A 72,089-nucleotide genomic window follows, 5' to 3' on the forward strand; every position below is an offset into this window, starting at 1 on the left:
GCTCATTGTATTTTAATAATGGAAATGGTAAAATGACAAAACATTTGCCAACAAATCCATCTAAACACTTGTATCTGTCTCCATCAAGCGTAATTTATTTCTATAATAAATCATTTCTTTCAATTATCTCCCAGTAGATTTTTTCAGCGAGAGAAATGTTAAGAGGTTTTTCCCTATAACAAAAACATAAGCCTTGTTTTTGCATACCTTTCTCACGAATCCAAAAACTCTTGGTCTTTGGGGCCCATTCACAAAGCTTGGATAGTTTGGAAAATTTGATAGATTTTCTTTTGACGATGACCAGATGTTGGTTGGTAGATACTTTGAGAATGAGCTTTGTAAAGTCTCGATACTGATGTTCCTTCATTGTGGACACCCTGGGCTACAGTCCTGCTGCTTACTCACATCACAGTGAGCCATCACATCCCAGTGACTGCTGCTGCTTTACTTTGGACTTCCAGGGTGATTTTTTTTTCCTGTTTTGCTCACATCACTGTGAGCCATCACATCCTGTAAGTTGTTCTCATTCTATTGGGGGAGTTTATGTCATGTTGTGCTGCTCTATGTATTTTACATTTTTTATACAGACACTACAAGCCATATTGGAAAGACCCTAAGACTGCATGGGTTTTATTTGAAGTGCATACCACTACTCATTTTTATAGTTCATGCACACACTATTTAATTAATTAAATATATATATATATATATATATATATTAGTCCATATTGCACTATTATGTGTTGTTTTATTAACTTTTTTGCTCTTGATTCGACACTAACCCCACTTCTAATTTGGAAGAATGTAAACATAAATTACAGAAAGAAATTAAAATACAATTTCATTGCAGAAAAGAGATATTTCTCTATCTAATTTACTCTTTTCTCTTCCTGAAATCATATTCAGTCTTCCGTCTAAAATAGCTTCTATCCCACAATATCTGTTCAGGAATGAATTTTTTTAAAAATAAAATAGAAGAGAAAACCCGTCAGCCTCTCTGTTGGATATTCCCACACACTGACGTCATTTACTAATAGACAAAAACCATCTGATCTGCTTGACATATCATGGCGTGAAACATATATTTCTCTGTGTGCTTGTGTCATCATAGTGTATAGATGGGAGAAAGGACATCTGTTTCCACTGTCACTTTTTGGACATGGGAAAAGCACAAGCTTTTACTTTTACGGCAGACTAAACCTCTACATTGCACTAATGTCCGTGTTTTTTTTCCTGAATATTTTTATATAATTATTAGTATTAGTATAATATAATAATTTATTATTAGTATAAAGTTGTGGTTAATCTATATTGTAATTAAATGTTTTGCTCCTAAAATATGTCTTATAACAACAAATCAGATTATTCATCCAGTAAAAGGCTTCCACCTTTCTTCCATGGGCAGGCCCGGACTGGGACAAAAAATAGGCCCGGGCATTTAAGCCCGAGCAGCCCATATGGCCGCTGCCCCTTAAGCCCGCCGCAACTGCGACCGGGTCCGCCACTCTAAGGGGCCGGGAAGCCCCCACCAGGGCCGGCCTTAGGGGTCTGCGGCCGCACAGGGCTTACATTAAAACATTATTTAAAAAACTTTATTTAACATGGAGGATGTTAAATAAAGTAAAAAAAAAAAAAACCCCGATGTTTTAATTTAAACCCTGTTAGAGTGGCGGACCCGGTCGCAGTTGCGGCGGGCTTAAGGGGCAGGTGCCCCTTATGCCCTGCGTTAATGCGGCCGTAGAGGCTGCATAGGCCCAGTCAGTTCGGTCCTGACTAGGCCTATTTTAAGGTAGGGGCCTGGAGCTGCAGCTCCATCAGCCCCTAAGTCAATCCGGCCCACCAGGCAAACGCCCGGTTTGCCCGATGGCCAGTCCGGGCCTGTCCATGGGTAGTAAAAAGAAACACCCCAGCTGCCCCTCCTCATTGGAGTCTTTAAGACACAGAGCTTCTGCATATGATGTCATATCCCTGCACTCCATGTCTTCTCATGCAGTGTATGGGACTCCATGGTGTAAATGGGCTGGTTGAGTAGATCACTGGCCCATTGAGCAGCAGGATACGGGGGCCTGATCACCAAAAGGAGGATCTACCCCCAGTTTGGCAGCAGGTGGACTGCCACCCTAGACCTAGTCAGTTTAGGCCAGAATACATCACTGATCACATCACCTAGTATCATTGAATCACAACGCTCAGTTTCAACTAGTAAATTATAAGAGTGACTCTGAACATTGATAGCACTTGGGTCTTGCAGCAGTCATTTAAACTCTGTGCTACATGTTACTTAATTAATGAGATTTAGTTTATAAGAGATTAATTATTTCATGGAGATTAATAAAATGACAAATTGGTTACCGCAAGTGCTATCAACCAACGTCTTCTGCATAGGCTGGGGTGTAAAATAGGCTCATGTAGTGCAGGGGGACCCCACGTTATTTATTTATTTATGTACCTTGATTTTATTTGCTCCCTAGTATAAGTGCAATAAGTACTAATTCCACTAATGTGTAATGAAATGTTCCTAGATGCAAGGCACATACATGAAGTGATGTATATGGATCGTACATAAAATTTAATAAATCCATAACCATTCAAAAATATATTTGAGAAAAAATCCTGGTGCAATCCAGAAGCAATCAGACTTTCCAAAATGAACAGGATTTATGGTATGTCCGGCTGTTCCAACTCTTAATATCAGCTTAAGCTAGAATGTATCCATAGTTTGTAATATCTGTATTGCAATACATAATATTAAGCAGAGTTTATGGGGAAATTGAGACGTTCTTTACCCAATTGAATGAAGAGAACGGACAAACATTTAGCTGTCACTAAAAGCTGTACAAACTATATTTTGTCGCCAGGTGGCGCTGTTACCTACTTTTTTTTAAAATGCCATAACATAAAAGGTATGGGCAGGTATTGATTAAGTATCCCCTTAGCTTAATAAATAATCACAATGTACTTTTTTTCTCGAATTCTCTTCTTAAACATTACTATTTGTTCACATAGATATAGCCCAATCTAACGCAGATACACCAGGAAATGGCATATTGGTACACATATTACAGAGCAAGCCAATGTTATCTTTATTGTGTATCCAGCTGAAATAGACTATAACTCCCAAGAAGCCCAAACAGCCAAGAACACAGTAGTTGTCTATCCCTGGTCCAGGTTCCTAGACTGACCTCTCACTGTTAAAGCATTTGCAACACTCTATGGGGGTGGTTGGGGCATGCAGTAAGATTTAGACATTTTGCTTTAATAATTGGAACATGTGTTGCTTCAGCAGTTTATGGCAGCGGCTACAAACACCTCTTCAGCTTTGTTTTTTAATATACATAATGTCTAAAGCATGATTGTTGTAAAATGCATTTTCCATGACTTTAGGAACTACATAATAGGATTGTGTCTGCCAGATGTACATGGCCATGAACCTGGTTGCGTGTGTCTTATTAAATAGACTGGCTGTTCACTGTATACAAACTCTAGACAAGAGACAAGCAGTGATGGCACATGAAAATATTAAGACCTCGACTGACTGAGAACCTCGTTGGGTGAGTGGGACTTGTCGTAATAAGGAATGATTTTATAAAACTGCAAAAAAAATTCACTGCAGCTCCCATCAACCTCATTAAAACTGGTATATAATGCTGTCACAGCTGGAGAGCAGGCTGATGCCTCTTCTTGTCTCTCGGTTTCTAAACTTCGCTCACAGATCATGAGAACCGGACTACCTAATTTTCATGTAGTATAAAAATGCTTTAAACTTTGACCCCTCTTTGTGAAAGATTAATATTTTGGGTGCCACTTTAACACATGCCCCATGCAATGGTTCAATCTCACCCAGACCCAATCAATATTATCTATAATGCCATTCACATATAGACCAAATAAATAATATCAATACCAATATATGTCCCTCATTCACACCTAATCAATATTAGATCTAAACGAATCCTGTTATTATTTCCAGCTTTGCAGCGATATATTTTAATTGTTATTATTATTATTATTATTATTATTATTAATATTATTATTATATGGAGCCAGCCCTTCTCTCTCACAAATACATTTACCCACCATATAATACTAGGATCCTTATATTCATTATATTTACTAATACATAGATCACCCTCTCTAAAACTTTCATATACCAAATAACCAAAACGAGGTGCCTTTGTTGTTCGTACTAATTAAAAATGTCTAAAATGGACTATATTCACAAGTAGATCACTGTGTATTTATGTATTTATATTATTAATTACCCCTTTAATTTGTGCAATATTTGGGAGTATAACAAATGCATTGGATGAAAACTGTTTTTTGTTGGCTAAATTGACACACACATCCAATTTCTTTTACAAAGCAGTGTAATTAATTAACTCAGTAAATAAGATAAGTGATTTAATAATATTATATATAACTGAAATATAACTATAGAGATACTATGTCTTTGCCTAGAATGTTAATAAAAACTAATGCATTCACTGTATAATTTATTGATGTCTAGGGTACAAAATAAATAGGAATAGGAAATAAAATAAATTAAATGTCAGACTGTCCAAATTGTTATTTTACTGCAATTTAAGGAAAATTATTAAAAGTAGATTATTTTTTTAATTAATTCTAGCTAGTCTGGGATACATACCTGTTATTGATATATATATATATATATATATATATTTATATTCACGGATTATTCTGGTTTATTTGTTTCACTTCATTCTTTGGGTTAATTGGGTATAATTTTCTGGAATTTAGGTGTTTCTGGAGATTATGTTTTGTGACATATTAAAAAATAAATAAATAAATAAATAATGTGTGTGTGTTGGGGAGGGGGTAGAATTTCAAAATGTAATGGCTTTTCTGAAACATTTCCATATATACTCCAGAGATTCCAGGGATCCAGAGATCATTGCTGATAATTAATAAATAATATAATCTGCCCCTTTCTTCTTCAGGACAAAATCTAAACTATACCTACTCTATGAAATAAACTTCTGATTAATTTATATACAAATATTCTCTTCTGCTTATAATTGTCTCTTCCCATCCTGGCACTAATAGGGTTAAGTGGCATGGAATGGGACATAAATAGTTTAATCAGGGGCAGAAGAGACCTGAGTTTGCCCCAGAGCCGGGTGAGTTTCGCCTCGCTGAAGACAGGGCTTGGGTTTCAGCGGCTTAGGCTGGTGCATCTGATACCATACGCGGGGCTTCTTGCTCCAGTAATAGCGATTTCGTTTAGGAACTGGTCAGACCTGTTTTTTGGTGAAGATAATAAAATCAAGGATATTTTACTTTTTCTTTTCTATCCCCAGGGCGTTTTCCCCTCTGTCTGCAGTTTAAGGCAGTGGAATCTCTAAAATCTCTTAAATTCGAGTTACAAATTACTTTTTGTACCATAATTTCAACCTGAAATGATCTTTTCGAGACTGAGAACAATGTCAAAGGATCGAGGACCTCCTTTGGATCTAATGCACCTACAAAAATCCACCAATCCTATCAGCAAACGGATATATATATAATAATAATTGTAAATTACAGTTCTGAATTAAACATATGTAATCAGAACAACTAAACAGGGCATCTATATAATGCCATCCAAGGTAAGTGTTCCCCTTGTTTGGATGCCAGAGATTTTGGATGCCAGATCTGAATGTATGTATGTATGTATGTATGTATCTAATATATGTAATATATGCATTTTCTCAATCAGTTTTGCTACAGTGGGTTATGGTGGAAGTTTTAGGATTATATGTGTTTTGTTGCCTGGATTATGTACCTGGAAATAATAAGTGCATATAATTAGTATTTATTTAGTCAACACAAAGATCTCTTCCTCCTGTGAGAAGTCCCCATGATGACCCCAAGCCAGATAGGGCCCTGTGGCAAAAGAAATGAGGCCACCAGCCAGTGACCCATTCATATTGTTACAATGTTTCAGCTGCTTCTGTTTGGAACAATTGCAGTAAGAGGGGCGATGGCTTACTTTGGTCGGATTTAACTGTATTTTTTAGGTGGTTGTATTTCCAGAACTGATACTCGACACTGATCCATTAAATCTTTCCAACTGAGAGATTAAATGCACAGTCTGCAACCAGCTGGGCTTTTGAAATTGTATGTATCCTCTTTAAACATGAGTAGACTCCAGTAACAAACTTTAGGATCTATTCACTAAGAAGCCAAGTGGCCAGTCGTTAAAAGTTAACTTAGCTGGCCACACTCAGCTCCAGTTGCATGCACTCATATACTAACACTCCACTAATCAGTGAGCTGTTAGAGAGGACTTGCAACATGTTTTTCTTGCATGCACTTGCATCTCCTATATGTGAGTGTATGTATTTTTTTTTGCATGTGGTAACAGAAAGTGGCTTTAGAAAATTTGCAAATTAGACTTTTCCATCTGGTGCAGGTTTGCTAAAGCAGACTCACACTTTATGCGAACTTAAATGAGCTTGCACTTGCTGTAGCCACTGGTAAGAAAAAGTGATACATTTATTTGTCATTAACTAGATCTAGTCACCAATTATTACATATAACTTAGTTTACAATCTAAACCGAATCCTTATGAAATGTTAAAATATGCAGAACATATATTAATGTAGTGTTGTGCACTGCATCATTAGCACAACAAAACAACAACAACAAAACAAGGATTTCTGTACTTACATACTCAGTACACTACAGCTGGAAATATATATTTAACTGCAGTAACACAATTGGCCAGTAGATGGCAGATCTGAACAGCATTTTCCTCCACAAGCCCTGTACGTATATATAAATCTACTTGCAACCAGAAATTAAAATTTCTTACAAGTACCTGTAAAAGCCTACTGAAATAAAAGAATTGTAAAAAAAAAGTACTAATATACTAATTAACTTACTAAAACACTACTTTATTTGTGGTTTTTTTTACTTAGTAGTTCAACACAAAGTTTTTAATGTCATAATCTTGTGCAACAAAAATTTTTATTGTCATGTTGTTTAGGCAGAATATAGTTAGAGGTTTAGACTTTTATCTAAAAAGAAGTTACTTTAACCCTTTTGGTGCCACATGGCTTTACAGTTAATTCTGACAAACTTGGTTAAATACAGACACTTATTTTTGAAATGTGAGTTTTGTAATAAATATAAAATTGTATTGTTATTATAACAATATTTAATAAAGTGATTGTATGTTTTCTATTTCTGTTGTAAATAAAATGAATTTCTGGTTTTTCTCACACTTCACAAACTCACCATATTATTATACATGCTGAAATATTCAGGCCCCCATAGGCAGTAAAATGGTTAATGTTTTCCTTTGCAAATGACTGGAATAGTTTGAAATCTTGAAGATATATATTTGTAGCAGCTGTTAATTCGTAGGGGGTATGTTATTGTGCAAAGTAATCCGGATTCCATTTTCTTGGTTGGAGTTGGTTTCTGATTGCAGATTTGAAATACAATGCCATGCCCAGAAGCAAAGCTCTCTTTGTGTACTATGAAGACACACACTCAGTAGCACACAATACAAACTACCACGGAGGCGGGAGAGCGGGGTACATGTTATATGAAGCAAAAAAAATTAAAAACATGTCTGTTCCTTTAGATCCTGTATCGCATACATACAGAAATGCAGAATTACTAGCAAGATGCATATAGAGGAATGGCTGCCTTGTTCTGATGTGTCTATATCTATTTATTTATTTTCCATATTGACCAGAATACAGGCTGCCCCTGAACTGGAAGTAAAAATCTGGTATACAATAAGTTTTGTAAATTGCCCAGTATTTATCTTCATGTATTTTCCCTGTATGTCTATTATATCAATGTTTGACAAACCACAGAAAACTTAGTTTGGCCAATGATCCATACATATATATATATATATATATAGAACAACTCCAGGCCTTGTGGACCCCCATAAGGACACAATTTATGGATATCCCAACCTGAGCACATACATCTCAACTAAAAAGGCATTCATTTACTTGCTTGCAGGCAAGAATGTAAGGCCCTGATTTACCTGTAAAGTTGTCACTTGTTTAATATTTGCGGAGGCCAAACTGATCAGTGAAGAATAGTTAAAACAAGACACCAAAAATTAAACAAGTGTCATTTAAAAATACAAAGCAAAACAGTTATTTCTGTTCAAAAAAAGTATACAACTTTCAATTTGCTGGCCTGACTTAAAATGTCTGATATAATTACTAATTATACTAATAAAACTAACTAACGAAGCTTTAATAACATTTCATAAAATGATTAGCTAGTTTACGCAAGTGTTTATTCTTCAAATACAAACTACGGTTTACACACAAAAATGGATATTGTATCAGTTACTGTAGATATTGGCACCTGACGTTATGTATATGTTAACATACATAGAGACACATTTTGTCCCAATAGTCCCTCTCTACAAGGGACAGTCCTTTCCTGGGACCCAAATCTTTCTCTTTCGCTTTCCTCCCCCGATGTCCCTTTCTTCTTGGAACTCATAATGTTCGGTAGGTAAGAGTGTATCAAAGTGTTCTACAACCCTCCAAGTCACCTTTTTTCTGCTTAGGCTTTATTTACACAACCGATAATTGTATACATTATCTGAAGCTACTCTGGAAATCTATAAGAAAAAGTATTAGAAAAAAAGTTTTTTGTTTTTTTTTAAATGTTTAAATATCACTGCAATATAAGAAATATTTTGTAACAATACATGCTCCAAGTATGCGTTTCCTGACACTGAATATTAAAAATAATAAACTATAACATGATTTAACTCTGTTTACAATTTCAGATTTTCCCACTTTGTAACGTACAACTATTAATATATATTTTTACATATATATATATATATATATATGTGTGTTATTTAAATGTTTATAGTTTTATTCCAAATATTGGTCATAACAGCATTAATATTTCTAGCAGTAACTGTACTAATTTTTGTAATTTTTTTAATATGAAAAAAATGTAATTATATTTGACCCGCTGAGTTAAAGAGATCGCTGAGTTAAAGAGATGTGACGGTCATTACAATGAGACCTGGATTTTTTTTTTCTTGCAAAGAGCAAAATACAATTTATGGAATTGTGGAAAATAACAGGAATACCAAAATGCAGAGCTGTTTCATTAACTGATATGGTTGAAAACACGCAATAATGTTTTAATCTGTTAAAAAGAGAAATTGATAAAAATATCATTTCAGGAGGATTCTACCGAGTAGAAAACATTTTTCAGTATTTAATATGTATTTGGAAAATCAAATGTTTAATCTTCATCAGCAAGTTCTGAACAGCTTTTACTAATTATGATGATACCACTACACAACCTCACAGCAAGTTACGGTATGTTCCATTTATTTCATAGAAAATGTTTTGAATATGTCGAGAATTTTCCTGGTTTCAGGATTGTTTTTAACCACCGTGGAACATCTATGATTTCCGAAGACCTACGGGCTATTGGGTTTATTCTCATCTCAGGATAATCCTGTACTGTTTACAAAAAGTGGTCCACTCTTTCCTGTTCCTTCAGTTACTGCACTTCCATCAGCATTTTGTAAAACTGTGAAGGCTGCTATTTATTTTACAACATTTGCTATACTCTTGAATACATGTAAGAGGAGTGACACATGTGGACACAGAAAACAGCCTTCAAGAAAGAGTGAAGGGGGATCCCAGTCGCAGGCACTTGGATTACATACATATTTTTTGCATGTATGTGTTACATATATATATATATATATATATATATATATATATATATATATTGGAAATATAGAGTTTGATGGCACATAGGAACCATTCAGCCCAACTAGTCTGCCTATTATTTCTTAATCAGTCCTTGGTCTCATCTTAGATTCAGTAGCCATATGCCTGCCCCATGCATGTTTATATTCCCTCACTGTATTAATGTGTATCTGTATATTATTATAAGCTTAATTTAAACAGTTTGTGTTACTCAGCACGCATGTACATGAGTAAGTGCTGAACACATATGGATGTGCAAGAATATATTTTGGAAGGGCCAATTAGACTTATGGCTAAGCTATATGGCATGAAAAGCAAAAATGCTGGGATGGGGAGTATGTGTAATTAGATGGTCGCAGTGGAAAAAGTCAAGTCTAGAAGAAGGGGGTGCTTGGGGAACTTGTTAAATTAAAAGACAGTCCTGGTGACATCTACCTTTAGCTATTTTAAGCAGGCAAGAAAAGTTGAGATTTGTTTCTTGATTCTAATCTTACAAAACAATCACTTCTTATCTGCTATAAAAGTCTATGTTTTCAACATAAAATCATGAAATATTATTTCAAATGTACAAATGTTTCCATAAATGATTCCTACATATTTTTAGAAAGTTATTCTTTTATGTGTGCTCTGTTTCTCCATCAACACTCCAAATTAAATCCAAAGTAATGGCCCCTCTCTTTACTTGAACAAAAGGTGCTCATTGAGCTGTAATTATGTTTTGAGTGTATAACAAGATTAAACCACAAACTTTGTACTTCTTTTGAATCCCTAATAGTTGTGTAATAGTTCACAAAGGGCAAATTCATATGAACATATAACAAAAAAACCCTGTGGGGTTTTAAATATTTGAGTAACTGGTATTTGTGTAAATCTGGTTCCATTAGCCTTTCAGCTGCTTGGAGGGTGTTAGATACATTATATTACCAATGGAGAGTAAATAAACTTGAGGTTTACATATTTCTGTTGTTTTGTTTTTCTTTCGGAATAGACAATGGGACAAGGCAAAGTAAACATTTTAAGAATATTAGGTGGTAGCTAAAGAGAGATAAGAACATTGCCGATACAAGGAAATTAAGGTGGAGAGCAAACATCCATAATAACAGCACCTTCATCTAGTTCTGGAAACCATGACCATTAGTCTTCAGTTATTGTTTTCACACTGAAGTACATTACGTTACATTACATTTATTTATAAAGCGCCGGCAGATTCCGCAGCGCTGTTACAGTCAGAAGAACAATTTAGAAACACATACAATAACACATACAATAACACATACAATAACAAACTGGTGCAAAGGAGAAGAGGGCCCTGCTATTGGGAGCTTGCAATCTACTCGTGGTTGAGGGAAGTGAGACAACAGGAGAGGGCGGCTTGGATGGGGATGAGTTGATCTGGTTTCCGATGATGTGTTGAAGCTGTTGATTGTTCAGATGGCTTGATTATGATGATGGATGGGAGTAATGGGAAGGAATGTTGGAACAGGTGGGTTTTCAGAGATGTTTTGAAAGTTGCGTACGAGGCAGAAAGTCTGAGGGAACGGGGAAGGGAATTCCACAGAATGGGTGCGGAGCGGGTGAAATCCTGAAAATGGGAGTGGGAAGAGGTAACAACAGTAAAAGATAGCCGTAGGTCGTGAGAGGAGCGAAGGAGGCGGGTAGGGGTGTTTTCGAGGATAGAGATGTAAGGTGGTGCAGAGTTGTTGATGGCTGTATAGGTCAGAAGTTTAAATTTGATTCTGGAGAGTATTGGGAGCCAATTAAGTGATTGGCATAGTGGGGCAGCGGATGAAGAATGGCGGCAGAGAAAACTTAATCTGGCTGCAGTGTTGAGGATGGATTGAAGCGATGAAAGGCGGGAGAGGGGTAGACCGGTTAGTAGGGAGTTGCAATAGTCCAGGCGGGATATCACAAGGGAGTGGATTAGTAATTTGGTGGTTTCTTGTGTGAGGAAAGGGCGGATTCGGGAGATGTTTCTCAGGTGGAGGCGGCAGGATTTGGTGAGGGACTGGATGTGGGGGATGAAGGAGAGATCAGAGTCAAGGGTGACACCAAGGCAGCAAACCTGGTCTGTTGGTTGGATAGTGGAGCTGTCAACAGTAATAGAGATGTCAGGAAAAGTGGACAGAGCAGTTGGCGGGATTACCATGAGTTCGATGTTGAGCTTTAGGTAACGGGACTCCATCCATGATGCGATTCCTGATAGACGGTCAGTGAGGCGAGTTAGAAGAGAGGGGGAAAGGTCATGAGCAGAAATATAGATTAGGGTGTCATCTGCATATAGGTGCTACTGGAAACCAAAGGAAGAAATATTATTATGGAGCCCCCCACTTGACAGCTATCCGGGAAGGCTTTCCACTAGATTATGGTGTTTCGGTTGGAATTTGTGCACATTCATCCAGTAGAGTATTTGTAAGGTCAGTTCAGGTCTTCAGTGGGCTTAAGGTCAGGGCTATGTGCAGGCCACTCAACAGTCTCCACATCAAAGCCGTCATCATATGTTTATGGACCTTGCTTTGTGCACAGGGGCACAGTCATGGACTTCTTCCTGGATCCTTGCAAAGGGACAATGAGCACTCATACAGGCAGGAAAGAGCTTAATGTTTCACAGGCGTATAGATCCTCTCATCGTACCGTCCACTGAATATGCCAGCGGACAGAGCTAGCAGAACTATGTGACCATAAGAAATCTGTTGTGAGCTTCATTTTATATCCTGTAGTTAATATGAACTGCTGAATATGGTATTGTGTTTATTACATCTAATAATGTAATAAAATATTTTTTTCTTGAAAGTATATATATTGATTATTTTTTAACATTGAATTGAATTACATCATTCTCTCTGTTCCTAGAGAATTACACATGGTTTTTTTTTCCAGGACAAGTTAAGCTATTCAGAGATGCCTGGTTTAAGGCAAATCATGCATCCCATCACATGATATAAAAAAAAAACCCTGCAGTTATTTATTAAAGCCATGCAGTTGAAAAATTAGGTAGCAGAAAATGTACTGTGCTCATCAAAGAAAATCATTTACATTTGTAACCAGTGGGGATTACATGATTGATAAATACCGCTCAGAGTTCCTGTATCGGAGAGAAGATAAATGAATTTAACAGAAGCAGATGTGTAGGGCTTATGCCAGATGTGCAACTTTGTATAGATATTTGATATTTCACACCCTTGGAACTTCAAGTTCATTGATTACATAAGTCTTCAGTTTACCAACTTTACTCCACCTCAAGTCAAACATTTGATACACGTGCCATTATACAGACATGCTAACCAAGAATTTGGGAGCATGTGTACATGTTTATGCATACATATTTTTTTCAATACCTGGGGGCAAGCACCTGCAACACCTGGGTGATACATTTTGGAAGATGCCCCACAATAATGGGTAGTTACCTCTTACCTATTAGTGTTCAAACTCTCTTGAAAATAGTCAACCAGTACTCACATTCTTCTTTTGTGGGGCTGTTGGGGACAGTAAATTGTCCTTTTAACAACTAAGCAAGATGATAATTGTAATGTTACCAATAAGGAACAGACTGAGGAGGAAAGATGGGCGATAGATGACTTGCATATGGCCTTCCTGGACCAGTCCTAGACCAAATGGCACCCCAGGCTGGAGAGAGGTGCTTCACTGCTTCCTATGACGTGAGAGCATATTCAGATCTCTGCAGTGCCTCTATTCCCGTCTGGGCATTCTCGCAGAGGAAGTTTAAAATATTATTTTGAACTTAAGGTAGTCCTTATATGCGTCTTAGACACTACATGACAGTTTTCAGTCATGGAGTATACAAGTAATAATTAAGGCAATATTTATTAGATAAATGAATGGAGGAGAGGCTCCATCCTGTTGTGGAAGGCCAGAATAATTTCACTACCTCCGCAGATCCATCTGAATTATTCTGGCCTCTTGGAGAACTTCTGCAACAGGGTGGAGCCTCCACGCACACCAATTGGGGAGGAGAATGTGTGCGGCTTATCTTATGCCGGTGCTCCGCTTTTGTTAGTGGGTTGGTTGGAGAGACCAGTGATCTCCTTTTTAAACCTTCCCATTGAACAGTGGTGCTACATGGAGCCCTCATTGCCCATGAGGGTGAGAGGCTCCCTGCTTTGAAGCAGAAGACCTGCCACCCCTCTGTCAACTTTTTGGGGATAGGTAGAATGAAATGCACATATCTTATCAATGTATGCTCAGATGTGTACATGTATAATGTGTATGTATAACATCCCATGGCCAGTTGACAGTTATTCAAAATACAACTCAAAGTCAACCATGAACTATTTTGAGAAACAAAACCATAAGGCGTGGTAATGTCTTTCACAGTCCCTAGACTGGAATATTATTAAGCATTTGTGGGTAGATATGTGGTGCATGGAAGACAACCTAAGAATATTTCTGAACTAGCTGCATCTTGCATGAAAAAGTACTGAAAAAAGCAAAAATAGAAAGACCATTAGCTGATGTGTTTGGAGGCTATGTTTTCATTTTCTATTTTAGTTTTTCAGTCTTACATAAATATGTCATATTTAAGTTTCTTCATTGAAATTCGAACTTCTTTTTGCTTAAAAAATCAACAAAACATGTGATTTGGCCAGGAACAACAAAACTTGTACACACAACCATATGTGTATCACAGAGGCACTGGCAACCATCAGGACATTTGTAAAGCCCATGATATGGTGACCAAAACAGTTGCTCTCCCAGGAAAAAAAAGATCCTATAACATAAACCCTTTAATGCAAAAAGCTATTTGGCAATTCAGGACGCCCAAAAACATGTTGAATTAAAAATGTAAAAAAATGGAATTTTATATGTATTAATGAGACCACTGGGCAGCAAGTACAATAAAAATATAAAATTCTTCTATAGGCATTTACAGATTTGAGTATATATACAGTATATCTATATTGTATGTCCTGTATGTGTGTACATGACGAAAGAGCTCAATGTTAATTATTTAAGAAAAATATATATGCACTTTAGTCACATATTTGGTAACAACATGATGTAATGTGTCAGGTCATTTTACATAGCATGCTGTGCATCATATACAAAAGATTACATATACTGACACAAGGGGACGTTTGTTCATAATACACTCAGCTGCTATTACTTTCTTAAGTAATGAATCACAAACATGATTTTGTTAATCCAGTTGATACTAATGACCCTGGTTATGAGCTTTTTCCATATTTTCTATTTTGATCAGAGGCATATGTGAAGTAGTGCTCCGTGTTGTTGTAACCCCTGTTGTATCCATGTTGTTTATGCAGGCAGTGTCCACAATTTGCTCTCTTGTTAAAAAAGAGATATTTATTCCGGTCACATAGAGTTTTCTGTTTGCTTCGTGTTTTCTGAGATACTAATATATGTAAACTGTGTTCTTCATGACTCCAATTTACATTTTAACAGCTACACCTGCATCTACCTTCTCCCTTTAATCAATATCTTCAATGCACTAGGCTTGTAACCGGTACATAAAAGCATGAGGATTATGTATAACTAACGAGTCATTCTAAGTTTTGAAAAGTTGCCTTATCACTATAGCAACCAATGCAATTATCCTATCAGCCAACACAATTATATACATACTGGTCTGCTGTTGCATCTTATTTTATCCAGGTGCATTGATGTATTAACGGTGGGAGCTATGTGGTTTAGAACTAAGGCAGTAACCAGTAGCATCCCCGCCACCAGAAATTCAATTAAGGTAATCCTCCATTCTGAGCTCCCTTGGCGCATACCCTACAGAGCCTGGCCTATGCCCCTTCCATCACAGTTCTCCATCTCTAGCACCCTGTAGGGAGTGCACACTGAAGCTAATGGATGTAATGGAGATCCTTACCTCTCAATGCGTTACCCTAGAGCTGGTCAGTGTAACCCTAAATATGCCTCTGTCCAGGAGATCTCCAAACCCCCAGCATTGTTATGGGATGTAATCTTCATCCAGAGTTGCCTATTCTATTTTAGAATGGATGAGTAGGGAAGAATGGGCCTCGGTCGGGTTCAAGATCAACATTTGGCTTGTCGAAAGGGAAGAAATGCACACCATGGTTGAACCACCTAAAATATCCACTTTCCTTATGCAGTGGTTAAGATCAGTTCACCCTTGTGAGTCTCAAAGAGAAAAGCCTAAAGTAGGGCTTAGCTTGACTTGTAATGTATTCTCAGTACACAAATGTCCTTACCAGTTTGGTGCTCAGTACCAGAAGATAATACTGTACAATCCGACCTCCTGACAATTTGCCGAACACACAACCTGGTGTACCTGGTAAGCACTGAAATCAGTGATATGGAACCTTTCTAGAGCTATGTAACATTAGAAAGATGGGGGTAGATCCCGAAATCTAACCTAGCAAAAAAAAAGTGAAACTTGAAATATGAGAATAGATGTATTGAGAAGTTCCCATTGACTCTTAGGACGCATTACAAAGTATAGGATTGAAAACTCTACATAAATGGGACTCTTAGAATGGGATGGCAGTTAATTAATATACAAAGCACTTTTATGCTTCATGGTATTTAGGAGAAGTATTTGCTTGACAATTTTCACATAATCTATTTAGGCAGGATGTATTTTACCCTAAAGTTTTAGGGCAAACACTTAACTTTAATGGCACTGTAACTGTGACTTTTCTCAGTGATAGATTCCTATCAACTAATGTCTGTCCTTTTTATTGAACCAACACTTCACTCTGCTGGCAAAGGTTAATGAAAAAAAACCTCACCTGGAAATACTAGAGAAAGTGAATAGTATTTTGGGACAATATTTTGTGCGCAGAAGTTTCTACGAACCTTTTCAGCTATACAGCAGGACAGGTTCACAGACTTCTCCCCATTCTGGGGAAGTGGCTTTGCAAGGGGGAAGCGTTAGCCCCAGACACCCTTGTGTAGAAAGTAAAGTGAGCAGGGAGTGGGCACGGCTAAACACTATTCTCCCTGCCAGGAGAAAGAGAAAAGTGACCCAAAGCAGTTCTTCACCCCCAAGGCTCCACATCAGAGATTTGCCATGTTTGGTCTCAGTACTTGTACCTTTTTAGCCACTAATGTTGATGTGAATAATATCCACACTGTGCAAACTGGCACACGGGTCAGGGCCTTAAAAAGTTTGAAGCCCGGTCACTTGTCTCCTGCAGATACCCAAGGGCAGAGGGCCAAACTGCAAAGATTTAAAGATGTTAGGTCACTACTTGAAGCTTTTAGTATGTTATGGTTTACTTGTAATTTCACATAAATTGATTGGCTAATCCAGAGTAACAAGGTCTCTAGACAACAGTTACCCCATGGCTGAATCTTTTACGTACCCTTTCAAGTGTTTTCTGTGCCATGCTTTATTGTATGTCTTGTTGCAGCTTTATTAATGGGTCATTTTGCTGAGCTTGCCCTGTCACTTTAGGCAGAGTAGGGTGTCCTAAATTCTGGCTTTTCCTCATGTGATTAGCCTGCAGTAAGTCCAATGTTTGCTACACTCGAGTGTTGTCTTTCTCAGCCAGACTTCAGACTTAACAAGGCAGTTGTAGCCATAGCTATTGCCGGACTCCCCATGCGTGAAGCAACATATTGTTTAAAATAAAGCTGCATTCGTGACTTTTTTCACAATATGTGGCTTGCTTATGGGACATTTGATGCCATTAGCAGCACTGATATTTACATTTTTACATAGCATTCATGTAACATAATCAGTGTTCCAATCTTCAGGTTACAAGAACTTCACAAGTAAAAGAAGATTATGGGTAGGTGAATACTACCATGAAAGTGTTAATCCATAAAGGCAAGTGGAAAATTATTATTTATTGGAGCTTTACAAAAATCATTAGGTATATTTTACTTATATAAAATAATAATGCATTCCCTTTAAATATGTAAGGAATCAACTGCAAGTAAATATAGCACTTAATATATGAATTGGGCTAGTGAACCCTCATGTCGTATAACAACTTTTAAACAATTGAAATATCAATCAAATGATTCCAAGTGTTTTAATTTGGAAAATGATTTCCACTACAAATAAGTTAAAGTGGTTTTAATATGTTACATTATCTGTGGCATGTATGATTTATACCTTGCAGAACATTGACAAATAGCTTTGTCTTTATGCAATAATAAATATTCTAGAGGGTATTGATGTCATGTTTTAAGTTCTTGGCCACAAAATTTGTTATCCAAATAACTTAAACTGACACAGATCGTTAGTCTTGCGATTGTAACAACGTGTAGGTTTTTTTGTAACAATGTTCAGGTTTTTGAAGGTTCTTGAACAAAATGTGTGCTAAACCTTCTGTATTGTTCTGTAACCCTATGAGTACAACATGATCAAGTTAAAGCGGGAGCATCTTTGGATCTGGCAATTTCTTATTTGAAAGGTGCTATTTTACCCCAGAAAAGTTGACAAATGTGACAAAAGTAGATTATACAATCAATTGCCTGTCTCTCTTCTCTCCCAATTATCATTACAAAGGCGGTCCACACCAATCAACAAAAATCAGCAACATGACATTTGGGGGAGATAAAAATTAGCAACATAACATTTGGGAGGAGATAGTTTATATATATTTGAATGTATTAATCACCTTTGAGATGCCCTCCCTCCCCAAATACTTGCTTAGGAATCCAATGACCAGGGCATAACACTCACACTGGTGTTATCCGTCTACATCCCTATTTTTTAACATAGGGGCTAGGCAGGGGCATCTGTGTGCCCTCACATGCCGCCGCTCCCCCAGAAAAAGAAGGGCTCTGGGTGGCCTATACAGGGAAGTTCCCAGATATGTAGAGTGTGTGTAGTTATATGAGCAATTATGCAGAATGTGATTGATACGTGCCTACTGAAGCCAAACCCATGCCGTCACCCTAGCCATCACAGGGTGAGTACATGATACTGAGTCAATACTAGGCCTGAAAATTTCCATTGGGACCATTTGCAATGGCTATTTGAAATGGATTTTTGTTTTAGATGGTATGGTTCGAGGCATCATTTATGCAATGTATGTAATTAATTATAACACTTAGAATAAAGAAAATGTAATTATTTAGTCTTGTTTCCCATTTCTATACACATTACTGTGACCTTCAGGGCTGTGTGACCCCTCAAACACTCCAGTTATCCCATTGGTCATAAGAGGCTTCTTATCATGGGTACCTGGTACATCATTGGTCATGAAGGGGTTAAATATGGGGCAGTAAACAAGTACATAACAAAAAACACATACAGATACAACAGTAGTCAAAGATCCTGCTTGTGAGCGTACAATCTGTCGTTGTGGCACTCTCATATAAAGTGCTTAATAAGAATGACTAGCTTATGAAGGCCCCATTCATGATCTTACACTCTAAAGGTATTATATACCTAATTAAAGCAAAAGGAGGGGTAAAAAAGACAAAGGAGAAATAAAAGTAGCTGAACAAGGTGGCCTGGGTGAAGTAGTGGTTAATGGGAAAAAGAGGAGTGAGGTAATGCAAACAGATGGGCAAATTTAGCACTGGTAGCTCCTGCAGAAGAAATTAGTGATAAGTGGTCGCAGGATGTAAACTAGAACAGGGGAGGGTGGGTTAGAGCTTGAAACAATGTGGGGAGTTGTAGGGAAGCCTGTGAAAGAGAAAGACGTAAACATTTCCCAATCAAAAGGAGAGAGAAGTTATGGCTGGAATAGGCCAGATGGGAAGCGGATCAATAGCATTAAATAGGTAGACATTAGGTGAAAAAGTCCCAAGAAATATATACGGTATTTGATATATATGCATGTAAAAACATTTGTGTGCCAAAAGTATGTGGACACCCCTCCTAATTATTCAGTGGAACAAAACAGTGATCACATTATTTTTCACGATATTCTTGTAAGAAACTTTTGGCTATTAATACCACCACAACTGTTCTAGCGCTGCATCATCCAAAGAATACCTCATCCCAGATACAGTATTATTATTATTTTTTTTTAATGCACACAGTTCATGGTGCAAAGTGGTCTGCCAGTATGTTTATGTAAAAGGTCCTCTCTTAAGGGGGAAGGACTGTGAAACCAACAGGAATAACGAAATTAGTCCTTACAACTAAATTGGGTTTCACTCTGAAGATCCCAAACCACCATTCAAGTTTCTGCGATTGATCCTTTGTGATAAAATATGCAGATTAAAATAAGAGTAAATAACACAATACCTTTACTTTTCCTCTCACTCATTTCTGGGCCTAGAAAGTTTTGTCCTCTGAAGTGATTACAAATTCTGGAGAGCGTTTTATCTCTGGATAAGTAAACATTAAATAAATCCATTTATTTCTACAGTAAGTACAGTGCACACCGACACCCAGACAGCCTCTGCCACGCTGAAGCATAAAACATGTATGTTCTACACTGCTTTGCCATGAACTCCCCCTGTCATTAATCCCCTTATGTATTGATGCCCCAGCCAGGTCCCCCTTTAGTATTAATTACTGACTTCCCCTCACAACACAACCTTGGGTATTGCCCCCTTTGTGCATTTATTACCCCCCACCATTGATTTATGTGATACCCCAGCTAACCCCCTCCCTTGATGCCCCTAACACTTTTGTGAAGCACACTTGTCTATTATTGATGCCCCCCACTGCCATGTGTATTACCCCCCAGCCAACCCCTCCTTTTGTATTATTTAATTTTAAAATTTAATGAAGGCAAACCCCCCTCCCTTGAATATGGGTCTGCTTTCCCCTTTAACCCATAACTATATTTTGGTAATACTACCGGTACTTTTTGTTTTTTTTTGTCCTGCTCTCTTGATCTCCTTGACGACGTGACAATCCTTCTGTAAGGAACACTTACTTCTGTGAGGCTGAGCCCGCCCAATGGCCGTGCCGCAGCTCTTCGACCCTCCCCACAACACGTTCCACACAGCAGCCGTGCTGCTGCAGCGTAAGACAGCCGCTGAGCGGCTGCAAGCAAAATTCAATGCGGCCACTTCGCGGCCGTCACGCAATGTGCCGCCCAATGGCCTTCGTCCCACCCCTTTTGTGGGATGGGACGAAGAGCAGCGGCAAGGCCATTGGTGTGCACACCAGCCATTTTCATTTCATTAGTAGCCGGTGGAGGCGGACTGGCGGCCGCGCAATGGCCGCTTTGAACTTTCCTAGCAGCCGCTCAGCGGCTGTCTTTACGCTGCAGCCGCTCACCACAGCGGCTGTGTTGAACGTGTTGTGGGGTGGGACAAAGAGATGTGGCACCGTCAGCCCTCCTCCACCGGCCACTGATGAAATTAAAGCGGTTGGTGTGCGCGCAACGCGCCGCCCAAAGGCCTTCGTCCCACCCATTTTCTGGGGTGGGACAAAGAGCAAAGGAAAGGCCATTGGGTGGCGCGTTGTGTGCACACCAACCACTTTAATTTCATCAGTGGCCAGTGGAGGCGGACTGGCGGCCGGGCAATGGCCGCTTTGAAGCTTCCTCGCAGCCGCTTAGCGGTTGTCTTACGAATTTCCCGGTATCCCGGTGGGCCAGTCCGGCCCTGTCAGTCACCCAGTGCTACTAGGTGTATAAAATCAAATCAAATCAAATGTAGGCAGCCATCTCCGTAAACACACCTTGGCAGTAGAATGGGTCGTACTGAAGAGCTCAGTGACTTTAAACGTGGCACTGTCAGGGGATGCCCCAGTCTACTGTAAGTGCTATTATTGTGAAGTAGAAGTGTCTAGGAATAACAACAGCTCAGCCACGAGTAGGGCCCAGTGAATGCTGAAGTCTGCAGTGTGTAAAAGTCTCCTGTCCTCTAGCATCTCTCACTACAGAGCTCCAAACTGAATCTGGAAGTAACATCAGCACAAGCTCTGTGTGTTGGGAGCTTCACAAAATGGGTTTCCGTGGCCAAGCAGTTGCACCCAAACTTTGCACAATGCCAAGCGGCAGCTGGAGTGATATAAATCACACCGCTACTAGAGCAGTGGAAACGTGAATCACACTTCACTATTTGTAAGTACGATGGATCAATCTGGGTTTGGCAGAGAATGCCAGGAAAACACTACCTATTGGTCTGGGTGGTTTTTCATGGTTTGGGTCCAAGTGGTTCAAGTGAAGGGTGATGTTAATGCTACAGCATGCGGACATGTACTGTAGAACAGAACCATGATATGAAGGTTGAATACAGTTTCTTGCAAGTTGTTTGTGACAAGATGGTGATTTACAGGGAGCCTGAAAGGATTTTCTTTCTTGCAAGATGCTTGTAAAAAGATGGTAATTTGCAGGGAAGCCTGGGGTGAAATAGGTGGTTGTGGCAGTATATGGGCATTTAGCTGTTTTGGTGGCTCTCTGTTGTCTTCTTTAGTAAATAACTGCTTATCACTTTGAATATTCACAATGCCAGCAAAGTAGAAAATGCTTGGAAGCAAATCCACTTTGTGGCACTGCTCTGTGTTGGACCACCCAGTAGAGCTGCACAAATGCTAGAGCCTCCTCCAAACTTTGTTGAGGGAATCAACCACTACAAAGCCCAGTCAGTACCCATATGTATTCCTTATTGAAGACTAGCAATAAAACAGCTGCCTCACCATAGATATTAGTCCCATCCCACCAGCACGGGGAAGAAACGATCCCCACTCACTATGATTGACATGGGGAGTCCCAGCTTATCTGTCCACAAATAGTGGGCAACTTATGAAACAACAGTCAAAACTTGACCTTAAAGCAATGAATGCATTAATCAGATTTCGAAATCTTCATTTATTTGAACACATCATTAGTAGAGAGCAAAGCAGGGAAAGAAAGGCCAATAATGTTTCGATTGCAAACATGCTTACATCAGTCCTACACCGTTGATTTCCTGGTTCCTCTTGATCCATAGATCTGGCTGTGAGCATTTGATACCTATCATTACTTGCTGTACATATTGTGTAACACACATTCTGCATACACAAATGATACAATGAATACTTAAGCAAGTAATAGACAAATGCAAAAGTTGAGGTAGAATCATGAGACCGTCTAAGGGTTGTTGGCCCTTATATACCACAGGAGCTTCAGAGATCTATTCTATGCTTATCACCCCACAGTCTATTCATATCCTGGAGGTTGAAATCCCTTTTAACGGTGGGCTCCTGATAAAGGGGGCATGTGATAATTGTCCAATAGATTAGTGCTTGCACCAGCATTCGAACATTTAAATGCCCACCACGATTGTCACACAAGATATTGTCTGGCCCTGGATACCCCTTTTTGACAGTTAGTTTACCACTAAGTATCTGCACTGTGTCTTATTTATATTAACAATCCCACTAGCAGCTAAAATGTTTTTCTTTTTATGCCATTTGACTGTACGGTGTATCTTTTTGAATTATGCAGGTCTATCACAATTAGCTTACATTGGCTTGTTAATTTATAAATCTGCAAAAACAGAATTTATTTTAAATATTCTGCTGCGGATAAATACAAAATAGCATTTTATCTTTGGGCTGATACATTAGTTCATAAGTTAATAGTGTATATTGAAAATCAGCATAAATAAAAATTATGATTTACAGTTTATATGTAATATTTCAGTGCTTGGGGCCTCCTAATTATATACAAGTAATCCAGAAGGGTATTCTTTGTTAGAAATGTTATCTTTTTTTTCAATGTTTTACAGGAAGCAACTGGGTGTATACATTTGTAAGTTTCTGGACTGTAAAACATTTCAACATAGAACATAAGCTCCTCTTAAAAAAGTGTATTTATAATATGCATATATAATCTTGATATATATATATATAAACAAAAATATATATATTTTGTAGCAGTCATAGGATTTTTATAATGAGAAGGAATAATGAGAATTGCAAATTATCTGTGTTCAAAGATTTAGTGTGTGTTGCAATAACCGTTGAAACAAAATAAAAGTGAAAGAAAAATAGAGGCAGACTCACAATAATAATAATAATAATAAATCAGGTTTAGAGAACTAGGTTCCAGAAATCATGTAGAGCTACCATGTGGATTTATGCCATTGGTGTGGAGTATAGTAAGCACAAGGATCAATTATCTTGAGGGGAAAAAAAATAACCATTCTGGTGTAAAATAATACTATAAACTATATAGTATGAATTATTAATTAATATGTTACATTAGTCTGAGATAAGTATAATTTTTTGCACAACATATTTTTTCACTCTTTATGTTATGTTTCTTTTATAGTGTCAGAAGGATATGATAATCTCAAGATGTCAGGCACATAAATGACCATAGGTAAGGTGATGAGGGCCTGGCTTGCAAACATACACTATAGATGGCATGGGATACATTAGAAACACAAATCTTTCCCATTGCTTATGTGATAATTTAACAATAATAATGTAAAATACATCAAACCAATATCTTAAAAAGCAGGACAAATAAGACGAAATGCCTTATGTAAGGATGTGGTACCTATTTGCAACTTTTTTTCTATAGGGATCCCAGGATGAAGTAGTTGCGAGACAATGGGCATACAGTCAGAATACATTAACCTGCCTCATATCAGCCACCAGGACAGATAACCCTTTGGCTGGGACTCCCTTTATGGGTAACTAACTACACAGCCATGTAGCTCCAAAGGCATCAATAAGCAGTAGCCCACAGTAGTTAGAAGGCCAGGGGTCACAGTATCATTACATCAAGAGTATTAATAGCAAGCCATAGCCTGGAGTACAGCCATACATATTTTTGCAGCCAGTCCTTAGTAAGGGACAAAATAAAAGGAGCGTTTAATTCATCTAAAAAATGTGAAAACTAGTTACAAATTTGATATACTTGTACAGAAATACAATATTTGTTTCCAGTTGAATGGCATAATTGCTTTCCATTATTGACTTCTGAGTAAAGTTTCTCTCTCCATGATAAATATATTTTATAATCAATACAGAGTTTAATATTTGATTTAGATTTAATTATATGACTCTGAGATTTACAAAACCTCAGTGATCTCACTCCTGGCAGCTGTTTGTAGGTCTCAGCTGCATTAATTTGCTAATTAGATGTTTCCAGCAATAATGTGGTTAATACATTGATTGCTTTATGTAATTAGCTACTTTTAATTAAGGAACAATTATTAGAAATATGTACTTTTAATGCCAAGATACATTAAAGTACAAAGTCAGGCTCTCCAAGCACTTTCATCACCCACAGCCAACCATATGCAGTTTAAAACAAGGTTTAGAGCAAAAAGAAAATTATCCAGTATGATGGGGATTGTGATAGAGCAAGAGCAGGGCCTTCAACTCATATTACCATCAGCCAAACATTTCGATTGCGAAATGCCCAATTCTGTCCTTTTTGGCTTAGACTCTTAAATATGGGAAATGCCCTGTGCCCTCGCCATCTCTCCTAGAGCCTGTAATCTGGCCCTGATATTTGCCAAGAGGTCAAACGCAATAACGATTACTATTACGTCATGCACGCGCTGTAAACTACAGTTTGCAGAACACTAATCGAAGTTTAATGCCCTTTTAAATGCATGTGTGCTCGCCTGCACGCTTCATTAACAGATAAAAAGCCTGCTAATTAGTAAAACCATAGAAAATAACACACGTGATGTTTACATCTGCTATAAATCTATCAATAGAGCTGAGCAAACATCATTATTCCGGCGCTTGGTTGGTTGACAAGTAAATTAGTCTCTATAACCATAACTACAGGCGAAAAACATACATTCCTCAGCACCAAGCAACGCTACACCCTGACACTCTCTCCCATAATCACTGGGGGGGTGGAGAACACGCCACCCCATCACTGACAGACAGACACAGGGAGACAGAAATATGACAAACTACATAGAGAGAGGAGAAGTGATAGAAACATTCAAATGCATTAAGGCATTTAACATAATCTAAAACTACAGGGCCAGAGGTTTACATGTAATGTAAGGAAGTTTTACTTTACTGAGAGGGTGGCAGATAAATGGAACAGCCTCCATCAGAAGTGGTAGAGGCTAATACAGCGATGAACGTTAAACATGCATGGGAAAGGCATATGGCTCCTGAATCTAAGGCAAGACCCACGACTTATTAAGGTCTGAGTCTTTACAACAGGAAAAATGGACAGATCAGATGGGCTAAATGTCTCTCACATATGATAATACATTTATTTAACAAATAGCCCTGTCCTGCAGTTAAAGGCAGATCAATAGGATCTTTAATGTCTGTGTACACCAGGTGCGTCTCTAAAAAGTAGGATCCCTTACCTTAAACAGTAATAAAATACTAAAGACACATGAAAACAAAATAACCAGTTTAGGTTAGAACCTCTGACCTAAAAAAAAAGTCATATATTTAGTCAGCCCTACAGGAATATAATAATGATTAATAATAATAATCAGTAGCTACACTGTGATAGTTATTACCAGTTGCTGCTAGTATTTATACTTTGAAGAAAAATTCAGCATAACCCCTCCACACACAAACACATTTTAAGAACATGTAAAAAAAAGTGTAGCATAAAGGAATTTAAAAAGCTGAAACACGCAAATAACACGCCGGGTCCTGTTATATTTTCAGTTATTTCTCTTTTTTATTATAAAATAAAAGCAGGGATATCTTCAAATGATTTATTCACATGATATAAACATGAAACAAAAAAAATCGACTGACCTGATCAATAAGTTTGTAGCTTTCACAAAATATATATATTTCAGGCTGAGTGGTGGTGAAGAAGTTGACCCTTTGAGTGCCAATGAGTTAAAAAGAGCTGTATGCTCCCCATTTCCCTTCTGACACTCAAAGGGTTAATGGAACTGTATGTGCTGTGCGTTAATGGCAGAGTTTGTCCTTGGGTGAGATTCATTTATCTGTCTATACAGTCCTGGTATTCATGGTATGGTGGCTGTTGTACATGTTAGACACATATAATAGGTTATATATATATAAGTATATATAGTCCTATAATGTAAAACTAGCAATTTGTCTTTAGAAAACAGAAGTGATGGCCAAATAGAAAAATTGGTTCCATGTATCTATGGTAAAATACATTATTGGATTAAATGATTAATCTCTGGAGTCAACCAGAGGCTTTACAATAACTTTTAGGGCACAAATCAAAGTGGGTTAGCCCTGCAAGTGCTGAACACCCTGTATAATACTTATGGGTTAGAACTTTGGTTGTCTCCCCTTTAAAATGCTTTGGGATGATAGACTGAATTGTCATAAAAAAAGTTTGAAGTCCCAAGTGGCACAGGTAGTGTGATCTACAATACCTTCAAATAGTCATATCTGCTTGTCCATCCAAGATGGGTCAGTATCCGCTGGATAGGATTTGACAGCAATTTATGTTTGTGATTTTGGATTAAATAAATCTCCCAGTTTTAAGAGCCAAGGTCTACAAGATTGGATGACATTGGGTTTAGGATAGAGTCTTGCAAAGTGTGATGGTGCATGGGATCAGCTCCTGGCACGGGGATGGCACTAGGACCTTGAGGGTGACCCATACCGTGGAGAACCTGGAGCCCTGGGTTAGAGCTGAGGAGTAACGCTGGACTGGTCGAAGTGTGGTCCGGGGTTCCAGATGGAGTCTTGTCATCATCCGAACTTCCTAAAACTGTTTTATTTCCGTTCATTGAAGACGATAATGCGTTGTGACTGTTGGAGTTTGAGTTTTCATTGTTTTCCCTTTAAGAAAATTAAATACAAAATTACTTTCTGCTATTAATTTAAATACAATTTCTTTTTCACACAGCAAACTGCAATAATGCAGGATTACTTTAGCTATACCACGGTCATTGGAGGAGGATGATGTGAATTTTAGTCCATCACTGGGAGAGTCGCTAGGACACCTATTCAATAGAATTAGCCGTGTTTTCACGCCCCAGGATTCAGATTGTATTCATTAGGGAGGGTTAGGTTTCCATTGGCATTTCATCTGCAGTGGACCTACAACTACTCCCAGTATGCAAAATAATGTGGTCACCTTAGATGGAATAGCAGAAGCTGCCTACCAATGTACATTATAACGTATTATACAACTGCAGAAATATATGGATATTGCCTTCTTCTGTACTAAAGATAATCAATTTCAGCTCTAACCTTAAGGAATAGGCAAGCTATTGGCAGTCCTGATGGCTTTAACCATGCTTCTGAAACAACCTGCTCTTAGATGATATGTCTACTAATAAATGCCACGTTTAACAGTCTTGTTGATGTGTACTCCTATCACCCCCCCTATCACATGGAGCCAGCCAATGTATGCGTGTGTGTAAGGGAATTATGAAATTATGTATTACATAGGAAATCAGTAATCAGCAACTTTTACAATAAACTATTATAGAAATCAATAACTTTGTGTATTGCTATATAGGTGTAACCTAGCACTGGAGTTAACTATTAACTATTGACTAAAATCCTCCACCTTTACATCCTGCCTCCAGGTGAGATTCTGCCTACACTGAAACTATAAACGTATCTACTTCTATAGATTTATACAAAATCCAGCGTTTTAAATCATTAAAAACACAAAGTTGCTTCTCGTTGGTAAATGTTCTCAGGATACTAATGCCCGGTTATTAAAATGTGGCATATAGAACAACTAATAATAAATATATATTATTATACCCTACTATGAAATGGTGGAGTGACACATTATAATATTAATAATATAATTACAGAACTTAAATAGTAAAATATTAAATAGTGTTAATTACCACGAATAGTGGTATACATTATCATTATTAGAGAATTTACTAATATTTCAAAGAGGAGTATAGATTAATATAACACAATCTCTAAATCATGGTATGGAGTATTATTTATAGAGGTTTGAATTATTGTTAAAAAATGCTACATATATGTATATATAGATAGATAGATAGATAGATAGATAGACACACACACAGCGTTGTTTTGGCTACATTCTAGATATAGGCTACATATTATGGATACTATCTGCACAGACCTTGTGTATATTTATTCAGTAAAGTTATTTTTCTTTAGTATTCAACGATTACTGTATATATAAAGTGTGTATTCAGATGATATGAGTTCCGTTTCATCTATTATTTCGCCCCTGTGACTGGTTGGAATTTTCATCTACTGCAAAACAAACATTTCTGGGCCAGCTGGAGTTAAAATGTAAGTAGGGAAATGGGATATAGCTTTACAATCTCAATGTTCTGCACATTCATCTACACTTAAAGGGTTAAATCACTTGTTACATATCACTTTTTTCCTGTCCTATTAGAGTGATATACAAGATGGGCCCAATGGTTCGTTTGTTTGTTTCTTTCTTTCTTTCTTTCTTTCTTTCTTTCTTTCTCTCTCATTTTTATTTATTTCCTTCTTATTAACTTCCTCTTTCTTCCCCAATTCAGATAAGCACATTATATAGCCTGTGTTTTTAACAGTTTTATCCCTGATTTAATATATCCTTGCTCTCCTTTTCTTTCTTTATTTCTCTCACTCTTTCGTTCTCTATCTTTCTTTCTCTTTCTACAATGGAGCTAAGCGACATTATATTGCCTGCGTTATAACTACACACTATTCCCCCCCCCCGATTCAATCCATGAGAGCACCGGTGTTCAAATACCAGATATCCGTGTATTTCAAGTAACAATATTCAGCCCTTTGCCTTCCTGAGCCCCTAGTACCTATTTTTCACCCATCATCCACTGGCCAGTTACCAGTAGTACATTTGTAGCGCTGCTTGTCAAAGAATTAGTGCTATAAGGGTTAATGGCATAAGGGTTAATGGTATCTGGGCCCCTCCATATGCTGCTCAGTGACCCATGAGATACAAACCTCACCTCCAATAATACTGTGACTTGGCAATACCCAATCACTGATGGAAATTCATAATTGAGCAGAAGGGGTTAATAGTATAAGAAGGGATTACTACATTAATGATATACATTTATTACATTATATTACAGACCGGCGCACCAATACTTATATAGGTGCAAGGACATATTACGGATCCGTTAAGTATGTGTGTGGTTTGTATGTGACATTTCTGAAAGTATTGAGATCTGTTCCAAAACTCCAAGTAATACCTAATCATTTTACACCTTTCAGTGCTAAACGGTGAAATGTAGGGATGTGTGATGTCATATACAGATTATCCGATGTGAGTATGACGCTGATCGTTTTGCAATTACGCCAAAGGGTCCAGAAGAGATCAAATCGACTTCACCGTGAAAATGTATTAAACTACATGAAATTGAATTAAATTTTAGGGGTTATATTACCTCAAAAGGGCGAGAGTCGTATGTGTTACATATATGTGATTACTGTTTATCCTAACATAAATGTAAAAATTACTTCAAAAATGATTTTTCTCCTACTATTAGATCAGATGTATTTATAGAAATACACGTAATGTTTGGTTACTCTATATATTTGTTATATAAATTAATATATTAGATATACTTTATATATTTGTGTTTTGTGGTTTATAATTAAACTGCTTATATTAAAATTAAATTATCTATAATGCATTTCTGCCTAAATCCCTATATTAGGGCATTTTATTTAATTGTTACTATTGTGTTCTGCTACAATCTATCCCAACTAAAAATGAAAAAATATACTTAATTTGATTTCTATATATCTGTTCTAATTTTATAATGAATGTGAATTAACTCTCTAATCTGGTTTGATGATACAAATTTTTAAAATTATAACATTACTTGTATAACTATAATAGGTACTACTTAAACATATTATTTATCTAGTGACGCGAATGAGGGAGAATAGAATAGAATAAAATAGAATAAAATAGTGCAATTTTAGTAATTTCCCTGCGCTCTGACATTGTTAGGGTACTAGCAACTAGAACATTTTGATGGTGAAAAAAATGTGTAAATGTACTGTGCACTGTGGAATATGATGGTGCTATATAAAACAATAAATAATAATTATTAATAACAACAATAATAATAATATTGTTTCTTTAATAATTATTAAAGGACAAAAATGGACCCAATTAAATATTGTTAATTTATATTAAACATCCAACCCTGTAGCAAAAATATTATTACTGGTGAAATTCTAATGTGGCCAGTGTTCCCCGAAATTGGAAGTGCTGGGTGGCTTTGGTTTAAGTAGCTGTAATGAGGGCGATCTGTTTTCAGCAGGCGAGAGAATTGATGAATTAGCCGAGCAACTGTATGTGGTGATCTGCTGTAACCCTGATACACGGGCTGTCATGGAGTAGGATGATGACCTAATAAACTGTGACGTTCAGAGAGAGATAAGTGTTGATGTGGAAAATATTGTCACAGAGAGAGCGAGATGTACTAAATGACTATAGTTTGGGCTTTCTATTTTCATTTATATACACAAAAAATTGGTACTTTTTTTCCTTGCATATTATAGAGAAAGCGCTCCCACTATTAGAGAGCTAGCTCTCTGTATTAGTACATTTCTCTGATTTAAGAGCATTTTGACAATAACATAAAAGGGGGGTTTTAAAGTTAAAATACACAGCGCCGAAGCTTGATGCAAGTACTAAATACACCCAGGTAATTACATTTTTATACAAAACAAGGAATCCTATGTGAATTTCCACGTTTTGGGGGCTCTAAAAAAAATAGAGTGGCTCTAAAATAAAATAAAATGGCACCAAATAAAAGTGGATGGATTGTGACCTGGAAACTGCTAGGCAGCTAGGACATCATAGTGGGTATTTATCACGTTAACATTGAAGCAGTTTCCTGGGGAAGTTCAATTGGTTCCACCGATTTACTAAATGTAGCAAAATGTTACAGTTTTTCTGTTGGTTAATATGACATTTTTCTAAGGATCATTAGAAATACAGAGTCTCTCAGAACCCACCGTTCATTTTCATTTCTGACCACCCGCTTATTGTGGAGCTACTATGTACCATGACCACCCCGCTCACCAGTGACAGGATGTCTGTGATGGGAGTTGTGGTCCACAGCAGAAATGCTGAAACTCCAGGGGCAGCCCACGCGTGTAAGCCTGTGGATTAAGAGCGGAGGGGTACTTACTCGTACCTTTCCTTGGCCTCGGCCGCTCGGTCCCTCTGCCTCCTGTTTTTGAACCAGTTGCTGACCTGGGTGGTGGTGAGTCCGGTGGCCTCGGCCAGCTCCCTCTTTTCCCGGGGTGATGGATAGGGGTTGTGTGCGTACCATTCCCTCAGCACACTCCTGCTCTTTTCCTTGAAGCAGTAGCTGGTTTCTTCCCCGTCCCAGATCGACCTGGGCAGGGGGAACTTTCTGCGTACCCTGTACTTCCCCACCGCCCCCAGGGGGCGCCCCCGCAGCTTCTCCGCCTCGATATAATGCGCTTTGAGCCACAGCTGCTGTAGCTTGGGGTGATTGTGTGGGGAGAACTGATGACTCTCCAAAATCTTATAGAGCTCCCGGAAATTGCCCCTGTGAAAAGCCACCACCGCCTTGGCCTTGAGGACACTTTCATTCTTGTGGAGGTGCTCACACGCCGGCAGGGACCACAGAAAGCGCCCCAGCCTCTCTATATTACCCCCTTGCTGCAGAACCTCACAGACACAGGCCACTTGCTCCTGGGTGAAGCCAAAGGTGGGGAGCATCGACATGGTCCCCTCTTTACCCCCAACTCTCTGCTAGAACCATCCAGGTCCAAGGGTTATCAGCCGTCCGTCCAGATCCTGGGTCTTCAAAGCAATCCAAGAACCAAGGGCCACAGGGCCACAGCAGGCAACACTTTCGCAAACTTTTGGATGTCCCTTTAACTTCTCCTTCAGCTCTGCCTCACCTCCCCTTCCAGGATGCAGCTCTATGGCAGATAATATAGCAGGAAAGTCTGCTCACCCTCTGTCTGGCTGCCTTTTTTAATAATATTATTCTAAACTGGCATGAAAAATGATTGTGCTCCCTGTGATTGGTCGGTTACCTGACCCGGGGACTGCGAGGAGAAGACAACAGTTTTAGTCAAATTATTCTCCATGGTAACTCTGTCAGTCAAGGAAACCTGATCTCCTAGAAGGAGGGACCCTGGCTGGCTTGACAGATTGCTCCCATCCACTGAAAGGCAGCCTTGGAGCTGAATATTAGGGAAGGGATTTTTTTCCAGCTATGATTGATACTGCAAGAAGCAAAAAGGAGAAATGTGGGGGTGGGGATGGGGGAGAGAGGGGAGTGACAGCCTAGGGAGAGAGGGAGAGAGGGAGAGAGAAAGGGGGGTGAGGGCTCTGTAATAATGTAATTTCAGCTACAAGTCAGGCCAGCTGCCTACTCCATGCAGAGCTGGGTGATCCCTCTCCTGAGTGCAGAATCACAGTCAGACTAATAGAATTGTGATGGCTATCAATTAATCTGTGTGACCAATACCTTTATAAATGGGGCAAGTAACTTATTCCATGCAGGGTGTGAAGAGCTGCCTAGCTTGGAGCTAATAGCTCATGATAGGATTCATGAGACTGGTCATCCACCGTTCACCTGACAGATATACTAGACCAGATTCCTTTTAAATTGTGCATCTTTCAGTAACATAAATAGACTATTCCTGTTTTTTTATATACATGTTTATTAAATATGATGCAATCACATAAGAAGAAAGGCTATGTGAGTTTTTATTTTATTTATGCAGAATTACTGTTGTCACATGGGATGCTCTAGAGAAAAAGGCCCTCCACACCTTCTGTCTGTTTTTGAAATGGGCTACTATTACATTTATCTGCCATTGTTAAGGACTGCACTAATAATAATGATAATAATAATAATAATAATAATGATAATGAAATAGATGTGTCTCTCATAATTTCAACCCTTTGAGAGGGGGGTGGAAGGGACAGTAATGCATTGACCAAAAAGCTGTAACTCAGTAAACAAAATGTATTGTAAAGAATTCTTCAGTTGCAACAAAGTTGAAGGGATAGATCCAAAATCAGTTGGGTTGAGAGACACTTGAGCAGTACAAAAGAACGTTCTAGGTTCGGATCAATATTTTCAAGTGTGAAATAGGTCACAGGCTAGTAATAGGAATAGCACCTAGCCATTAACTTTTAGGTGCTTTGGCACATGAGTACATAATTCCCCAGTAATTCTATACAATTTAGATTCAGGGAACTTCATCTGCCTAGAGAACATTAGCCATGCCAGGTCTGCCACAAGGATTTTACACGAGACTGGCAGTTGCTCCCAGGTTGGAAACCCCCTGCCAGTTTTGGGCATAAGTCTACAGGTCATAAAATATATTGTGTGCTTGTGCTTTCAGTGCATGGAACCAGGGACAGGGCTACACAAGGACATTGAACTGATACTGGATTTGCAATTAGTTATTGGCTCTGTTTATTAAGGGCTCTCATATAGAGCTTATAAAATCTAAATTGCAGGGCATAAATTAATCTAAATGAAACAATTGAACAGATTCCATATATTGATGGGCAAGGCTTGTCCAGTACTATTCTGCAACCCAGAAGTCACGGGTGTCCTTTAAGTTGCACCAATATATTTAGGTACAAAATAACTAAAAATAATGGTGTTTGTAGTAAATTCCTACTAAGTGTGGTTGCCTTTGCCAACCATGTACACATACTTTCCAGTGTACCAAGTGTTGAGCGATGAATTGGTTTCAAGTTCCCCTTTTGTGGTTTCATGATATGATCATTTTCTGGCCATTAACCTGAAATCATTAGTCTGGAGGTCTAGGTTTGCAAAGCTACAAACCAAATAACACGTGAAAGTTGTGCGTAACACTTTGTAAGCATCTGCAGGTTATATAATCACTTAAGTGTCATGTTCTGGCCTAGGCCAATTATGCCTACTGCTAGTATGGTAGGTCTCGCTGCTGCAGACTGGGGGCAAATTACCCTGTTAATCAGTGCACTATTGCTCAATAAGCTGCTCACAAGGGAGATCTACGATCTTCTAAACCAGCCAAGTACACCATGGAGGATGTTTGTCTTTAAAGAGAGTAAGTATCTCAGTGTTTATTGAATATTAAGTATTAACTACACCTAATGTTGAAAGGAATCCCATTATGCTGCATTTATATAGCACCAGCAGATTCTGTAGATTTGTAAAGTGAAAATATTTGACATAGACAATTTAAAATTGCCAATAACTTATTGGGTGGTTGAGGGAAAAATGAGACCTGGTCGTCTGTAGGACAATGTTGAAAATGCCTGGACTGATTATTAATCCCAGCTCAACCCTGGGCCACAGTATAAATTACTCCTCAAGTTGCAATCTCTTCCGTAGTTTATGCGTTTTATTTGAAGCCCCCTAAAGGTTTCCAGGACTGAGATGCACTGTTCCTGTTCTGGTTAAATTAAGTAGGATCAATTTCACTTCCAGACTCATAACATATGTTTGAAAACCAATGCAATTAGAGCCTCATGCTGTTGATCATACATTGAAAACATACTGATCTTCTGGGTTTTGTGTGAAAATCTATATATACAGTTATTTTTTAAACACAGGGAACTTATAATGATATATAAAAGTTGTTCCAATTTGCTCAACAACATAACAATACACTGTTGAACCTCTCTGTACATGATGGACATGCCTTTAAATTGGAGATCTGTCTGGGAGAGTCATCAGGAGAGTTTGCTGAGTAGTTTTAACTCCCTGACTTCCCTATACATTATGAAGGGGTATCACCAACGAGAAGGTGTGAGCTAGCCCTTATGCATATAATGTATATTTCAATGGATAAGAAACGTCACTATGCCAGCCAACCTCTTCCTGCACCAGGGGTTGGCTTTTCATAATGCATAGTGAAGTCAAGGAACTGAAACAGAACTCTCCCTTTTGTGAATAAACTCCATAATAGCAGAACACAGCGTACAAGGGACTTGATCAAATTCCTGGATTGTATGTAAGAATCTAACACAGTCTCTCCATATAGCCATAACATTAAAAAGAGTTGTGAAAAAATGTTACTGCGATATTGTTTAATAGGTTTTAAAAAGTTGCAACATAGTTGCCTACTTAATAACAAGATGACTTCAGGATGACTCCTTGCTTGGGTTGATAGAACCTAGTGGGCCCTTTTGCAATTACCTAGTGTAAAATAATAATAATAATAATAATAATAATAATAATAATAATAATAATATTTTTATTGTAGTTTAACTCACTTCATGAAAGCACAACACTGCCAACTTTCTTCATTAAGAAGGGATGAGTTGGCACTGTATAATGTATTACTCAATGTGCAATGAGATATTAAAGAAATCTGGATGATTTACTTGGGCATGATACAGGGCCAAGCAGCTCTGCCGGCCTCAGGCACTCACTGAGGATGGCCTCTTCACAGTGCATAGTGAAGGTAAGCCGTTAAAACACATCTCTCTTTAGTGAAAAGACCCCATTGACTGCACTAATTTGTGTATGGCTCTCCTCTGTATTTGCAGAGTGTCATGGAATTTTCAAGAATTGTTAAAATACACAAATATTGTATATACAGCCTGCACACAGCATGTAACATATAGAGTGCACCGGATATTGTCTCAGAAGCAGTCCCTATCCCTACCTTGGAGGTGTTTGCTGTAACTCGCTGAGATGCAGCTGTTTTACCCCATCAAGGGGTCTGGACCCGGGGTCTACATTCAGTACAGGGGGATGTCAGCTAGAGTGTCGAGAGGGACTGTCTAAGCTAGGACTGCATGTGTCACACAAACTGCATAGTGTGATACATGTGAGACGTACACTGCATGCATACACAGCATTATACACAACACTCCCTCTGTATTCACTGTGCTACATTGAAGCGGTACTAAGCATGTGCAATACTTTTAACACATTTAATGAATGCACACGCATTGCCACATCAGACACTCAGCGCACACACTATACACTCAGTGCTACTCTCAGCATACACAGGGCTAACCTGAACACAAACACTCATCATGCACACGTTGCAATTATACACAGTGGCTACAATCATCATGAACACCCTGCATCCGCACACACACTACTACACTGAGCGCAGTCAATGCACACACATGCTCCACAGCTCCACAGCTCCCACGCAGCATGGACCCTGCTCTCCAAGCAAATAGCAATACCGCAAGGAATGCACACAATATATTGCACACGATCTGCACATACACAGCGCGAACACACAGTATAACACAGCGCGGACACACACTATTACACAACGCACACTCAGCTCACCGTCCACAGTGGACTGCGCGTGCACTCTCACCGCGTATAAGCAATAAACACGTCCACGTAGGGAACTCCGCGCCACTGAACACCCACAGCTCACAATTCGAGTGAGTGGAACGTAAGATCAGTTCGCAGATGACAATATCAGACTGCGGAATCATCTCAACTCGTCTGGTGAGACAAACCCACGGGCTACGGGAATGTTATGCCTTACCACTAACATTTACCAACTTTATGTATATTAATTATCATTAGTAGTAGTAGTAAAATTAATAGTATTAGAGTTAGTATTTATTTGCATAATTACTTGTAACTAATAAGTGGGGGACACAGCATTAAATGTAAAAAACATTTTGTAGAAAGAGTTCTAACAAGGGTAACAAACTGGCTGGTGTAATATTTCTCTCCATGAAAGGGTTATTGACTATTGACTATTGATTTCAGCAGCCCTGTGATCCCAGTGAATATAAATGAAAGTCAGCAGTTTTTTTTTTAAAGTGTTTTTTCATAATATACGTATTCTCAGGTATGGTTCTACTGACACAGCACTCTTATCTACCCAGCTCCGCAACCTGGAAGGCCAATCCACAACTATAGAATTTACCGAATACAAAATAAACTAATTAACCCCTGATCCCAACCGACATAATATAATCAAAGCGCAATGTATATTGATTTTGTCTTAATATCCACCTATATACGTGGTAACAACACCACCATCACTAATATCAACAATAATATAACAAAGTATTACATACTTAACTATATATATATATATATATAGTAAATATATTTATATACACATACGTACATATATTGATAAATTACATAATTAAATGTCTATTGCAATCTGTATGATTTTGGGGGTATATAAAATGTGATTTAGAAATAAGATTTTGTAACAATTACTCCCCGACACTGAAAAATCTAATTAACACATTTCAATTATTTAGGGTGAAACAGAATAATAGTTTTTTAACCATTGAATGAACTGGAGGGATTTGGTTTGGCACACTGAGCTCTTGCAGAATATAATATTGCAGCTATAATAACGTACTGTTTCTCTATGTACCTGTTTAGACAGACGGGTTTATTCCCCGCAGTTTATACCCTCGCGAAGGTTAGTTACTAATGATTACTCAGGGCTGTGTGGGACGATTTATTATCCAATTATACAGAACAAGCCATTAATTAATTTAAAAGTGCTTTTTAATTCGTGTGTTCCCCAGTCTGAGCTCTAAAGACCCAAAGGTAGCAAAATATTTGTTTTAACCTGTTCGTGACAAGCGGGGGCAGACAGACGCGGTAACCCGATAACGGGGCTAATAACGCCCGTAGGCAGTATTTATTAAACCTCCCAGCAGGAAGAGGTGCGGAGAAATATATTGGGATTTGCAAACGATTTAATACTCGTGTCTTCACACTAGAGCTGAGGTTTGCTACAACAATTAGTCAGCCGACCCTTGGCTGAGCGCGATGGGAGTTAGATTCTACAGACATAACATTTTCAGATTGTCTGTTCCTATACAGAAATATATCGTCCACGTAACTGGACATTATGGGTTAAATACTTGAAAGAGACTGTCATTTGTAACCCTTTGAGAGTCAAATTGCTTGAAGGGCATCAGGATCTGGACGTTTTAGTGAAAATGACCAAAAAGAAATGTCACCAGGGAAGTGGCATCTATTTAATTTATACTCAATATTCCTGAAAATAATCTATAAATAATCTAATATGATTATTAGGTGATCTATAATAATCATTTGGAATTAAAAGCGCACATTAAAAACAAATACTAATGTTTATTTAATAAAGTGGTTTAATGGTTTTCAGTCTACATTTTATTAGAATAAAGCCTGAAGAATAGTTGAACATGTCTATTAGGATAGTTAGAAATAACTGAAAACATAGAAAATTGAATTCTTTTCTTAAATAAATTGAAACTATTTGGAATGCTTGTGCTTGGCGTGGTTAAATTACAATTTAATATTTAGTTACAATGTATTGTAATTGAATACTGTGAAAGTTAGTGGTAAATTCATACATAAAAAAGCAATTTCATTTTAGATTTAATATTTACATAATAATATAAGACAATAATATACACTGTGTTTCACAGCTATAATAAGACTGGGGTCTCACATTCAGAGAGGAATAAGGATTGTAGAGTCTTTGTAAGAGGATTTCTCCTGAGCTGAAATTACTTCCATTATAGAAATATTTTTAAAGCCAAAGGTCAGGAGAAATTCAAGGTCACCCTTAAGTTTATGAAAATTAAGAGAGTATTTTTAAACGGAACATAATGAAATAAAGAAAACCTGATTGGAAACATTCTGATAACAGAAAAGGGGTCTTTTTAAACACCCAACACGTCCACAGCAAACATTCGTTATTTCTTCTTGGGCCAAATAGTCTAGGGAGCTGGGTTTCACACACTAGCCCCTTGCAGTTAGAGTGGTAATGGGCACCTAGCCTCACTGACCTTGGGGTGCCTTGGTGAATGGGTATTGGTTTTCTTCTTAGCCTTTGTCTGGTTCTTTTCCAGGCAGGCTTTGGCAGATAAAGGTGAAGAGCATTTACACATATATATTTTCTAAATTTATGACCAATTAGCATGTAATATACAGTATGCTCTAAACATCAAGTATCCTGTATTATTTTATCTAGTAGCCCTACCTTTCAGTCATTCCCTGCATCTTGACATCACAAACACACTAGGGAACAGTAACCTACAAATACGTGATTACATAGGAGATATTAATATATATATATATATATATATATATATATATATATAATGTGTGTGCTATATATAATTATTATTGATAATTACAATACCAATTGTTGTTGTTATTATTATTATTATTATTATTATTATTATTATCTGTTTTTTGGAGAGTGTTCTTTTGTGCATAATTTAGCCTATGACATCACATGTATGTTGTAAATACATTGTAATTGCACAAGCCTCCATAATGTAGGGATTACGTGTGTTTTACAGCTATGCTCCGTAGTCAATGCGGAAACCAGAGCCTGGGCTAGCGGAACACAGGACTAAACTGCTAAAACAGAGCTACTTAGTAACAGTAGATCTACCCCAGCACCAGGGCTCGTAGAGGGCAGGTTCAGCAGTGACTCTAGGGTCACCCTCCAAGCAGCAATCTGACAATATTTGTAAACATTGTGTTTCCAGAGATCTTCCTAATCAGACTGCCCGAGCCGGTGGATGTCTGAGGATGATGAATAGAGATCGGGTTACTTATAATGGCTACCTGTTATTTTTACAGCCTCCCACCACTAAGCCACCAATGGGCCCCCCGACCTCTGCGGGACTGATTGTTCCAACCTGATGCCGATCGGAGGCTGTCACTGATTACCCATTACTGGTGCATCTGTTCCCAAGGATTACATTGTCAGTCATTTTATTAATAAGAACGTTCCATTTTTTTAATGCGTGTAAACGTTAAACGCTTGCATCTCCAACGAATGAAATCATACAGATTTAAAATATCCCTGATATATTTACATCCATTCTAATACATTTATATGTTTCTTTTTTTAATGACTGTAACAAATCACATTGTTACCTTGATATATACAAGGCAGTTATGGATTAAACCCTTCTATTGTCAGGGGGATTACTGCAAAACGGGTTAATTTTTATTTTAATGTTTGCTTTAAACGTATTGATATTATTATATTACATTTGCATGTGTATATGCTATGGACAGAAAAAATGACAAAAATGGAAGAGTTTTTCTGTTATATATTATACGTTTCCAGATCTCTACCCTTTCCCTGTATGTGCCTCCTATCAGGCACCCTTTATTGGTGTATTTCTATGCCCAGCCATCTGCCCTCTATCTGCCAGCCATCACTTCTTTCACTGTAAGGGGTTCTTAGAATTAGATTACACAGAATCTAACCCAGAGCTAACTGATTCTAGTTCAGAAGGTCCATGCTGAAATAGGTGCAGTTGGTAAAGAAACCCACACTCATGTTTCTTGCCTTGTGCCCTTGGAGACTTCTCACAGGCTTGTGATGGATACTGTGGTGGATGGGTCTGTGTCTCAGACCAACATGTATTCCTAAAAAAATATATTACAAGGGAAGGTAAGCATTGCTGCAAGAAAAATTACTTGCTACCTTTTCTTTATGAAAGCTTATTGTACTTGTCCTCTTTTCATTTAGAACATAGACAATTTGGGCCAAATTCAAATAATTTCTAAAAAAGCAGCTTTTCTATGTCAAGGATTATGTTCTATTTAGTTATAGACAGATACATAGATAGAAGCACATACAGATGCATAGTACAAATATTAAAAACAACCTACAACAAAACCATCTCCTGAAGGATATAGATTCAACCTGGATGCAACAACCGGAGTCCTTCTAGAAGCACACAATCAGAGCAAAGCAGATGTTGAAGATACTATTTTTTTCCACAGGTTGCCTCTCACTTAATGAGCAAAGTTGGATGGTGTTAAAGCCCACTTAGGCTCAGCAGAAGGTTGCAGTCAGAGAAGATCTAGAACTGATTGTCAGCATGGATTGGCAGAATGGTCCATATCATGGTCAACAATGTTTTCATGATCACACAAACACACAAAAACACATAATTCTACTTCTTAGAGCAGGGACCTCAAAACATATGGTTTTGGTTTTTTTTGTCAGTGACAAGGTACCATCTATATGCATAAGACAAACGTTTAAGGTACATAAATACATAGTAAAATATTGTAAAATCTGTTTCCTGATTGCTTATTGTATGCCTAACTAAACTTACAAGCTATGTGCAATTAATAACTATCAGTGTCACACATTTTTTAGTGGGCACAGATTTATGATTTCCATCATAAGCATATATAATCCATTATTGTGAATAACAGTATAAGGAGCTATGCTTCATCAAGAACTCCTCTTGGGTCTGAGACACTCAAGGACTGAGAATTGATTTTCCTTTATCATAAAGACTGTTGCCTGAAAGATCACCAGGTGCTTTTCTTTCTGTTACACCAAGTCTACTTTGTTGTCCTTGTAGTGTTTTAAATAGTTTTTAGTGAATAGTAATTTATTATTTTTTATTCTCTACTTAGAACCCTATCCTGTGAAGATGTTTTGCTTTGCATTGAAAAAATTGTTTAAAAAGCAGCAGGGTGACTTAAAAATGTCTATTAAAGTCGACTCACAGACGTTCTAGACCTCTGTTCCTCTGAGAAATGAAGAACACACTCTACATAGTGATTATGACATTATGAGGAATTAAGCATGAAAACTTTCTTTCATATATCTTTATTTAAAACTGGCTTATTTATTGTAGTTAATGTATATATTTATTTTTTCTTTGCTAGGGGTTCCACCACCTTTTCCTTTTACAAACACGTCTGGTAGGAGGGTGATGAGTGTATGTCAGCATGATGCCTCAACTAAGGATATGTAGAGAGTAGTCATTATGAGATGAGGGAAAAGTGGTCTTTTGTGCAATGTGTACATTTGATAGACCCAGCAGGATCTCTGCTTTGGTATAAAAATATAAACAGACACAGAGTGGAAGGTCTGCTTGATTTTAATATTTTTTTATATAACGGCAGATAACGGCTAGATCTGACAGAGGTTGGCTCTTTGACAACTGGTGTTCATTCTTATTATTTTTCAAATGACATCAGGGCAACATTGATCTTAAAAAATATTTTTGTTTAGTGCCGTCCGACTTTACAAGGTTGAGAGCCACATAAGACTCAAAAACGTAAAAAAATTTGGGTAGGCCCAAAAATAAGGATTTTTTGGCAAGATGAGGCCTCTACAAAAACTAAGAAGGCCTCATCATGTTTGAAGTCTACCTGTTGGATCCCAGAGTGTTTCATTAGCTTGCTTCAGTGACAAACAGAAGATGAGATGGCTGTTTTTTCATGAAAACTACAGTTTATTTAACACACAAACTAACAATTACAACACTCTAAAAAACCCAAAACATTTTTAATAGAATGTGCTTCATTTCTAATGTGGCTTGTTCGGAATGTGTATTCTACTTGGAATTATATGAGTACAGAAAATATGTCTCTTTGCAAAAGCAAATTAAGTAATGGCTGATTTTTACAGCTGATTATTTAGTCAGGAGTTTGATGTCAGGTGCATTCTGGGAAACATTATGTAATTGTGTTCTAGGCCCAAAAGCTACATTATTAATATATATTTTTTAAGGCTTAAAATGGATGCATATGCAGCATTCCATGGTTGGCTTATTATTATATACTTATTTCAAATGATAGGTACATTTTAGATGAGTAAATGTATCACACTTAGTTGAATAGCAATCCTTCCATAGATTGCAATACCAAAATTTAAGATATAAAAAGTGATATATTTTAGTACAATTATTTTTTCCTTTGTCTATGCGAGGGGTTTCTATTCAATTACGCATGATAAATTTATCTCCTGCGTATAATCCACCCCATTGTGGCAGGTAGGATTCTTCTATGGAAGCGTCAATGGAATCTATTACATGGCCGTAAAATACCTACCATGTTAGTTCATCAGAGATATATCTCCAAGTTAGTATTTTTAAGTGGACCTGTCACCAAAGGTAAATTGGACATTAATCAGTAGAACTTAAAAGCTGCCTATATGTTTTATTACCTTCCATTAACACACTATATGGTAGGTTTTAAGAGATATATACATAATAAAAATGTCTGCCTATATGCCTATATATATATATAGGGTACATCATATTCTGAGCAGATTCGGGAAATGTCATTTTAAAATAAATATGTGCTTTACGGCATAGCAAAATAACAATGTATCTGTTGTTTTTATGCTCCACTGATTAATGGCAAGAGTTTTTAGGTAACAGATTCACTATACATTAGAAGTAGTAGCTCAATTATATAATTCTGGTAAAGAAATCATAGTAATGTTTAACAGCAAAGAAAAACGTTATGCAGCCCATGACACCAATAAGGACTAGATCTGAATTTTATAAAAAAAAATATTAAAAAAGAAAAAAAGATATCAACTAGGAAATGGAATACACAGATTTCAAAGGAGGAGAAACTTTAGGACAATAAGTCATAGAGATTCAATGTAAGGAAGTTTTACTTTACTGAAACAGCGGTAAAAGGTAGAACAGCCTCCCAGTAGAAGTAGTAGAAGTTAAGATGATCAGGGGCCAAATAATGTGTTTTTTAGCAAGAAAAAAATGGTTCTTGCATACCGTCAAATTTTATTTTTCTACGTTTTTCTTCCCTCTGGCATTGATCAGAAGGGATAGATTTATGGTTCATTCTCATAGTTACGATATGGGAACTTGTGTTATGGAAATCACAATACAAATTATGGACAAGTGGGAATGGTTTCCATGTAACTTAATATATCCCGCAACGTTGCCACAGAACGAGTGGAAAGATAAGACCTCTAAATAATGAAACTATATTTACTATAGCAAATTAAATATTATTGGTTTTCAGATTAATTTTATGATATAATATTAAGTTACGTGTTATGGTTTAGTTATTTCTCCTTTAGTTGAATGTGATTATTTTTCCTTCTTGGCATAAGTTTGGAATATAGCTGGAAGTATGTTGGTTTCAGAATGGAGACTTAAAATAGCTCTTTGTCTAACAGCTGTAACGTGTAGACATGACATCATACGAAGTGACAGATATTTTATTTAATGTGATGAATACATGTAGATTTAAAAAACAAACAGTACATACATGGATAACTTTTTGAGAGGTGGTTAATACATTTGAATATATATATATATATAATCTACAAAAATTATTTCATTTTTATTTTTTAACTTTGAATATTCAAAGTTTCTTTATGTAAGGTTTTATCAAATGTTTTCAGATTATATGGATTATCAACAAAGGTACCGAAATGAATTAACATAGCTATGCTCTTTTAAAAGAACTCATTTCAGTGAGAGAGAGATGTTCCAACTCTCAGAGTAGTTCATTTGGACTGAGATTTGTATTAGTCTACTTGTGTCGACTATTGGTTTCCATAAAAATGATATCTTAATCCTTAGAGTGCCAGAAAGGGACCAACAGACAGTTTGTTTGGAAAGGGTCAACCTCTTCATTTTACTTGGTGTACCTATAAACAATGTCTGGCATGGTGTTTATATATTGATTTCCAACTTCAACTTTATAAATCATAGCATCATGCTAACTTTTTGTTGCGCTATTACTTCATGTAAGGAACCAAGAGTCCCTTTCCTCTTGATACAAAAGGTGTCTCTTTCTATGACTTATACAAATGACTATAAGGTGATCTCCATCATAGGCTTGCCCATAACTTGTCTTATTATATATAATAATATATCATAAATATTCCTTTTAAGCATTATAATCCTAGAAATCTAGGATCAAAGTCTGGGATCAAAAACATTACAAGCTAGTCAAACGGTTACACTTTTGTACACCAATCTCCTTTGGTGCTATAGTTATTTGATTTATGAAATTCCATTAATACAGACAGATTGTATTAACAGGAACAGGTCATATGTATGAATATACATCAATAAAATATCTGCTTTGCTATTTAAAATATATCTTATCTTATCTATATGTATAAAAAAAATATATTTTTTATATAACTATTTAGAAATAGAATGGATAAGGTATAAACATCTAAGTTTTACCTCTAATGACCTCTAATGACACTATATGAATTATGAAACGTACAAATCTGTTATAATAATTCAAGATATATATATATATATATAAATATATATATATATATATACATATATTATATATATATACATATATATATGAACTATGTATTTTTTCAGTAGCCCTGATTTGTATAGACTTCTTATAGTCACAGAATTTCAGCCAAAATAAAATTGAACGTTACGTTGGAAAGTATTTCAACACACGCATATATATATGTGCAGATAAATATATTCTTAACAATTGGTTGTTAGTTTTGGCTTTATATGTTGAAATGGATCTAACAACCTAGGACATGGTGTGTTTAACATTACTAAGAAAATACACTATCATTAATAGGCCTCAGCACATTTTTAAAATAGCATTAGGTAAAAAAATGATTTCCCTTCTGTAGTAACTTAATATAAGATGCTTCCCGATTTTAAGCAGTCCTTCAGTGAGAGCCTTAGTAAGAACCGTGTAGGAGTTGTCTCCAAATTTTGAAATCATTAGGAAAATCACATATACATGAATATACATATATCTTTTTAAAAAAAAAATATATAATTTTTTTTTTAATTCAAACAATTGGAAAAACATATGTAAACATCTGCAATTACTGAGGAAATAGAATATAAAACCCTTACTGTTTTTTCCTGTTATTAACAGACCATAAGATCTGTTTTTTATACTAGTTTTTTCCCCAGCATCGATAGGATAAAATGTAGATACTTGAGAAATTCCTAGAGAAGCTGACTGCGACACTCTTCCAAATTCTAACCCTTTAACCAGGGCCAGACATGGAATAACAAGGTGGGCCTGGCACTTTAAGGCCGGTGGCCACCTTATGATTTAAGCATGGCCAAAAGCTGGATATGACAGAAAGCATGTTATATGTTTATGCTCACATGGCATGCAGCCAGGCATTTCCAGCCACTAGCCACACCCTGCAGCACTCAATCTGCAGCTGGTGCAGAAGATGGGATGTGTATGAAGTGATGTCGGTCAGCGGCCTATGTAGTTCAGGTATAGATCAAATAAACACCACATGGAAACACGGCATTGCAGATATAGATCACCTAAATAACACACAAACCCAGCCTTGAAGGGTTTAGATCAACTTAAAATCAAAAGCAAACTCAGCACTGAAGATATTGATTAAATAAATTATGCATGGAAACCCTAAACTGCAGGCATAAGTCAAGACTGATGCTGAGCAGCTGCGAGGTTGGGCTCACTGTCGGTTAGAGGAAGATCTAAGATCTACCCAACCGGCACTGCTCCCCCAGTTGCCAGCAGTCCAATCCGCTGCAGAGGAGGCACCACCAACGGATCAGTGCCCTAGGCCGGTACATACCTTGCCTATAGATAAGAGGTGAGCACTCCCTTTGGCCATAGACCAGCTGGAGCCACTACCACAAGAACAGCAGCTATCAGAAGTCCTCCTGTGGTGAGTCTGCAAGTTGAAGGATCTGCCAGTGTTCACAATAGCTTATTAGCTCAATTCCAGGCAACCCCACTCCCAAGGATGCCTCAGCCAGCTAAATATTTTTTAGTTGGACTAAGACAAAAGCATAACCTGGAACTGGATCCTTACAAGTTGCAATTATAAACCCTTCTTTTATCTGAACATTATTGAGGTCTTGGACCAAATTGCATGCAATGCTCAGACAATTTTAATACCAAGTGAAACAACTAGGAGCTCTCTTGTTCTTGTAATCAGTGAAGATGATCATCTGTGTATAATAACGTGATTTTTCTCCTGGTTTATTGCCATGGATGACACATTTATAGTAAAACTATCTTTACACATTCCTAGATGTATTTAGATGTAAAAAAAGATATGGCACTATGAAAAAATATTTTCAGTGCACTCCAAGGTGTTTATGAGGCTGATAAAAGTTAGAAAGAGAAATATCTTAGAAATATATACAACTATAGGAATTTGGTGGACTATTATAAATGTATCTCTGAAAATTGTAAAAGCGGTTGATATACATACAGCTGTATATATGTTATAACATAGTTACTCAGGTTGAAAAAAAAGAATACAAGTTCAGCTCTTCCAAGTACCCATTTTGATTAAAGCAGAAGAAAGCTAAAAACCCAACTGAGATTGGTATCCAAATGTGTCCCAAAGAGGTAAAAAAAAATTATTGGATCTAGTAAATCCTAGAATCTACATAATATCTTAAATGTAATCCTGAATGCCCATGAAGTACTGTGAGTGGAAAAGTTAGTCTCCTTTGATTGTGTGATTTTAGCCATTAGTCCTTAACTGGATTACACTGGTTAAAGATGAATTAAGGTTGTCATCTGTAACCTGTACCCAACATTTTCCACCATTCCTTTGGTCATTAATATATGGTTTGTTGCATTGTACTTTGCTGCAATGTGTAAGGGTTTACTCCAAATTTGGAGTATATTCAACTAGAAATTTCTCTGAATTCAATTGTTGGGTCATCCAAAAGTAAATTTCTCATTTTACCACAACACACACAATTGATTGCTGAATAAATCTCTATGGACCAAAGGAGCCAGCTGGTTCTTGACTTGGCTTATGATCACTTTTACGAAGGTTCTAGATGTCTGATGTTTGACATCACTATGAGAAGGGTCCAGTTTGGGGTTATGTTAAAGTAGTTGTTGGGTCAAGATTGCAGTAATACAGTGTATTGAGAAACTGTGTTTTTGGGTTTTTTTGCTTTTTTTTTACCAAGAACCATACAACCACTAAGTGTTCTTCCAAAGCTACAGTGCTACATTCCTAATCTCTCTGGGAAATTGATTATTTGGGAATATTTAACCCCAGGGTCATCATTTACTGTAATGTAATAGATCCCCCTATATTAATAGTCCATACAAATGTAGTTGTTCATCTTATTGATTCCCACAGATAGACTTTTTCGTCTCCATCCAAACTAAGAAGACAAGTACATTGAATATTGAGTTATGAATAGGGATTAACACCAGGAAATGCTGGAATATATTTGAAGCTAACAAAATTGTTTGCAGCAAACTGAGTTATTCTTAACTTATACTGACTTTGACAAACAAGGGTTATTATTACTTTGTTTTTCTGGGATTGTCTTCTTCAAAAAGCATCAGATTTAAAAAATATATGAATAGAATTTACGTAGAAATGGAAAAGTATACTCTCTGTTTAGGATGCTAGACTGAGGATAGCTTTGAAACATTATAGGTTGAAATTCTGGCAATGCTGAAAGCTTAGCGCAAGAGTTCCACTCATCTATAATAATTTCAGAAATGATATAATCGTGTCCTCATGACTGTATCCTAATAAAACGATTTCTCCTTGTTTTAATAGCTCCTGGTTTCCAGGTGATTTTTCTTGCACCTTCACAGATGTATAAGGCGATCAAGTTCAATGTGAATCAATGTTGTCATCATCCTTTCCTATTAATCTATCTATCCAGTCTATCACATAAGTTTAGCAGACTTTAGTTACACAGTAACATTCTAACACTATACCAAATATGCCACACAAGTTAACATGGCTTAAAATCGGCAAGGAACAATACCAGCTGCCCAAACAGATTGGCATTATGGGCATCATGAGCAATTTGGTTTAAATAGTAAATCAATATACTCAATGGTTCAAAGTAAAATATCTGGTTACAAGTCTGAAGATGACATTACATTAGGCTACAGTTCTGTCAAAGTTTTAATAGAAATCTGTGAAAGTAAATCTGGTGTTAATATGTTGCAGTAGGGGCTATTCATTAAAATAGGGGAAATATTATTGCACCTGGCACTTTTGACGAGAGGGATTCCAGCTAATAATAAATGCACATGCCAAGGGTATTGAGAGAGGGTAAAATGCACGTGGATCAGAATTGTGATGACACTAATGCACATGTGATAGAGACATCTGGTTTTGTTTACACATGTGCTTTTGCTTTAGATCCCCCTTGTTCTGTTAGATCAGAGACGCCATTGATAAGAGTTAGCATTTCAGATCCATCTGATGTAAGGTAAAAATGCAAATAAGGCTCAGCACCAATTAAAACAAATTGTGTAGGTTAAAAATATGTTTGTATAAGGTCCATTTAATAAAGAACATGTTTTAACTTGGTGTTTCTGACTTTTTATCAGGCTTATGGAGTTTTTCTATTAAAATGAACATACTCTAATTTTTCTTTAATAGACCATTCAATATAATGAGTATTTTGGACGACTTGCACATGTAAGTGAATCGGGGTGGTTCATTTAAGGCGGTTAAGAATGAATCACAAGACAATGCTGAGGTGAATCATGGGAATGCTTCATGTTTCACCCCAGTTCTGAAGGTCCTCTACACCCAATGCCAAATGTGCACTAGGTGGTCTAGTGGGCTAGAAGGAGATGTATTTTCCCATCAGCATACATTTTTTCCCCTTGCTCCTCTCCAGTAATAAAACAAGGTGATGACTTTAAAAAGGGAACCTTTTTCTTACTATTTTTGTATTTTGGTGTCTCCTTCATGATTTGAATTTTCAGATGAGCAAGACTATTCTGAATATTGGAGAAGGTAATGTAATGGACAACATCAACATTTGGACCAACCGAGAGGAGTAGGACTACTAGCAAGGACCTGGCTCTTCACCATCAACAGCCCTTTTTCCCAGCCGTTAAGCCCCTGACTACTCTGTGGCTGCCAGGACTTTTAAACTAAGGCAAGGCATGGAAAGAGAAGACAAAATCGCAATCAAAGCCAAAATGGTCAGTGCATGCGTAGCACAATCATATGTCAAAGTAAAGAAGGGGTCTTCATACACAGAGATAGCCATGAGTGTTGAGAAGTAGCTCAAATTACTAAACATGCAAAGGTAGTATCTGAAACCAACATGACAATAAAAGATGAGACATATGCAAAAGAACATGTGCACCTAAATATGTGCTGGGCTATGTCTGTATAAAAAAAATGTTTAAGTAGCAAGAAAAAAACATGTCTATGGACCAGCGTCTGGGTCCATAGACATGGGCATGACAGGTGGAAAATGAGGACAGCTTTTGCAGCCATAGTGTTCCATACCGTATTTATTCCCGGAATCCATGCCTAATTCCAGTGGTTTTTTAATGTAGGCATTTTTGAGTCCCAATCTGGCATAATACATTTAACATAATACATAATACATTTAACATGTCATTTATAATAATGTTGATTACAATTCGCTTCCCTTTTTACTTGACTCTTTTTGTAGATATTTCCAGCTTTGCAATACAATTGTCTCTCTTCTGCATTTTGCATATTACCTTTTCCAACATAGTCTCAACAAAACTGTGTATACAATCCTTCCAAACTTAAAAGGGTATGTCCTAATGTCCTAGTCAAGTTTTAAGTAAAGGGAATGTTTTATATTAAATGTAAATTGTGTAGATTCAGTCTTGTATAAATGGAAGTAATATAAATAGGTTATACCAAATAGATGAAAATTTGTCATTGACCATCAATCAAAGTTCTGTTTTTAGGATGTAAAGGCAGTAGCTATATTTATGTTAATTTTAAATAATTTGCAAATCATATGTGGTAGCACTGGCTCATATCTTGGATAACTATACCTTTTTATATATTCCAAGAAATTGTCGACCTTGTTGCAATAAGAATACCAAAAAACTTGTATATGAACCAGGGCAGGACTGGCAGCCAGAGGACATGCACTTCCAGATGGCCAGTCTGAGCTTGATATTAATAAATTTTAGTATTATATACAAAATCTGATTTGTCCAAAAAATAAAATGAGGACTTATATACGGTATTAAGAGTTTTGGACTTATGTTTTGTAGAAACTTATTACGGAAGACCACCACAAAAATGGAAAACTAATTAAAAAAAAACAAAAAACAATAAACCTTGTATATAAACATATAATTATCTTTTGAAATGAATTGTATAGAACACATTGTAGAATAAGCCATTCATAGAATTGCACCTGTACGCCAGCAGGTGGTACATGTAAAGAAATGACTCCTATTATTTATTTTAAGAGTGCAGATTATAATAATATAATAATCGCTTCATCATGCTAAGAAAATATTTGTTTTAGTAACTGGAGATATCAGAAGAGTTTTAGTGTTTTTTACATGGGTCCTGCTAACTAAGCACATGTTATCTTCGTGTTGTAAAGGTCATTGGAGTCTTACTATAGAGACGTTAACCCATTAGTTAGTCTTGTTAATTTTTAGGTATTTTGTCATCGACATAAATATATACTTTAATAAATATATAATATAACCACACCAAACACCAGTTCAACTTGGAAAAAATATTCATCAATGTGCAATAAGTATGTCATGCAAATAAAGGTTAGCTGATCTGTCATTTTATTCTTTCATTTTCTTTTTGTTCCAAATATCTAATAACATAAAAAAAACCATTTAGGAAGCGTTTTCTGTGGCTGTACCCTATGTGCCTGCTTTTGTGTCACATGGCAATTGAAATGGACTTTGCACATTCAACAATTTATGTATATAAATATTAAATTAAGAGGAACAACAACACACCTATTAATATTTGGTTCTTATTAGATTGATAATAATATTAAGAATCATACATAAAAAACATTACAGCAAAACATTTATTTTTTTTAAATAAACCATTGTCTCATTGCAATCGTATTTTAAAAAAAGATTTTCATCTTCCGATCATGCCGATTTTGGGACCAGTGTCTGAAAAAAACAAAAATACAATGAATGTACAATTATATCAGGAATATATTCTTTACTCATTACAAAGTACAATATGATAGATATAAAACAATTTCAACAGATCATCCTAAAAATATGTTGCCTGGAAATACCAATCAAATTCATTTCACTTAGGTATCCAGTCTGAAATATGATAATATTTATTAAGTGTGATTCTGGGGGGAAAGTTGGAATAATCAGAAAGAATTTTCTGTTGGTTTTCATTTTTTTTCTTTATTTAGAACAGTGGTTCCCCAGCTTCGTTGGGTGTACCCAAAGGGGCAGCATCGCCTGCTTTGGGAAGCACTGGGTTATAGTTATAATAACTTGCATTTTGTGTGTTTATTTGGAAAATAAAGTAATCACTATTCCCTACAACTATGTTGCAGAGCAGATGAAAAACGTACAAACATTTTTTCAAAATTCTTTCTTTATACTTCCACCCCCCTTATTTTAATTTGACGCCCCTCAATTGTACATAAGGCCTCTATTGCCCCCCCTGGATCGTTCCTGCGGCAGTATCACCCACTTTGGGAAGCACTGGCTTAGAACTTTGTATCAGTACTGTTAATTAGGACTTATATCTGAAGAAAACTGTGTACCATAGATACAGGTTGTCAATTGTTCAATTTGCTACTAACGCTTTTTTCTCGGCCCCTAGAGTTCTCTCTCCTGCTCCTTATAGGAAGCTGGAAGGGGTGTGGTCATATTAAGGGGCGTGGTCACATTAAGGGGTAGTGCTAGTCATGCACACAGCAAACGCTAGCCCCAATAGGCTAAAAACGAGAGAGGGAATGGGTAGAGTCTGACAGGGAGTGGGCAGAAGCTGGGTGGGAAGTAGGCAGGACTCAACACCGCTGTCCCAACCTGGAGATTAAACATTGGGCCTAGCAGGGAGGTGGGTAGAACCAGGGTGAAGAGTGGGTAGGACTCAACACAACTCTCCCAACCTGCAGACTAAATACTGGGCCTCACGGGGAGAAAGAAGAACCTGAGTGGAGAGTGGGCAGAACTCAACGCCGCTGTCCCAACCTGGAGATTAAACACTGCCCCTTGTGGGGAGATGGGCAGAACCTGCGTGAAGAGTGGGAAGAAATTAAAGACTGACCTGGAACCCATGTAATCAGCTGTGATTTACAGACCCTATACATATAAAGAGGTATAATAACAGTACATTTATGTTTCAAGACCTATATAGATTGCTTAGTTTATGAACTAATTTCTCTGCATTTGAGTAGCCCAGATACGAACACTGCAGTGAAAATTAAATAAGTAGAATTTAGCAGAAAATTTAAATTCTAAAGCTTTCGAAGTCCTAATTACCAATCCACGCCATGTGTGCATTATCATTGTAGGTTAAATAAGGTCATCTTTTTGCAGTCTGATATATAATCAATGTGAAAAAAAAACCTGGCAAATGACATTTTTAATAATGATAAATCTGCAGTATTTTAAACCATTACCTTAAGGTATTATTTTAAGAGCCACAAAATCTTTTTAATGGAGTAACTGATTATGTTTTCATTCGCCACATTACATGGGGTTTCCCCATAACTGTTCCAGAGGTTACAAAATGATCTGTACACTTGGTCGTGATTACAGATTAATAACCTCGCTCTAAAATTACATTCTGCGTTAGAGAGATTGATCATAAAAAATGTTCTCTGGTTTCATACATCTAAATATGTGGCAGAACAGTGTTATAGCCCGCAACACGTACCAGGCTTATATTTTTAAACCTTCTTTTAGTGGACTTGTTAGATGTTCGTACCTTTGTTGTCTCCACGCCATGTGTCTCTTGTAAATCCAGAAATTAAGTAATTCCTAATAACGTCCTTTGGAAACTTGATATGTTGCCTTGTTATTTTTACCCCACAACCTGCTTCTATAAAATAGTTAAACTCACTTTATCTAATCAAGGGATGGAAACTGGCTTACATTTTGCTTGATGCATCTCTTACCATTTTTATGTTGTGAAAATCACTTCTATATTTAAAAGTTTGCCAATTATCTTTGTAGGTGTTTATACAGTGAATACACCAGGAATTAGTTATGACATCCCAGTCCATATTTATTACATCATACTGCTATTTACCTTTTAACACTAACTTAAAAGTGAAAATGGGAAAAATTCTATGTTGTATGTGGTTGATATGACAATTGTAGAACAACATTTCAAGGTTGTTGTCTAAGACCTAAGAAAAAAACCAGACCTACTGGAGCAATTTTTGTTACATTTTATTTAACTCAACTACCACTAGTTTTATTAAACTATTATTTCTATGTATAAATTATTCATGCCATCAAAATCTTTGCCAGTAAAAAAAAAAAAGAAAATCACAAGGAATATATAGTTTAATAAACAAATGTAGTAATGCTAAAAATTGTGGACTGCTTGTCCCAGATAACTCTGGGAGTAGCACCTCTTCTCTGGTTCTCCATGTCAACACTCGAATCCTTTGGGTCGCTGGAGCAGGGTCCTGACACGCCCCACTCCATGCTCATTATCCCATTAAATGGGGGTGTTTCCCACAATGTCAGGAGGATCGCCCACTGACGTCAGTGGGCAGTCCTGGCCGCGTTGTGGAAGGGTAGGCTCCGGGTGGCCGTAGCCCACAAGTTCCCAAGTCCCAGTACTATAAAATCAGACCTGAGCAACAATTTGTTTATGCTGCATGATTGTTCCATGAGACTGGTTGTGCCGCGTTAACCGCTTCAGTGTCTATGGAGCACCAGTATCGAAAGAAATAAAGAAAATAACAAAAAAATTTTTAAAAGTCAAAGGTACTTCCGGGTCATTTGCTGTCAGTTACACTCAGCAGCAGATAAACGCTCCCATCAGTGGCATTCAGATAGAGGGGTCATCCTGATTATAAGGTAACAAAACACACATACATTATTAATATAAATCTATACATTTATTATTTTTTTTAAACATTTTTATTATATAACTGATTACTATTTGCTCACCGACTAGTGACATTTTATGGTCACTGATTATTAATCAGATTCACTGGTCAACTTATAAAACATTTTAACCTAGTAAATTGTTATCTTTTGATGGCTCCTTAGGTCACTGATCATTGATCCGTCTCACCGTATATCAGTCAGTGACCTCATCTGGAAACTATTAGTCTAAAATTGCCTAAAGTACCCCTATTTCTTCTCTAGTCTTCGAAACACACATCTTTTTGACTAGACAATTGTTTAGATATACAATTACAATTAAGTTTATACATACAGTTAAGTACTAAAAGGCTATCTTTCTAGGATATAAAAGGTTCTTTTATATACAGTATATATTGCCTCACTGTTTTAGGTGACAAGAGGATTCCTAGTATGGACCCAAAAGCAATAATCATACCTGGGAACATTCCGGCCCGGGCAACTCCAAGGATTTCAAGCATCAGAGGTGTTAGTAGGGGTGGATAAGAAGACTGCCGAGTATCTATGGGATTCTTTGTGTCTGTATATAGTTCACTTTAGGAGATTCTCTAGAGTTTGTAGTATGTATAGAGTCTGTGTGTGTATAGCCAATAAATGTTCTGGCGTAGCCCAACTAGGCCTTGGCCTTGGGTGGCAAGTCTGGGGAGGTGGCAAAATGGGGGGGTTGCTTCCATGGTCCATTACACCCTCCAGTGTGTGACATCATATTCCGTTCAGCAGTGAGGACATGTACGAATACAGTTTATGGTAAATTTATCTATCGATTGATCTATCTATCTATCTATCTATCATCTAGTCAGTGTATGTCTTTTTGTCTTATGAAGCTTAATTCATTGCTTGAAAGATACACTGTAGGGGACAGAATGTCTGTACTGAGTGAGCAGCTGTTGCTGATACGATATGTCGAAATTTACATTATTAAATAATAAAAAAAAATTTGGGAAGAGTTTGGTCATTAATCAGTGACAGAAATTATGTTTTCTGATGCTGCATTTGCTATGAAATGATGATCACACTTGATTATTAATGCTCACATTTTATCACAATTTATAATCTATCCAAATATGCTAAGCTCCCAGAAAAGAGGGATAAAAGAGTGAAAGGTTTCAGATTGCTTGAAAATGTCATGGCAGACAAAATTCTAGACATACTGTCCCATTCTTGTTCTAGGTTCCAGGTTCAGTTCTAGGTGAGATAGTCTTTTTCAAGACCCTCTTGGGTCCAAAGCCAGTTATCCTTCTTCTTCTCTCCTATTCTTTTCTAGGTGCTCAGAATGTTTTGCAGGGTACAGAGTATATCCCAGTGTTCTACAGCCGTTAAACTATTACAACATGTACAGAAGCAGCAAAACATTGCTTTATAAATTGTATAAATAAAACTATCTTTTAAATAATCTCATAAATATATATTAATAAGTAATTTTGTGATTTTATTTGTTCTTTTAAGTTGGAAAATAACAAAGACCGTATTTAGTTTTTGATATGTCAAATACTTATTTCTTTAGGTTTGGGGAAAAGATGGAAATGGAAACAAAAAAAGACAATATGGAAGAGGAAAAGATGGATGGACAGCCACAAGATCACTAGTAGAAAAAGAAGCATACTTTTTTTTAAGATAAATGTCGTTGTTCTATAGAAGCCACTTTGTAATGGCCTATCACACATAGGAAAGGTTTGAGAATGCTGCTAAGTGGTCATTCGATGTATGAAAACTGCATCCTTCATGTCTGAAGGTGATTGAAAATTTGAGTGAATGCGTACATACAATACATTGGTCACAGATATACGCAAATAATGCAGATCCAGGGCAGAATTTGTTTGCCACAGACAGTACTGAATAGGAGGAAAACATGTGTATGGAATGAGCATGGAGAAACACAGCTCTCCGTGGCCTAATAAAGACCAAAGTGACCCAAGAAAGTTCCACCCAATGACTAACTACAATAAGGCACCTGCTCCTTATTGGTGCTAAAACGTCAGAGCCAAACACTTCCTCCACCTACATACACAAATGAGATGACGGTTTTAAAACAATATAGGGCACTTAAACAGAATCTTTTTCAGGGATGCAATGCTTTCATTGTATTAACACAGAGTAAGAGATTTTTATGGATCTTATGCTTACAACACCATAATTACATTGCCAACATATTTCCCAGGAACTTTTGATAATGCCCTGCCTTTAACAAACAACATCCTAGTGCCCGTAACATCATTAGTGCCAGATCAGAAGCAATTCACACAAACGGATCAGTTGACGCAGAACATTTTTAGTGACTGTCACTTTAGAACTAAAACTGAGTTATTGTTTCCAGTTTCAAAAGAACAGCAACAAGTATAGAAAGACTATATGTGATCTTTGTCCTTTTTTCCCTTTAGACACCTGCACTCATATAGAGTTTCACTGAGCACTGAAAAATAAATGCATAGCTTCAGTCTCCTAATCCATGCGGCTCCAGAGACCACTGTTACATGAGAACTTAAACTGATGATTCTGGGCGTCGTTGGGGCAGCTTAATCTTTTTTAATTCAAATCAACAGAGTCCCATGCGGCGCTAGGATGATACTCTATATGCTGCAATCAGACTGACCTAGACTTCTTGTGCTCTAAATGATTAATGAAACTGCCTCCTAGTTTGTTTCTATGGTGATGTGAAATTGGACACCACTTAGGAATCTGCCATTCACACAGAATGAGTTCAGAATGAAGTCGCTATGAAGAAATCTCAAACCTTTTTTTTTATGTAATTGTAAACAATTATAGAAACCTTTGTATGGAGCAATTTAGGGAAGAACTGTTTTCAGGTCCTAAACAAGCAAATCTGTTCCATAATTAGTATAATAATGGGATGGGATTTGGAGAGGTTGAAATTGGAGTCACTCAAAGCCTATGTCTAGGAGCACGTACCATAAATCTGGCCTTTTATCTTCATGGTATAATTTTTTTTTTATCAGTTTTAAAATATTTAAATGACAAACTACATACAATTCACTCTCATCAGTAACTAGTAAAAAATCTGCAGATGATGTTTAGTTTTAGTGTACATAAATGAAATAGACACCAATCACCAAAAAGAAGATGATAAGCCACTGGGGCTTCTGGACAATACTCTTTTTATGATATGTATTTAGCAGGCCCGGACTGGTGATGTCAAAGCGGCTCTGGCACTTTAAGGCCAACGGCCACCTGATGACATAGATGCGGATGGCGACTGGATATGCGTAGCCAAACGCTACATTTTTATACTCATAAATTGTGCGGCCGGTGGCCTCTCAGTCCTGGTTTACTCCTACCAAGGGCTTTTCCCTTGGAAGTCTTATTCTGGGCAGAAGAACTTCCGTGGTAAGTGCCTCTGGCGTGGACAGACTTGACAGAGGGCATGCTAAGGAAGGGCTATTAAGATGATGGGGAGATGATTGTTGTGCATTATGGGGTGATAATGGTAGGGGATGGAAAGGAATACGACGATGGGGTATGAACATGGTGGTTGGGAGATAATTATTGTGGTGGGGGATTGGAATGAATTAGAATGTTGAAGGTATGATGGTGGTCAGGGGCAGCTCTACACTAACGCATACATACATACAAACATACAGTAAATCTATCACCATACACATTAAACATACATGCACATGCAATCTGAAACCATACACACACTTTTATTTCTGTTTTAAATACTTTTGTTTTCAGTAATTTATTTAAATACATTTGAAAATGTTACATTTCACATAATTTAAACTATACCAATGCTCTCTCAGTTGGTCCCAACCCATTACATGAGGTCCTGGGCCACAGTGATACGAGGAACTAGTATTCCCAGTCCGACCCTGGAAATATTATTAGACCAAGATACTGGAGCTCTGCCTGAATCACGCATTTACCTTTGGGTGTTTCATACAAACTGGTTTGTTGCTACTATATGAAAATAAATGTTTCTATATACAGATTTGGTTAACATACTAAACCAAGGTTGTACTATTTTTGGTTTTGAAATATGCCAGATTCAAAAAAATGCCACATTTACCTTCAAGCAGTGTTGCTTGAGGAAAGAAAAGGAAGGAAGGAAGGAAGGAAGGAAGGAAAGAAAGAAAAGAAAGATAATAAGAATGGACTGTATAATCTTAGGGGAAGATGGGAGGTGCATATAAAACACAAAATGTGCTGTCTCTCTTTTTTACCCTGTTTCTATCTTTCACTGTCTTAAATGTTTGCTGTTTAATTTTTCCTGGCTGTTTAAATCACTAATACCCACAATTTTCCTTACCTAGGGACAGACTGGCGACGACGTAGCGGCCTTGACACTTTTAGGCTAGTGGCTGTCTGATGATGGATATCTGCGGCCACATACTACGTTTTTATGCACAGAGCATCAGACCCTGAGCTACCGCATTCTGGGTTACATCCCTCTCTCTAACATTATTATTTATTAATTTATATAAAAACAAATCGTACATCGCATAACTATTAAGACTTACAGAAATAAAAGATGAGGAGGGTCCTGCTCAAACAAGCTTACAAATTATCCTAACAGTGTCAGTTCTTCAAACAAAGGTAATGAAAATTAAGTTTAATAAAATAACAAAACAATAAGATTCACTGCCTGAATGTTCCCAAACTTTGAGAATTTCAAGAAGGGATTTCTTAAAAAAATGCTCAATATAAATATCCAACATTTTAGATTTTAACAGACAAGTATCACTACTGTGCTCAGCTGATTCTGTGATACACATACACAGATGTTCTTGAGGATCATTCAGTACAATAAACAACTACTGCAAACACCTTAAAATTTAGCATGTATACAAAAAAATATTTTTGACGGATGATATAAACAATTAATTTGATGACTGCTAAGGTATGGGTAGCAAAAGAAAAATAAGAAAACGGTTTGTGTCTCAAAGGCTGTTTGAGAAAACAAATATGATAGAGGAGAAGTCAGCAATTTGATTGGAGACACCCTGACTCCTGAACACGGAGCCAGAGAATGACAGATCCCCAAAAACGCAGCAGTGTCTGTTACCTGTGACCCAATGCGAGCTTCCGCGCCGATCACACAGACGCTGTATAATGTACCTGAGCACATGCCTCATCAGTTCCCACGTATCAGTTAAAGTGGCTCTGACTCTTTAAATAAACTACACATTAATCAGTGGAGCATGAGGACTGTCTATAAAACTGTCTGTTTTCTAAAGGTATCTGATTGCATTACTCATGATGCGAGAAAAAAGCATTTACCATTTTACCTGAACGTTTCTTCTTGACTTGTTATTCATTTGGTATTTACAAATATGCATTTAAACTGGTGAAAAATTTAAGAGAAAGCAGTATAATTCCATAATAGGTAGGTTTGGATATATACACTCACAGGCTACCTTATTTGGTACACCTGTTCAATTGCTTGTTAACACAAATAGCTAATCTGCCAATCGCATGGCAGCAACTCAATGCATTTAGGCATGTAGACCTGGTCAAGACAACTTGCTGAAGTTGAAACCAAACCTTAGTATGGGGAAGAAAGGGGATTTAAGTGACTTTGAACGTGGCATGTTGGTTGTTGGTGCCAGATGGGCTGGTCTGAGTATTTCAGAAACTGCTGATCTACTGGGATTTTCATGCACAACCATCTCTAGAGTTTAAAGAGAATGGTCCCAAAAAGAGAAAATATCCAGTGAGCGGCAGTTGTGTGGACCAAAATGTCTTGTTGATGTCAGAAGAGAATGGGAAGACTAGTTTGAGATGACAGAAAGGCAACAGTAACTTAAACAACCACTCATTACAACTGAGATATGCAGAATACCATCTCTGAATGCAAAGCATGTTGAGCCTTGAAACAGATGGGCTACAGCAGCAGAAGACCCCATCGGGTGTCAGGCAAGAACAGAAAACTGAGGCTACGATTTACACAGGCTCACCAAAATTGGACAATGGACGCCTGGAAGAATGTTACCTGGTCTGATTTGTCTCGATTCCAGCTGTGACATTCAGATGACCGGGTCAGACTTTGGTGTAAACAACATGAAAGCATGGATCCATCCTGCCTTGTATCAATGGTTCAGGTTGCTGGTGGCGTAATGGCATGGGGGGACATTTTCTTTACCCACTTTGGGCCCCTTAGTACCAATTGAGCATTGTTTAAACATGACAGCCTATCTGAGTATTGTTGATGACCCTGTCCATCCCTTTTTGACCACAGTGTGCCCATCTTATGATGGCTACTTCCACCAGGATAATGCACCATGTCACAAAGCTCACATCATTTAAACTGGTTTCTTGAACATGACAATGAGTTCCCTGTACTCCAGTGGCCTCCACAGACACCAGATCTCAATCCAATAGAGCACCTTTGGGATGTGGTGGAAAGTGAGATTTGCATCATGGATGTGCAGCTGACAAATCTGCAGCAATTGCGTGATGCCATCATATCCATATGGACCAAAATCTCTGAAAAATGTTTCCAGCACCTTGTAAAAAGTATGTCACAAAGAATGAAGGAAAAAGTGAGTCCAACCCGGTACTAGCAAGGTGTGCCTAATAAAGTGGCCAGCGAGTGTATATCAATGCAATCATATTATTAAAAGCAATGAAACATGTATGGAAAAAATTAAATCCAATATATAAACCACTTTTCAAATATTTTGCTAAATACATATTTTTCAGGTGAAAGGACCATTTAATTATTCTTAGTATGGCTGAATGTTTTCACATGCATTTAAATAGACACCTGACAAGGCATACTGGTGTGCAAGGCATACTGACATCATGTCATTTTAAAAGGGGTAATCCCATGAAAAAAATATTTCCAGTGCTATATACAGTAATATAGGTTAGCATTGACAAATCCCTGGTTTTATCTCATTTTGTTCCCACAAACATCAATGATCTGCAGAGCTGGAGGCACTTGTGTTGTCAGACAATGCGTGAAGTCCTTCTTTTCCAATCATTTTCTTCGTAGGCTTTTATTAATTATAAGGTTAGGTAGGCGATTAAGACTGAGCCATTCAGTAGTTTATTACAGGCAGTATAATAAGGAGCCAGTGTTTTATTGATTGGTCTGAAATAGCAGAGCTAGAACACATACACATGGCTAATATGCAGCTTATGTCAAGACCATAACAGTTCTAAAAAGAAAACACAATACTTTTGAAAACCTATTTTAGTAGTAATATAACAATATATATATATATAATTGGATTTTATCATTATAATTCACTTATCTCAGACTTGCATAGTCCTCTCTCCATGGTACGGTTGATCGATATAGATTGGTGGGCAACCACACAACTGCTTAACTTCCCCATAAAACAAAACAAAAATAAAAAGGAAAGATCTAAAACTTACATTTTAAGCAGTAAAGATTCAAAACATGCGTTTGAGGATCTATGCCAATATATAACTGGCTTTAACAATCCGGACTGTATTTTCATGCCATATTTATTTATTGAATTAATGATCTTAATATCAAGTTTTACATACCTTAAGGATAAGTCTTAAATGAAGGACCACAGCTGGGAGGAATTGGTTTACATCCTTACCCTATCTTGTGCAGTACAATTGGAAGTCAGTTGCAAACTTCTACTAGTGAAACTTGGGCTCCATGACTCTTGACCCGCACTGGCTCCGATTAAATCCAGGGCTTACTTTCCAAGGGTTCCCTCGGGTTAAATACCAGAGCTTTCCTTTTAAACGATTGAAGAGAACCTTTACAATTGAGGAGCTCAAGCAAGTAAAACCCACAAGTTGTCTAATCTGTAAAAAGTATCTGTTTACACGCAAATAGGATACATAAACCACCCTACATGAAAAGGGAACTTGAGTCTGCTAATTACACTTACCTATAACAAAAAGCTTATCAACATGTACCTTTTACGAATCATAATAATTAATAAAACATTTTCTTTTACTGGCAAGCCCAAGTCAATAATCCTTATTTGACTGTATCATTTGGATTACATTTTCTTAACTAAATTACAGGTCTAAAATTGTTCAATTTATAATATTACTGGAACATTTTAACTGCATTGGGCTGTAGGGTTCATAAAAGAACTAGTATGTGAGTATCCCTTTTTTTCTATTTTTTTCCCTCTCCATCCTGATTTCTGTATGTGCTTCTTTGTGTATAAAAAAGAGAGAAATCTTTTTTGTGTATGTTTACCTTTGCTTTCCAAACCCCACAGCACAGAGAGTTTCAGCATATAAAATGTCTAAGCAAATTAGAGGCTCCCATTTTTTGTGTGATAAAGAGATGTATGTCCCATAAGTATAGTGTTGGGTAACATGTCCATATCTGGGACCTTGATAGGTTTTAACAGGAATCAACAGCTTTTTTCCCCCCCAAGCATGCCCACATTCCACACATTAATGCCTGCTTCTTGCAAACCCAAGTGTAACTTGGGGTAGCCCTGTCCATACACATGGACACCCGCACCCTCTAAATGAAGCCACAACCTCAGATGAGGGGAAGCTATAGGGGATAGGCAGTAGAGAAGCATTTTGTCATGCCCACTCCCACCCCTGGGTCCACCTATCTCTCCCCCACTCAAGCCTAACAAGGCTAGCCCTGTGCCTATGCATTGCTAGCCACACTCCCTGGTTGAAGCCACGCTCCCAAAAGAGGGTAACCAAACCTGTGACGTTCCCAGGTATGCATATATCTCATTGCTCTACTGAGAAGAAATGACCATGATGACCACCATCACCACACTCTAAAAGGCCAACCACTGGATATCTACAATAACAATTCATATCTATCTATCTATTTATCTATCTATCTATCTATCTATCTATCTATGTATCTATGTATCCATATTTACTATATTTGCTCGAATATAAGACAAGGTTTTGTCAGAGCAAATGCTCTGAAAATGCCCCTCATCTTATATTCAAGGTCTTTTTTATAATCCTGTTTGGGGATGCATTGGTAAGTCTGGGGGGCAGAGTGGCATATCAAGGGGGGAGAGTGGTATATCAGGGGATATACGGTATATCTGGGGGCAGAGTGGCAACCCTGGAGGCAAATGTGCAGAACTGGGGGGCAGGTTGGCAAAAGGAAATAAAAACAAGGAATGCATTTTTCTCAATCATAGTTTTTATTAAATATGAAAACATAGTTTACATGAGAATTCATATTTACTAATAAAACATTTTACCTATAGGGTCGTCTTATATTCAGGCTTTTTCTTTTTTTCCTATATTAATATTCAAATCTTGGGGGGTCATGTTATAATCAAGCAAAGACGGTATATTAGTACTTTAATAATAGTAATAGTTAAAATACATCTACAGCTTACCTGTTGTGTTTGCTTTGTGATATTTTGAATGTATATAATAAGTTAATTGCATTGGTTTATATTTAAAAAAAATTTGTCTTTCGATGCAGTTTCCTTTTGCTTTCACTATGTATGAAGTCTATGCTGTATAAACTGATGGAATTTAAGATAACACTAGAAGCTTTACTATTTTTCTAATTTGATGTTTATGTGATTAGGAGACTTGACTAATGAAATAAAAAGACAGATCTGCTTCATTTTCTTCAGTTAACATGCCACATCACTTATCCAATTACTGTATAAAAGGCGCAGAGCCTTTAATACAATTAGAATGTAAATTTGAAATGCATAATAGCTTATTACAAATGACTATGACTATTGGTAAATTGATTATTTGGAACAGTATACTGTCATTTTATTTTTAGCTAATTATATTTTGATGATTAAACAAGAAAGGAAAAGTAGAAAATAACTAAACTTATCCAGGTTTCCTAAAAAGGACAGTAACATATCTGTATACGCTTTATACCAGGTATTGATAATATGCTTTTCTTTTCACTTAGCTATTAATCTAAAAAAGGTATCTACGTTAATATTCTGTGCAATATGTGGATGTCCATTTTTCTTCTGCATTACATTTTAAATGACTATGCTACACATTCTCCTGAGGGGTATACGGGATCATGGGAAATTAAACCAATTTGCATGTAAGGTCTGGACTGTGCCTTGGGCGGAAAATTTGAAATAATAAAATATAAATCTGAATAAATTACAAATAAATCATAAAAAAATTAATGATACCATCAATGATAGAGAGTTTAATTCAATTATGGTTTTAGAGCTGTTAGTTTCGCCATCCCAAAAATATGGAATAGAAAATAAGACTACATTTAATTACACTAAAGGAGTGTTGAAAGAAGAATATTGATATCTCATCTATATTCTATTACCTGTGAAAATGTAGCCTACATTTAATTTAATAATATAAACTGTTTTAAACGTGGCCAATGGGATGTCTGGCAATGGCCGACCAAAAAGTACCTACCTACTCCTGGGAGTTAGTGTTGGTGCATGTCCAGTACCCCTGCGAGACACCAACACTTTAGTGCGATTACACTAGATGGATCTGTCCAGTGATACCTGGTGGGTAATTTGAAAAATATCTCTTTAGATTAAATGTTAAATAAAAAAACCCAGCTTGGTTCTTTTTTAAACAAACCTTGCTTTTTACAGCACTAACATACTTCCCCTCCCTGGTTGTGTATGCTCGGTTTTGAAACAAAATTATTGGAAATTTCATTGTTTCATTGCGTTGCTCCAAACTACTCTCTGTTGTACTTTTCTTTACAAAACCCCATGCAAACATTGTCCTAATGCTGTTTATTCAAAACCTGTTTCCTGACTTAATCCAGCAATGTCTTAAGAAGGATTGAATCATAAGCAATGCTTCTTACTCAAGGGATTGTGATGCAAGTCGTAGAGTGACATCTTTTGTGATAAATGAATTTATTCACCTTCAAATTAGGGCTAAAAGCATATAAACCACTTCAGCTGTTAAGATTTTGTAAAATGTGTATGTGTGGGCAACATCACTAAAAGCTGGTATTATGGACACAGAAGGATAATGCCCCCTTTCCAACGTAAACCCACAAGTTCATCTCCCTGGGGTGTTTATAAAAAGCAACGAGTCAATTTACCTAAGAATTAAGGGACGTTTCAGCGCTCCTGTTAGATAATGACAATATCCCACAGTGCCTATCACTCTCAGGTCAAGAGGTGGTGATTAATCAGAGACTGTTTAGCTTAGTTCTAAATTACAGTGGCTTTCTAAACTCTACAGTTGACAGATGATGACTTTAACAATTACATAAGTTGTAATGATACATCACAGCTCTACAAGAAAGAGGAAACCCAAAATGAACCCCTTTAGATAAATGAACGAAACACCTATGATTACTGCCAAACTGCCTTACTTTCTTCATATTTGATATAATGGTCCAAATTGATGCTCCTGAAAATAGAATTTTGGGTTGGTTTTGCTTTGTTGTACGCTCTTTTCAATGGTGATGTTTATTAATTTGCTGTTAAGCATGAATGGTAACAAATAAAAACAAAGGCTGACATTATAACATCGACGCATTAATTCTGATGTAAAAAGGAATTATATGTCACGGGAAAAAAATGTCGCTTCACAGTGAAGAAAGGGAGGCCAACAATACAACAACGTTAACAATAATTCAATAGAATTCCTCTACTTATATGTGTAAACTGTCATCTATATTCACAATACACACAACTGAACAGATAAAGTCATGGATCTGTGAAAAACTTCCCAAAATGTTTTACTAGATATGTACTGGAGACAGACTTATCTGTATGGTTCTTAAAGAGTTAATACTTATCCTTTCACAGAAATATACATAATGTGTGTCAGAATGAATTTTTATTACAGGATTTCCTCCTCTTAAGAAATTGAAATCTCCCTGGACATAACCAAAGCGTTTCAGGAAACGGATGATTTTTTTATTTTTTGGCAGGTGTGAAATAGTTTGTTTGCTTCAAGGAAACAAAAAATCCTTATGAGAAATCTGACGAACTGTATAAATTATATATTATCAAGCATATTTTGAATAAAATCTGGTTTGTTGTTAAAAATTATGATCATTATTATTATAATATATATATATATATATTACTATTATAAAATATCACTGCTTTTTTGTAAATCATCGTATTTCACAGCATTCCAAATCGATCTATACAATTTGTGACAATAGTTTAAAAAAAGAAGAAAAATGTATTGCTTGTAATAGCCAAGAGCGGATCCAGTTTCAGATATATATATAGTTAGTCTTATTAGTCAAAGATATCCATCGGTGAGCATTTGCTTAATACATCTATATATTGATTTAGTATCTTTAATATTTAATATCTTGCTTACTTAATACATAAAATCATAAAAAAATGCCAAATATATTGAAATGTATCCGTAAAGTACAATTTAAATTTATACAAACATCCATAAAATATTTATGCATATTTAAAGTGAATTTATATACCAGATTACGGATAAATATATTGCTTTCTTACAGAATTCTTCTACGAGAGATTACAAAGTGAAATAAAAATGAACTACAATTTCCTCTTTGTTGGAAAGTATGTGTTCATGAATAGGTAAGGTAATTTCAATTGCCTAGACGCTACTGCCTGGAAAAATGAAATCTGATATCTCAACGAAAAGATTAAAATGTGTGCTTCTAGTTAACTGTTGCTTATTTTCTCTTTCAATTTAATTTCACATCTGCAGACTCACAAATAAATACGTGGACTATCCTTTGGCTTAATAAGAAAACCGAGCACATCAAGTTAAGTTGTTTCTTTAAATAATTTCAGTGGTGCGTTAGATGATATATATATCATTTATTTAGTTTATGTGAATAAATATTTTAAAAATGTCCACCTTTCTAATGCCATATTATGAAAGGCAAAAAATATGTTAAAATATGTTAAATAATAATTGAATAGGTACATGAATTTATTTGAATTATAAGATACAGGAGATTTTATTCTATAAAGAAAGGTTAGTTTCTATACTCCAGAAAGCACACCAGTATATAATGCGGAGGTGATATGGTAGAGGGCCATCAAAACTACTCAACCAATAATAAATAAGAATAAAAGAGCTTGTGAAAATAACAGGCTGTCCATCAAGTCTGGAATCGCTGTCCCCTGACAGACCCCAATGTTCCATTCAGACTGAGCAAATAATGCCCTTTAAACTATTTTGTGAGTCATTTAATATGCATTCATGAAACTTATTAATAGAAAATAAAAATAAAACATTTGCCTTAAGCTTCAGAGTCCCGTCTTTCCAGCACTGGGAGGAAAGTACCCCTATTGAAATCAGTAGGAGACATTTCTGGTCATGCACACACGAACGCTCTCTGAGACAACGCTGGATCTTTCTGGAGATTACCTTTGGCAATAATGTGCTATGAAAAAAATCTGCTGATTTTGCTCAATGAAAAAATGCTCACTGCTCTTTCAATCTTGTTTTACCCCAAGTCTCAGCCCTGTTCTTGGTGTGAAGGCCAATTTAAAGTGAATGGTTTGGACCTGATCATTCATGGTGCCAAGGAATAATATTTTGCTAGCCACTAGGAATGAGCAACATCTTCTGCCAAGATGAAATAAACCTTCAAAAACTTTCCATAATTTCTTGTCATCTGTGGACATTCTAGTAAGGATTACAAATTAAGCCTAGGTTAACAGATTTCTTAGTGTGTTAAAAAATTTACAAAATGATAAAAACATTGCTCATAATGTTAACTGTTTTGATTTCCAGCACAACTTCCTTCATATAATAACAATAGAGAACAATACTAAAGGTAGGAATGGGTAAAACATGGGAAAACTGCAGTTAGCTATATTGGTATAGCTATCTAGATTTACCATTACATAAATTATGGTGGGTAAAGATGATGGAAAATCCTTCCACTTAAATTTAAGGGGTAGTAGAAGTATTATTAAACACTCATCTACAGACACCAGACAAGCCAGAAGGCTTATTTTACCCTCAGAAATCATATGGTGCTGCCACAACCACAAGGGATTCTGGGTAGGCACATGCAAATAAGGTTAAAAATCACCAGCTTTGCCTCTATATGTACTTTATACATGGACCCCTTGATAATAATCACCCACTGTACAAGCCAGCCTTTAGAGAAAACTTGGGTATTTCATCCTTAATAGGACTCATCAGCATGAGGTTGGGATACTGGCTTAATAGTTGAGGCTTGGGGTAGCCAAGAAATACCATTACATAAGTTATGGTGGGTAAAGGTAATGGAAAACCCTTCCATTTAAATTTAAGGGATAGTAGAAGTATTATTAAATACTCATCTACAGACACCAGGCAAGCCAGAAGGCTTGTTTTTCCTTAAGAAATCTCATGGGATTCTGGGTAGGTGCATGCAAATAAGGTTAACAATTATCACCTTAGCCTCTATATCCACTTTATACATGGATCCCTTGAAAGTAATTGCCCGCTGTACAAGACAGCCTTTAGACAAAACTCGGGAAGAGATGCAATAGCCAGATCACCACTCACAGACAGGTTTTTTTTTTTTCTTTCTTTCTGTGGTGGACCGACTGGATACCGCTAGAAGGCCAGGGCCAAGCAGTCCCCCCTGAACTTCAATACAGGGCCGCATAGAAAGCCAGGGGCCAACAGGCCCCCTTGAGCTTCTGTGGGGGACAATCCAGATCCTGCCAGAAAACCAGAGCCCAGCAGCTCCCCCTTGAACTTCTGTGGTCGACCATCCAGATCACGGCAGAAGGCAAAGGCCCAGTGGTCCCCCTTGAACTGCTGTGGGAGACCACCCAGATCCTGCTAGAAGGATCAAACAGTCCCCACTGAACTGTGTGGACTTCAGACGCAAAAGTCCTAATATTGTATTCTGTCAGATAATGACAAAGCCTGGTTGTTTTTTTTCTGAAGCCCGAGGTGCGTGCTCCATTGGTGCTGCTCTGTGCTCCGAAGAGGCAACAGAAGCCCAGTATGCGATACTGGGTTCCCTCAAGGGGAACCCAGACAAATTTCTACCCCCCCCATGGGAGGGCCAGATCTTTGAGTCTCACCCCGAAGGGTGAGACCCCTTTGCCTTCGGGGCACTCCCATAGGGGAGTAACCCCCTCCAAAGCAAAAGTATCCAAAACGAAAATCAAAGAATGGTTGTGGCCTCGCAAAGTGATTCGGTAACCGTGAAAACCAAAAAGGCAATTCATAGGCACACGTGCATCCACACACTGTGATGTATAAATAAAAAATAAATAAGGGCAGGCCGTGTCTGGCCTAGCCAGATTCAAAAATAGAATTTACTCCAAGCCTGCGTGGCACATTGGAGGAAAGTGTATGAAGGCCGCCAGTGCAGAACGTGCACTCACCATGCAATATTGCGCACAGTGACTCCAGCATCTCTGCCAGGGCAATTAAGCACCTCAAGCTTCATGCTTTCCTGGCCCTAAGGCCAGAGGATCAGCATTTCCCCCCTCTTCCCATAGGGGTACTACATTTGATCTTAGCCAAAACGCAACAAAGCCTGGCTGCTTCATTCTTAATGGGACTTGTCAGCATGAAGCTATGACACAGCCTTAACAGTTGAGGGTAGGGGTAGACAAGAAATACCATTACATAAGTTATGGTGAGTAAAGGTGATGGAAATCCTTCCACTTAAATTTAAGGGGTAGTAGAAGTATTATTAACCCCTTAACGACCTTTGCCGGTTCAGGACCGTCATGGAAAAACGGTCACTTAACGACCTTTGACGGTCCTGAACCGTCAAAAAATTAAATAAGCTTAAACGGCGTTACTGTAATGCCTCGATGTCGAGACATTCAGCAAGGCCGAGATCGGCATCGGGGGCCATGTCTGGCCCCTCCCCGGGGCGTCAACAGCCGCCATACAGCGACACCAAACACTTACCTCTGGGTGGGCTGTGACCGCTCCGGAGAGCGGTCACAGCCGCAGCTGCCGGTGATCTTCGCCATCAGCAAGATGGCGGTGGCCCGGGAAAAAAAACAATAAAGATGAAAGAGTTCGCTAGATGGTCTCCAGACCCTCTAGAGAACTCTGGCTCCACTTGCAGGTTGAATACAGGTACTGCATTCAACCATGCAAGTCAATGGAGCCCAGCTTTGCAATCACAATGTGATTAGTAAAATATTAAAAAAATAATTAAAAAAAATGGAAAAAAATAATAATAATTATGCAGTGATGTCACTAGATGACCCATTCAGTACCAGCAAAATGTGTAAAAAATATAAAAAAAAAAGTATTAAAAAAATAAAATAAAATAAAAAAATAAAGTTTATTATTTTGAGCAAGTGCTAAAATTTCTCAAAAATCTCAACAAAGAGTTAAAATAAAAGCACTTCAAATACCCAAGGGATGTCTAATATAAAAAAAAATGGCTGATGGGACTCATCAGCATGAGGTTGTGATAATGGCTTAATAGTTGAGCCTTAAATTTAAGTGGAAGGGTTTCCATCACCTTTACCCACCATAATTTATGTAATGGTATTTCTTAGCTACCCCAAGCCTCAACTATTCAGCTAGTATCACAACCTCATGCTGATGGGTCCCATTAGACTCATCTGAGTGGTCTTTTGGCTAAGATCAAGACTAAGGGAACGCTGATACTTAGGGCTGGGAAAGCACTGGAGCCTGAGGTGCTGGTTTGCCCCGGCAGAAATGCTGGAGTCACCGTGCATGCCACTGCACACGGCGAGTGCACGATCTCACTGACATTCTTCTCTCACTTCTTTTTCTCCTCGTACCATTAGGTCTTGGGGTTAAGATTATTTATTTTTTAACCTGGCTAGGCCAGAAATAGCCTGCCCTTATTTATTTTTTCTTTAAATTATACATCACATTTTTTCACGAGTGCCAATTAATTTCCCTGTTTTGAATTCTCGTTTTTTTTATTTCACGGCGAGACCCTTTTCACGTTTTTGGCACACTGTTTTCTTTTTAGAGGCAGAAGCCTAGACTTTGCTGGAAGAGGATTGGGAGCCTGCTGGCCCCTTCCTCTCTCCAAAGAAGGAAGGCAAAGGAGTCTCACCCTTTGGGGTAAGACTCAAGATCCGGCCCTCCCATGGGGGGGATTTGTCTGGGCTTCCCCTTGTGGGAACCCAGAATCGTATTCTGGCTTCTGCTGCCCATGGCACGCACCTCGGGCTCCAAAAAAAAAAAGAAAAGCTGTCCATGAGTGGTGATCTGGCTACTGCA

The 72,089-nt window shown here is 37.3% G+C and overlaps 1 protein-coding gene across 2 annotated transcripts; it reads right to left on the reverse strand.

Moving 5' to 3' along the window:
- Window positions 1-26,996: 26,996 nt before the first annotated feature.
- LOC149303150 (homeobox protein SIX2-like) lies at window positions 26,997-32,215 on the reverse strand. 2 transcript variants are annotated; one of them, XM_089481553.1, is made up of 2 exons: window positions 31,632-32,215; window positions 26,997-27,300 (listed from the first exon to the last, which is right to left on the reverse strand). In XM_089481553.1, the coding sequence occupies exons 1-2, from the start codon at window positions 32,195-32,197 to the stop codon at window positions 26,997-26,999; spliced, it is 870 nt and encodes a 289-aa protein (XP_089337679.1). In that variant the 5' UTR covers window positions 32,198-32,215. The 2 variants fall into 2 exon arrangements, with proteins under 2 accessions (XP_089337679.1, XP_089337678.1); XM_089481552.1 differs by having other exon boundaries at window positions 31,638-32,197.
- Window positions 32,216-72,089: the final 39,874 nt, after the last annotated feature.

Source organism: Sceloporus occidentalis, unplaced genomic scaffold, assembly GCF_023333645.1.
Source record: "Sceloporus occidentalis isolate IW3139 unplaced genomic scaffold, rSceOcc1.0.p SCAF_15, whole genome shotgun sequence".
Classification (NCBI taxonomy): domain Eukaryota; kingdom Metazoa; phylum Chordata; class Lepidosauria; order Squamata; family Phrynosomatidae; genus Sceloporus; species Sceloporus occidentalis.

Coding starts and splice junctions, on each gene's coding strand:
- LOC149303150 (XM_089481553.1), bottom strand. CDS start 32,197: ATGTCGATGCTCCCCACCTTTGGCTTCACCCAGGAGCAAGTGGCCTGT. Junction 27,301..31,631: donor GAGGCCAAGGAAAGGTACGA/GTAAGTACCCCT, acceptor ATTTTCTTAAAG/GGAAAACAATGAAAACTCAA.